A 72089-nucleotide genomic window follows, 5' to 3' on the forward strand; every position below is an offset into this window, starting at 1 on the left:
ATACCCACTGCTCAGGAGCTGTGAACAGAAGTGTCTGAATAGATCAACCTTGTTTGGCTGTGATCAGATAACTCTTCTCAATGTATCTTTGAGACTCTTAGAGGCTCCACCAGTTTTCCTGGATTCTAGATCTTCTTGAGAGAAAAAAACAGAGATATAACATTTGCCAATTTAACTTTTTTCACTTTGTATAGTGCGGTGAAAGCAATTACTGACAGGATTTTTAATGTAGAGGACTGAAGACCTAGGGATTTTAAAGGTCATGTCAGTCAATTGAGAGAATTTGTAGAAAAAGGAATCTTTACTTAACCCCAAACGACTGGTGACTCCTACAGCGAGGTACCTCTCAGCTAGCAGAGAAGGACCTTGAGATTGGTTAGGAGCCCTTACGTATTACGCTAGTTCTTTTTTTAGTAACTAGAACCATCATGTCCTTATTTCTTATTATTTTGTAAAGGTTCATATATGCAAGTCTAAGACTAATGGACATGAAGCAGAAAGAGAAAGGAATGACAGCAGATGATAGCAGAATAGAAGTGTTACAAATATTACAAGAAAAATATCAGGTGTGAGTCACGGGTATAAAAGCTAGGGTAAAATCACGGGAAAATGATAAGGTGTTATTTGGTACAGTAGGTTGAACAAACACTTATAAAGGGCCTCTTCTTTGACAATTCTAGGATGGGACTGGTAAAGCCAATGACTTTCCTGGTGTTTTGAGGACTTCAAAAAGAGAACTCTGGAGTGAATTGAGGGAGAAAGTAAGGTAGGAACTTGGAAGAGAAGTTAGACTTCTTTTCTCCCCATTCTTTGCAAATTCCAGAGAAAGGCTGAGAGTAGACTGAAAATGTTGAGGAGTGGGAAAAAATTTTGTTAAGGAAAGACTGATAGCTATACTGTAAGATATGCCACTTATTTCTTTATGTTATTGACATAGGTTCCCATCCTTAAAGTCCTTGCCTTGGCTAGTTGCATATAATGTTTCTTATCAAGTGTGCAAATCCAGATTTCTGGGAGATGCAAGTGCAGCCCGGTGGATTGTCTTATCCTACGCAATCTGTGGAAATGAAACATTAACCAAAGAGTGTGAGAGAAGAATAGAGAGAGAGAGGTTAAAGGAGGATGAAAGACCAATTAGATTCTCACTCTCTCGTAGTCTGCGTTCAGTTATTAACTGAAAATTTGGCAGTGTGAACCCATCCAGCAGTGTCTCAGAAGAAAGGAGTGGTGATCTGCTTCTGAAATGTCACAGCCTTGAAAACCCTATGGAGTGCAGTTCTACTCTGTAACACCTGAGATTGCCATGAGTTGGAATCAACTCGAAGGCAAGTTTTAAAATTTTTTAAAAATGGCTTTTCTAACAACCTGTTAGTTACTTAGCCTTGCACACTGGTTTTTTTATTTCAGCCTGGTCTGATCAGATAAATCATTCTGTTGTGTCATCGTTCCTCCAAAAGAGGCTTTTGCTGATTTCTAGATGGACCCATAATAGCCTGTAGTCATACTGTTACTGACTCTCATTTGTGGAGCATGAGTTATGAAATATTCCAGATACATACACTGAGAAGTCCAAATACATGTTCTTATTGTATGACCATCACAATGATTTCTTATTCTTTCACATTGCCCTCTCTCTCTTGATCTACAGCAAAAGAGAAGACGGGATGAAGAGGGATAATCAGAGCAGTCTGTTAGAATTCCTCCTTCTGGGGCTCCCCATCTGTCCAGAGCAGCAGGGCATATACTATGCTCTGTTCCTGGGCATCTACCTCACCACCGTTCTGGAGAACCTGTTCATCATCCTGCTCATCAGGCTGGACTCTCGCCTCCACACCCCTATGTACTTCTTCCTCAGCCACTTGGCCCTCACTGACATCTCTTTCTCATCAGTCACAGCACCAAAGATGCTGATGAACATGCAAACGCAGAATCAATCCATCTCATATGCTGGGTGCATTTCTCAGGTGTATTTTTTCTTATTTTTTGGTGGTATTGACAGCTTCCTTCTCACCTCAATGGCCTATGACAGGTACGTGGCCATTTGTCACCCCCTCCACTATACCACTATCATGAGTCGGAGCCTGTGTTTCCTGCTAGTAATTATGTCCTGGGTCTTATCCTTTGCCAGTGCACTATTGCACACACTGCTGTTGGCTTGTCTCTCTTTCTGTGGAGACAACACTATTCCCCACTTCTTCTGTGACCTCTCTGCCTTACTTAAACTGTCCAGCTCAGACACCTCAACAAATAAGCTGGCAATCCTCATTGTGGGGGTCATGGTCATTACCCTTCCATTCATATGCATCCTGGTCTCTTATGGCTGCATTGGGTCCACTATCCTGAGAGTTCCCTCAACCAAGGGAATCTGCAAAGCCTTGTCCACCTGTGGCTCCCACCTCTCCGTGGTGTCTCTATACTATGGGGCTATTATTGGGTTGTACTTTTTCCCCTCATTCAGGAACTCTAATGACAAAGATGTCATTGTGGCTATATTATACACTGTGGTCACTCCCATGCTAAATCCTTTTATCTATAGTCTGAGGAATCAGGACATGAAAGGAGCTTTGGGAAATATACTCAAAAGAAGAACATTTTCACCATACTGTGCACTGAATTTAGATAGGTGTTGTGACTTGTTTTGTTTAATAAGATGCTAGCAAACATGCTAAGAGTCTTGAAAAGAGCTGTGCATGGTGGCTTTTTTGGGGGGGGAGGACCCAGAGACTGCTGTGTGAAGAAACACATGCTAGTCTAACAGAGAATGAAAGACCACAGGAATGGACACTTCAGCTGCCCCAACCATCCTGGTCGTACCAAGTGAGACCTACAGTTGTTACGGAAAATTTCTAGAACATCCAGTCACAGTCAATTCACCCCTGTCTTGTGCTGCTCAGCTGGCCCATAGAATTGTGAGCAAATAAAATGATTGTTGTTTTAAGCCACTGTGGTTTGTTTTGTTTTCCCCACAAAGTTAACTGATACACTTCTCATATTCCTGTGGCATTCCCAGCCTGTCCATGCTGATGACTTCTTACTGAGAATACCTATTACTCTTTCCAGAGAACTATTTTACTTCCTTTGAGAACAGGTGCAAACTCTGTCTACTCTTGGACAGGCCAGATAAGATAGGGATTTAATGACCCTAGATGAATCTCTTAGTCAAGGACAGGAGGAAACAAATCCCAGCTATCTTATGCACTGAGTGGACAACTCTGAGGCATGTGCTAAGAGGACCATTTTCTCAGAGGTCTGAAACAAAATTCACTCAGTGGTAACTTATTATTGCCATACACTGTACTGACTACCTGCCTTTCCAGGTCTCAAATCCCCACTCTCCTATTGGTTCTTGCTGGAATTACCTTCCTAATAAACTACTAATATTTAAATACTTTCCTCAGGATCTTACCCTGGAGAAACTCAAGCTGACACAGGATGTACAGAAATGATCTTACGAAAACACTCAGAATAGGATTCTGGCTTAGGATAACTTGATGGTCACAGAGCAATGGAGCACATTGCTGGTGTTCAGTGGGATGGTGATAACTCTGGAGTGCAGAAATATTGTAACTACTAAGATTCTCACCTGATGTAAATTGGGTTGATGTATTGGTGGGAGGGGAAGCACTGCCTTATAAAATTAATAGAGCTCTTTGAAGACATGACAGCTTGGAATTATAAGATCCATGGAGTTGATTGGCCTTAGATGCAAAAGTGTGGAAAAATAACAGTCTCAGGTTAGTCTCCTAACAATTCAAGACAGTTGTGAAAGTCAGAAAGCTCATTTCTTTTTTGGAAGGCAGACAGTGCAGAAAAGACGACCCAAGATTTGATCATGAGGTTGGCAAATATCCTGTCAATAACATAACAAATTGAGCTAATTTGTGGCAACAAAACAAAAAAAAAAACAAAAAAAAAGAAGGTGAGTGGCTGGGGAATGAAATGTAGCAGAGTATCACAAGTCTTGCCAAGATCCCTGCGTACTCACTGTTTCTGAATATGCCAATGACTTCTTCTAAGTACCAACATCCTTCTGACTGAAGAATTTCCTGTCTCGAGACATGCGTTAGGCCTATGTGTGGGGCTGGCTGGAAGTGCTGAGCTTTACTAACCCTGGAAAAATTCCTCAGTAAATGGTGAATGGAAGTAGATATATACCTCAGTTTCCTCTCCCTTTGGTGAAACAGTTTAAGGAGTGTTATGTAGTGATTCCCACAGATTTTGGGGGATTGGTCCCCAGTTACCCATGTCAGCAACCTTTTGCCTTCCTTTCCCTGTCTTACTCCCCATTTCCATAAGTTGCATCCTAGGACCCCCAATTACTTTCCCTCAAATCCTTTTTCTCAGGGTTTCATTAATCTGTGTGGATATCTTAGCTATTTACGGGAAGGACTGGAATATTTTTGGATTCTGGAGCACCGTTATGTGTCAGGATGTGAGTTGTTTGCTAATTCCTTTTGTCAGAGAGACATTGGTTTAAATGGAAAGTGAGCACTTAATGGGCATGAGGTTTTTTTTTTGGGTGAGAACTGGAGTTAGAACAGTGATGGTTGCACCGCATTTTGGATGGACTAAATGCCACTGAGTTGTACACTTTAAAATGGTTAATTTTATGTCATGTGAATTTTACCTCATAAAAAAAGAAACCCTGCTTAAGCAGATGACTATACCTTCTTGGAAGACTAGGGAAGATCATTTTATGTCTGCTGCTCTAGTGCCATAATTATCAGTTCCCCATCTTACTTTCAAAAGCATCCCACTCTGGGCAATAAAGTATAGGATCAATTTATCTCTAAGGCATAGATTTGTCAATAATACCTAAACTCCAAGGAGAGTGATTTCGTCTGTCATTTACTTCTATATCCCAGTGGTAGCTCAACTCTGGCCCATAGTTAAATAAGTGGCTTTTCCAGAATAAATTCTGTTTGGTGCTTGCAGTGTTATGTCTCTCTGTTACTAGACAGAGACATTCTGAAAATTCAATCAGAAAAATATCTGCACAATGGACTGATGTTTTTGTGTAAATTCACTCATTCCCTAAGATAAAGGTTACAATGAACGCCAGTTATTGATAATCCCTCTTTTGTATCTGATATTTTCAATGCTCTTCATTCACAGTAGAAAAGACAGATATGAAAAAGAAGAATCAAAGTGGTATGTCCAAATTCCTCCTCTTGCAGTTCCTTATCTAGTCAAAGCAGCAGAGGATGTACTTTGTCCATTATGTTGTTTAGATATTGCCTGGCTAGCTTGATTAGTTATGCCAAGATTAAAAGACTTCAATCTTTTTGCCTTTTGCTGTTATCATTTTGTTCTGGAGGAGGACATCATGCTTGGTGAAGTACAGGGTCAGCAGAAAAGAGGAAGACCCTCAAGGAGATGGATTAACACAGTGGCTACAACAATGGGCTCAAGCATAACAACGATTGTGAGCATGGTGCAGGACTGTGCAGTGTTTCGTTCTGTGGTACATAGGGTCACTATGAGTTGGAACCAACTCGACTGCACCTAACAACAACAACAACATTATCATTTTACTCTCTAAGACCGTAGTATATTATGTGAGGAAAATATGAACCCACCAGAGTGCTTTAGTGATTGTCTTTATCTGCTCTGAAGTATATATTTAAACCACTTTAGTGTGAGCTCGTTTAAGCATTAAGAAACATTTTCAAAGATAATATCACAAAATCATGCAACAATTGTTAATATGAAAAATTATGATGAAATATAAAATGAATAGTTCTGAGGGCCCACATGTGGCTAGGAATAGTGCTTTTTTCCCAATGGTGAAAGTTGAAAACCTTAGAATTTGGGAGGCATCAGCTAGAGCATTAAAAAATGCCTTGCCTCAGTAGTGGGAAAAAACTGACCCTTGATTAAGTGCAGCTCTAGTCCCACCTAACAGAGCTTAAAAACAAGATCTGAAGTGATTAAATTTTTTCTAAGTAACAAAACTGCATCTCAGAACAAAGCTAACACTACTTGTAGGCATAAAAAAACCCCAACTATCAACAAAGTAAAATCCACAATGTCTACCACCCAGTCAAGTATTACCAGGGGTGGGAAAAGGCAGGAAAATACAACCCAGAATGAGGAAAAAAAAATCAGTCAATGGAGACTGACCCGGAAACAATGCAGATGATAATTTGAGCAGATAAGGGCATTACAACAATTATTATGACTAATGGGTTAAATATAAAAGGTTCCAAAGAATGAGCTATACTAATAATTAAAGGCAAGCTAGTCTGGCTATATTAATATAAAAAAGTAGATTCCAGAGCAAGTAATATTATCCAGAATAAAGATAGCCATTCTTAATGAAAAACGGGCTGAGACATTCAAAGGAGCAAAGAATTCTAAACTTTTGTGTATCTAATAATAATTACTTCAAAGTACATGAAATAAAAACTGATAGAGGAGAAAAAGACAAATTCACAATTATAGTTGAATCATTCCATAAGCCTCTTTCCATAACTGATATAGAAAGTGGACAGAAAATCAAAAAATAGATAAAGTTTTGAACAATCCTATGAACTGACCAGGCAATGTTTCCTTACATTACATTACATACAAGGTCACCATAAATTGAAACTCACTGAGTGGTTACTAATAACAGCAACAAATGAACCAATTTAATTGAAATTTATAGGGTATTCTTAACCTCTCCCCCCAGAAAAAAACCTTAGTATACAGTTTTTAATATTTACCAAGACAGAGTATACTTTGGGCCATAAAAAAAGTCTCAGTAAATTTAAAAGTATTCCAGCCAGACTGTGATCATTAAGCTTGTGTGTCAAATTGGCTGGGCCATGATTCTCAGTTTTTTTTGGCAGTTATGATAGTTTGGCAGTCATATGATGATGGAATAACTTCCATGATGAGATTTGATATAATGTGATCACCTCCATGATGGGATCTGCTGTGAGTAGCTAATCAGTTGAAAGGGCATTTCCTTGGTGGTATGGCCTGCATGGAATATAAATGGATTTTCTGGCAAGGCCCAGTGGCTTTTGCTAGCACTGGATCCTGTAGCTGGCTCCTGTTCACCTGACCTCCGGCTTTTGGGACTTGAGCTAGCAGGTTACCTGCCACCCTGCCTGCTGGTCTTGTAACTCAGTGATTGTCCTGCCTGTGAGCAAGGGCCCTGCTGTCTGACCTGCCGATCTTGGGTTTGCCAGATTCTGTGGCTACGTGAATCAGGAAAGGCCTCTATCCTGACCCATGGGCTTACTAAGTTCCAGCCTTTACAATTGCCTGAGCCATTTTCTTGATATAAATCTTTTTATATAAACATTTATACTCTTTACTGATTTTGCTTCTCTAGAGAACTCAGCCTAAGACAGTTTATTTAAAATACTACTAATAATGATCCAGCAACTCCACTTCTAAGTATATGCCCTAGGGTTCTAACAGAAGTGACACAAAGAGGCATATGCACACCTGTGATCATTGCAGCACTATTCACAACAGTAAAAAGATGGAAACAACCCAAGTGCCCATCAACAAATGAATGGATGAGTAAAATGTGGGTACATATCTATAATGCGATACTTCTCAGTGATAAAGGAAAATGAGTTCCTAAAGCATCTTATGATATGGACAAACCTGGAAGACATTATGGTGAACAAAAAAAGTCAATCACAAAAAGAGAATCCTACATATTTTTTGTATGTTCTCGCTTTTATGAAATGACATGAATAGGTAAATACACAAAAACTAAAGTTCATTAGTGGTTCTGGGGTGGGGGGAGAGGGAGAGATACATTCTAGGTAATAGTCACTTTTTGTTTATATAAATAGGAAATATGGGTGAAGTTTACACAGCATGACTGTTGTAACTGATGCCAATAAACTGCATATAAAAAAGGGATGAATGGGCCAATGGTAGGTTGTGTATGGTTTTGCAACATGCCATACACAAAATACCATTCCATAACATACCATAACAAAAATATAAAATACATCTATTGGTCCCATCACTTTTGGAGCAAAAGGGAATGAAGAAAACCAAAGACACAAGGAAAATAGCAGTCCAAAGTTCTAAGGGACTACATAAACCAGAACCTCTATCAGCCGGAGCCCAGTGCTAGATGATGCCCTGTTACCAACACCAACTGCTCTGACAGGGATCACAATAGGCTCTGGACAGAGCCGGAGAAATATTTAGAACAAAATTCAAATTCACAACAAAAGACCAGACTTATTGGTCTGACAGAGACTGGAGGACCCCTCCAGATTATGACCCCCAGATACTCTGCTAACTTAGAACCAAAGCCACTCCCAAATTTCACCTTTCAGCCAAAGATTGTTGTTGCTGTTCGGTGCAGTTGAGTTGGTTCTGACTCAAGGTGACCCCATGTACAACAGACCCAAACACTCCACGGGCCTGCATCATCCTCACAATTGTTGGTATGCTTGAGCCCATTGTTACAGCCACTGTGTCAATCCATCTCATTGAGCACCTTCTTCTTTTTCCCTGATGCTTTACTCTACCAAGCATGATGTCCTTCTCCAGGGATTGTTCCCTCCAGATAACACATCCTAAGCATGTGAGATGTTGTCTCACCATCCTTGCTTCTAAAGAGCATTCTGGCTGCACTTTTTCCATGAGAGATTTGTTCATTCTTTTGGCAGTGCATGGTCTATTCAATATTCTTTGGCAACACCATAATTCTATTCTTCTTTGGTCTTCCTTATTAATTGTCCACCAAGGGCATATTTTCTGAGTACCAATCCTTCTCTTTGTTTCCAACATTCAAATTCCAATCACCAGTAATTATCAATGCATCCTGGCTGTATGCTTGATCAATTTCAGACTGCAGAAGTTGATAAAAATTCTTCAATTTCATCAACTTTGGCCTTAGTGGTTGGTGCATAAATTTGAATAGTGGTAATATTAACTGTCGGTTGTACTGTGATGGCATGAGTGTTGCCATGATGCTGGAAGCTATGCCACCAGTATTGAAATACCATCAGGGCCATCTATGGTATACAGGTTTCAGCTGAGCTTCCAGGCTAAGACAGACTAGGAAGAAGGACCTGGTGATTTACTTCTGAAAAGAATTAGCCAGTGAAAACCTTATGGGTAGCAGTGAAACTTTGATATAGTACCAGAAGATGAGCCACTCAGGTTGGAAGGCACTCAAAAAGGTGACTAGAGAAGAGCTGCCTCCTCAAAGTAGAGTCAACACTAATGACGTGGATGGAGTCAAGCTTTTGAGACCTTCATTTGTTGATGTTGCACAACTCAAAATGAAAAGAAACATCTGCAAACATCCATTAATAATTGAAACATGGAATGGAAATTGTCAAAAGTGAAATGGAATGCTTAAACATCGGTATCCTAGGCATTAATGAGCTGAAATGGACTGATATTGGCCATTTGGAATCAGACAATCATATGGTCTATTATGCCCTGAATAACAACTTGAAGATCACCATCAAAAAGAATATTTCAATAGCTAAAACTATTGGAATTGGTCACAAAGAGCACCAGGATGTAGTGTGGGAGTGAGGGAAGTGGCACATTATTGGCTTTGTTGTTAGATTTTAGCATTACTTGATTTTCTTTAATGCATCCATGTATTAAACAGCAAATAAAAACCTGTTAAAAATATATAAAATAAAATAAAGAACATTTCAAGATCTATCCTGAAGTACTAAGCTTTCTGTGATAGGATAATTCTCATATGCCTACAAGGAAGAACAGCCAAAGATTAGACAGGCCTATAAAACAAAAAATACACACATGAGGAAGTTGTGACTTATTTCAATCACAATAGGAGACCAAATAGGCAACACCTTCCCACAAGCCAAGATGAGAAGGCAGGAAGGCACAGGAAATGTGGACGAATGGACACGGGAAACCCAGGGTTAAAGGGAAAGGGGGAGAGTGCTGACACATTGCAACGAATGTCACAAAACAATCTGCGTATAAATTTTTAAATGAGAAACTAATTTGTGCTGTAAACTTTCACCTAAAAAACAATAAAATTTTCAAAAAGGGGGGACCTCATACTATCAAAAAACCAACACTGGGAACAGGGCACATCCTTTGGACAAGAGATTCCTGCTCTGAGAAACTCCTAGACCAGGGGAAGATTGATGACAAAGACCTTCCTCCAGAACTGGCAAAGAGAGAAAACCTTCCCCTAGAGCTGGCACCCTAAATTTGGACTTCTATCTTCCTAAACTGTGAGAGAATACATTTCTCTTTTTAAAACCGTCCACTGTGGTATTTCTGTGATAGCAGCATTACATAACTAGGATACTTACTAAATGTTCTGACCACAATGAAACTAAGTTAGAAATCAGTAAGGGAAAGATTTCTGGAAAATAATCTAAATAATTTAAAACAATATAAAAGAATTTTAACTAGCTTCCAGGTTAAAGATCAAAATAAAAGGAAAATTAGAAGTTATTTTAAACAACATTGATGAATATCAGTCACCTTTTATTGATCAAAAGCAGCCAGGTACAAAAGAGTACAGACTGACTTAAGTGTAAAAGCCAAAACAATAAAACTACTAGATGAAAAAAAAAAAAAAAGTCTTTGTGATGTTGGAAAAGCAAAGATTTCTTAGTGAGAACACAGAAAACATGAAATGTAAAAGAAAAAATGATAAATTAGAATTAATTGGGAAGGTGATGGAGTAGTCAGACACTTCTAGTGACCCCTCTCAAAACAAAGACCCAAAAAAACAAGTGAAACAATTATATATACGACAAGCTAGGAGCCCTGAGCATCAAAGGCAAAGTTAGAAAATTGACTGAGCGGCAGGGGGAGGGAGTCATGGTTCAGAAGCTGTGAGGAGTTGCTGGACCTGATCTGGCGGTGGGAACCCTTAGACATGATCCCGTGGTGTGACTGCAGTGGGGCTGGTGATAGTTTTCCAAATGTGGTTTCCTCAGGGAGAGACAGTGAGCTGCACATCCTACTCACACCCTCTGGAACCAGAGAATGGTGCTCTAGGCAAAAGCTAAGTACTTGCATTTACTTTACTGTGCCTGCAGCCCCAAAACCAGCTTCAGTGGCTCTCAGTTTCCCTGGGCCTGAGATAAGTTCTGCTGCATGCCCCAAGCCATTCTCCCAGCCTTGGAGAAGGAATAAATTAACAATTGGGGGAAAAGATAATCTGTCAGCTCCACTAAGCTGGGGAGCTCAGGACAGAAGTGGCCCCATCCAGACACAAACTGTCCATGGACTTTAGATGCTTTTCACCCCTGCATGGACCTGTGTGGTCCCATTCAGGAGAATAGGCCCTTGTTGGTAGACTGCAACTGTTTCAGCCGTGTGGTGGAGATGTGGGTTTCTGATGTTTGACATCACCTTGCCTATTAAACAGGGCCCTCAACTACCCACATCAGGGGCCTTAGGACTGGTGGCTCCAACAACGTCACCTAGCCATGCACAATAGGGGTCCATAGATAAGTGTGGTACCTCCCAGTCCTTACAGCCAAAAGCATTGGGTGCCCATGGTCTGCCTGCACAACCCACCCAATTGTGCTCTCTAGGGAACAGGGATGCACTTTCCTCACAGACACTCAGGGACAGTTGTCAGCCCCCTGTCTTGTTCAGAATATAACCACCTGCTGCAACCAGATACATGTACCTATACCAATCACCCCTGTTCCTCTAAGACTGTAGGACAGAGCCTGTACCACACACTTGATGATCAACTACCTGGACACCTGAGTCGAATCCATACAAGAAAAGCAAATGGACTTCAAGGCTCGTATACCTGGCAACAGCTCTAGCCATCTGGTGACAGAATGTTAGAGCTTCAAATGTGCAAATAATCAAGCTGGCTCACAAAAGCAGCCTATTTGGGAAAAACAAAACAAAGCAAGAAGCAGGGATACAGTAAGAAAACATAAAATAAATTAGTACAGATGGCTCGGAGACAACCGTCAATATCAAATCACATAAAAGAGCAGACCATGACAACTTCAAAAAACTCTCAAAACAAGGAATTCTAGGAATCTTGCAGATGAAGGTGTATCCCTGGAATTACCAGATGTAGAATAAAAAAGATTAATAGACAGCAACCAGAAACTCAGACGATTAACAACAAAATTACAGAATTAAACTCAATAGAAAGTCAGAGGAGCAGAAATGAGGAAATGGAAGTAAGAATTAGTGAGATTGAAGACAAAACACTTGACACCAGTATATTCAAAAGAAAAATCAGGTAAAGAATTTTAAAAAATGAAGAAACCCTAAGAATCATGTGGGACTCTATCAAGAGAAATAACCTAGGAGTGATTGGAGTACCAGAACAGGGAGGGAAAACAGAAAATACAGAGAATTGTTGAAGGTTTGTTGGCAGAAAACTTCCCTGATAGTGTGAAAGATGAGAAGATATCTATCCAAGATGCTCATCGAACTCCATATAAGGTAGCTTTTAAAAAAAGAAAATCACCAAGACATATTATAATCAAACTTGCCAAAACCAAAGATAAAGAGAAAATTTTAAGAGCTGCTAGGGATAAACAACAAGTCACCTACAAAGGAGAGTCAATAAGAATAAGCTTGGACAACTCGGCAGAAATCATGCAGGCGAGAAGGCAATGGGATGACTTATATAAAGAATTGAAGGAAAAAAATTGCCACCAAGGATCACATATCCAGCAAAACTGCCTGTTAAATATGAAGGTAAAATTGGCACATTTCCAGATAAACAGAAGTTTAATGAATTTGTAAAAACCAAACCAGAACTACAGGAAATACTAAGGGGAGTTCACTGGTTAGAAAATCAATAATATCAGATATCAACCAAAGACTAGAACACAAGACAGAGCAATCAAAGGTCAACCCAGACAGGGAAATCACGAAAATAAAACCAGATTAAAAAAACTCTCAAAACAGGGAAACAGCGATGTCATTATGTAAAAGAAGACAACATTAAAACAATAAAGAGGGACTAAAAAATGTAGTCATAGATCTTTCTTATACAGAGGAAGAAATAAATGTTATGTTTAAACTTAGAAAAATAGGGGTATATGTTGAGGTAATCACAAAGTAGACTAACAATTCTACTCATCAAAATAAAATACAAGAAAAAAATGAAGACTCAGTAAAAACAAAATCAACAATGATGAATAAGAGTAAAAGACAATATATAAACTGCTCAGCACAAAAAATTAAGTGGAAAAAAGGACCTGTCAACAACACACAAAAAAAGACATCAAAATGACAGCACTAAAACCCATAAAAAAATACCTATCCATAATTATCCTGAATGTAAATGGACTAAATGCACCAATAAAGAGACAGAGAGTGGCAGAATGGATAAAAAAAACCCCACAATCTATCTGTATGCTGCCTACAAGAGACACACCTTAGACTTAAAGACACAAACAAACTATAACTCAGAGAATGGAAAAAAAATATCAAGCAAACAACTGTCAAAAAAGAGCAGGAGTGGCAGTATTAATTTCTGACAAAATAGAATTTAAAGTTAAATCCATCACAAAAAATAAGGAAGGACACCATATAATGATTAAAGGGACAATATATCAGGAGGATATAACCATATTAAATATTTATGCATGCAATGACAGACTTCAAGATACATAAAACAAACTCTAACAGCATTGAAAAGGGAGATAGACAGCTTCACAGTTATACTAGGAGACTTCAACACACCACTTTCAGTGAAGGGCAGAACATCCAGAAAGAAGCTCAATAAAGACATGGCAGATCTAAATGCCACAATCAACCAGCCAACTTGACCTCATAGACATGTACAGAACACTCCACCCAACAGCAGCCAAGTATATTTTCTTTTCTGGTGCACTTGGAACATTCTCTAGAATAGATCACATATTAGGTCATAAAGCAAGCCTTAAAATAATCCAAAACATCAAAATATCACAAAGCATCTTCTTTAACCATAAGGCCATAAAAGTAGAAATCAATAAGAGAAAAAGCATGGAAAAGAAATCAAGCTCTTGGAAACTATACAATATCCTTCTCAAAAACGACTGGGTTATAAAAGAAATTAAGAAAGGAATAAAGAAATTCATAAAATTGAATAAGAATGAAAAGAGTTCCTATCAGAACCTTGGGGACACAGCCAAAGCGGTGCTCAGAGATTATTTGATATCAATAAATGCATGCATCCAAAAAGGAGAAAGGGCCAAAATCAAAGAATTATCCCTACAAGTTGAACAAATAGAAAGAGAGCAACAAAAGAAACCCTCAGGCACCAGAAGAAAGCAAATAATAAAAATTAGAGCAGAATTAAATAAAATAGAGAACAGAAAAAACAATTGAAAGAGTTAACAAGACGGAAAGGTGGTTCTTTGAAAAAATTAACAAAATTATAAAACCATTGGCCAAACTGACAAAAGAAAACAGGAGAGGAAGCAAATAGCCCGAATTAGAAATGAGATGGGTGATATCACAATAGACTCAACTGAAATTAAAAGAATCGTATCAGATTACTAAGAAAAATTGTACTCTAACAAACTTGAAAACACAGAAGAAATGGATGAATTTCTAGAAACACACTACCTATCTAAACTAACACAAGCAGAGGTAGAAAAACTAAATAAACCTATAACAAAAGAAGAGGTTGAAAAGGTAATCAAAAAACTCCCAACAAAAAAAGCCCTGGCTTGGACGGCTTCACTGGATACTTCTACCCAGCTTTCAGAGGAACATTAACACCACTAATAGTAAAGGAATTTCAGACCAAAGAAAAGGATGGAATACTCCCAAACTCATTCTGTGAAGCCAGCATACCCCTAATACCAAAACCAGGTAAAGACACGACAAAAAAAGAAAACTATAGACCTATATCCCTCATGAACTTAGATGCAAAAAGCCTCAACAAAACTCTAGCCAATAGAATTCAACAACACATCCAAAAAATAATTCACCATGACCAAGTGGGATTCATACCAGGTATGCGGAGATGGTCCAACATTAGAAAAATAATTAATGTAATCCATCATATAAATAAAACAAAAAACAAGAATCACATAATTTTATTAATTGATGCAGAAAAGGCATTTGACAAAGTCCAACACCCACTCATGATAAAAACTCTCAGCAAAATAGGAATAGAAGAAAAATTCCTCAACATAATAAAGGGCATTTATACAAAGCCAATAGCCAACATCATCCTAAATGGAGACAGTCTGAAAGCATTCCCCTTGAGAATAGGAACCAGACAAGGATGCCCTTTATCACCACTCTTATTCAACATTGTGCTGGAGGTCCTAGATAGAGCAATTAAGCTAGAAAAAGAGATAAAGTATATCCAGATTGGTAAAGAAGGAGTAAAAGTATCTCTACGTGCAGATGACATGATCTTGTACACAGAAAACCCTAAAGAACCCTCAAGAAAACTATTGAAACTAATAGAAGAGTTCAGCAGAGTATCAGGATACAAGATAAACATACAAAAATTAGATTACACCAACAGTTAGAACGTCGAAGAGGAAGTCACCAAATTAATACCATTTAGAGTTGCCACCGGGAAGATAAAATACTTAGGAGTAAATCTAACCAGAGGCACAAAAGACCTATACAAAGAAAACCACAACACACTTCTGCAAGAAACCAAAGGAGGCCTACATAAGTGGAAAAATATACCTTGCTCATGGATAGGAAGACTCAACATTGTAAAAATGTCTTTTCTACCAAAAGCAATCTATAGATACAATGCAATTCTGATCCAAATTCTAACGACATTTACTGATGAGATGGAGAAACAAATCACCAACTTCATGTGAGAGGGAAAGAGACCCCGGATAAGTAAAGCATTGCTGAAAAAGAGGAACAAAATGGGAGGCCTCACACTCACTGATTTTAGAAAATATTATACAGCCACAGTAGTCAAAATAGCCTGGCACTGGTACAACAACAGATACATAGGCCAGCGGAACAGAATTGAGAATCCAGACATAAATCCATCCACATATGAGCAGCTGATATTGGACAAAGGTTCAAAGTCAGCTAAACGGGGAAAAGACAGCCTCTTAACAAATGGTGCTGGCATAGCGGGATATCCCTCTGCAAAAAGATGAAACAAGACCCATACCTCACGCCATGCACAAAACCCAACTCAAAATGGATCAAATACCGAAATATGAAATTTAAAATGATAAAGATCGTGGAAGAAAAAATACTGACAATGCTGGAGCCCTCACACACAGCATGACCTGTATACAGAACGTTACTAACACTGCACAAACGCCGGAAGAGAAACTAGATCAATCCAAACCTATGCTCATCCAAAGGCTTCACCAAAGGAGTAAAAAGACTGCCTACCAACTGGCGACAAGGTTTTAACTGTGACATTTTCGATCAGCGTCTGACCTCCAAAATCTACAGGCTACTGCAAAAACTTAACAACAAAAATACAATTAAAAGTGTGCAAAGGATATGAACAGGCACTTCACCAAAGAAGTCATTCAGGTAGCTAACAGATACATTAGCTCACGGTCATTAGCCATTACAGAAGTGCAAATCAAAACCACAATGGTATAGCATCGCACTCCAACAAGGCTGGCATTAATCCAAAAAACACAAAATAATAAATGTTGGAGAGGTTGTGGAGAGACTGGAACATTTATACACTGCTGATGGGAATGCAAAATGGTACAACCACTTTGGAAATTGATTTGGCGCTTCCTTAAAAAGCTAGAAATAGAACTACCATACGATCCAGCAATCCCACTCCTTGGAATATATCCTAGAGAAATAAGAGCCTTTACATGAACAGGTATATGCACATCCACACTCATTGCAGCAATGTTTACAATAGCAAAAAGATGGAAGCAACCAAGGTGCCCATCAATGGATGAACGGATAAATAAATTATGGTATGTTCACCCAGTGGAACACTATGCATCGATAAAGAACGATGATGAATCTGTGAAACATTTCATCACATGGAGCAATCTGGAAGGCACTATGCTGAGTGAAATTAGTCAGTTGCAAAAGTCAGATATTGTATAATACCATAATTATAAGAACTCAAGAAATAGTTTAAACAGAGAAGAAAATATTCTTGAGGGTTAAGAAAGTGGGGAGGGAGGGAGAGAGGGAGGCAGAGGGGTATTCACTAATTAGATAGTAGACAAGAACTATTTCAGGTGAAGGAAAAGGCAACACACAATACAGGAGAGGTCAGTACAAGTGGACTAAACCAAAAGCAAAGTAGTGTCCTGACTAAACCGAATGCTTTGAAGGCCTTTGTAGCAGGGGTGGGGATTTAGGGACCATGGTTTCAGGGGGCATCTAGGTCAATTGGCATAATAAAATCTATTAAGAAAATATTCTGCATCCTACTTTGGAGAGTGGTGACTGGGGTCTTAAACACTAGCAAGTGGCCCTCTAAGATGCATCAGTTGGTCTCAACCCACCTGGACCAAAGGAGAATGAAGAACCCCAAGGACACAAGGTAATTATGAGCCCAAGGGCCACAAAAATCAAAGACTACATTAGCCTGAGACCAGAAGAACTAGATGGTGCCTGGCTACAACTGATGGCTATCCTGACAGGGAACACAACAGAGAACTTCTGAGGGAGCAGGAGAACAGTGGGATGCAGACCACAAATTCTTGTAAAAAGTCCAGGCTTAATGGTCTGACTGAGACCTTCTGTTGGCCCAAGAATGGAACCATTCCCAAAGCCAACTCTTCAGACAAGGATTGGACTGGACTATAAGAAAATGATATGGGTGTGGAGTGAGCTTCTTAGCTCAAGTAGACACATGAGACTATGTGGGTAGCTCCTGCCTGGAGGTGAGATGAGAAGGCAAAGTGGAACAGAAGCTGGCTGAATGGACATGGGAATACAGGGTAGAGAGGAGAAGTGTGCTGTCTCATTAGGCGGAGACCAACTAGGAGTACACAGCAAGATGTATATAAATTTTTGTATGAGAGACTGACTTGATTTTAAACTTTCACTTAAAGCACAAAAAAATACAAACAAAAAAGAATTCATCATCATTAAAAACCATGTCTACCAAGTAACACTTTCAAGAAAATTAGTAAGCAAGTACAGAAAAGTATTTCGCACACACACACATACACACACACACATATATATAAAACAAAGGATTTGTATCAAGAATATATAAAGATCTCCCACAACTCAGCAATATGAAAGGTAAACAACTCAATAACAAAAGACTTGAATAAACATTTTGCGAGAGAAAATAGATTCAATAAGTACATGAATAAGTGCCCAGCCCCCTTAGTCAACATAGAAATGCAAATAACAGTAAAACCAATATATGATCTGATTGCAAACCCACTATAATGGCAAAAATGAAAGAAAAAAAATTGACAACACCAAATATTGGTGCAAATGTGGAGTTCTTAAGATAACATGGAGTTCAGAGCAAGAAACCTAGGTTACAACCTCCAACTTGGTTTATTATGGGGTCCTTTAATCACATTTTTCCAGCGTAAACTGTGAGGGCAAAAAACTTTGTGAATCACTAAATTCCTAGTACATGCTTTGTGGCTATTAGCATTATTCCCCAGGGTTGAACTCTTCTATTGCCTGCTAGCAACAAACACTTCTTCCCCCAAGGGAAGCCAAAGGAAAATTTAGTGATTATTTGCTGTTTGTCTCTAATTTGGAGATCAGGGGTCTTTACCTCTGGGGTCCTCGCCATGGTTTATAAAGTTAGATCCCACATCCATTGCTCAGAAGCTATGAACAAGAGTGTCTGAATAGATCTACCTTGTTTGGCTTTGAACAGATAACTCCTCTCAATGTACCTATGAGACTCTTGGAGGCGCCACCAGTTTTACTGGATTCTAGGTCTTCTTGGGAGAAAAAAATACAGGTATAACATTTGCCAATTCAACATTTTTCACTTGTACATTGAGATGAAATCAATTACATGCAAGGTTTTTAATGCAGAGGGCTGAAGAACTAGGAATTTTAAAGATCATATCAGTCAATTGAGAGAATTTGTAGATAAAGGAATCTTTACTTAACACCAAGGTGACTGATGACTCCTACAGTGAGGTATCCCTCGGCTACCAGAGAAGGATGTTGAGATTGGTTAGTAGCCCTGATATATTACACAAGTTCTGTTTTTAAGTAGCTAGAACCATCATGTTCTTATTTCTTATTATTTTGTAAAGGTTCATGTATGCAGGTCTAAGACTAATGGACGTGAAGCAGAAAGAGAAAGGAGTGAAGTTGGTACTAGCAGAGTAGAAGTGTTACAAATATAAGAAAAATATCAGGTATGAGTCACTGGTGTAAAAACTAGGGTAAGATCATGGGAAAATGATAAGGTGTGATTTGGTAAAGTAGCTTAGACAACGTTTATAAAAGGCTTCTTCTCTGACAACTCTAGGATGAGGCCGGAAAAGCCAATGACTTTCCTGGTGTTCTGAAGACTTGAACAAGAGAGCTCTCATTTGAATTGAGGGGGAAAATAAGGTAGGAACTTGTAAGACAAGTTAGATTTTTTTTTTCTCCACATTCCTTGAAAATTTCTAGAGAAAGGGTGACAGTAGACTGAAAATGTTGAGAAGTAGAAAAAAAAATTGTTAAGCAAAGACTGATAGTTATACTGTAAGATATACCGCTAGATCCTTTATGTAATTGACATAGGTTCCCACCCTTAAAGTCCTTGCCTTGGCTAGTTACAGATAATGTTTCTCACCAAGTGTGCAAATCCGAATTTCTGGGAGATGCAGCACAGCCCGCTGGATTGTCTCATCCTATGCAATCTGTGGAAATGAAACATTAACCCAAGAGTGTGAGAGAAGAATAAGAAGAGAGAGGTTAAAGGAGGAGGACAGACCAATTTGATTCTTCCTCTCTCTGAAGTCTGTGTCCAGTTATTAACTAAAAGGTTGGCAGTGGGAACCCAGCCAGCAGTGTCTCAGAAGAAAGGACTGGTGATCAGCTTCTGAAATGTCACAGCCTCGAAAACCCTGTGGAGTGCAGTTCTACTCTGTAACACATGATGTTTCCATGAGCTGGAATTCACTAGATGGCAACGGTGTTTTTTAGTAGTTTAGTAACAACTGGTTAGTTGCCTAGCCTTGTACCCTTGTTTCTTAATATTAAATTTGAAACTTGGTAATCAGATAAATCATTCTGATGTATCAAGGTTCCTCCAAAATAGCTTTTGTTGATTTTTAGCTCATGGTCAGACTGTTACTGACTCTCACTAGTGGAATAAAAAGCATGAGATATTCAAGATTCATACACTGAATAGTTCAAATACATGTTCACATTATATGACCATCATAATGATTTCTTATTCTTTTATATTGCCATCTCTTTTTTGGTCTACAGCAAAAGAGAAGAACGGGATGAGGAGGGATAATCAGAGCAATGTGTCTGAATTTCTCCTCCTAGGGCTCCCCATCTGGCCGGAGCATCAGGGCATATACTACGCCCTGTTCCTGGGCATGTACCTCATCACAGTGCTGGGGAACCTACTCATCATCCTGCTCATCAGGCTGGACTCTCGCCTCCACACCCCTATGTACTTCTTCCTCAGCCACTTGGCTTTCACTGATGTCTCTTTCTCATCAGTCACAGCACCAAAGATGCTGATGAACATGCAAACACAGAGACAATCCATCTCATACGCTGGGTGCATTTCTCAGGTGTATTTTTTCTTATTTTTTGGTGATATTGACAGCTTCCTTCTCACCTCAATGGCCTATGACAGGTACATGGCCATTTGTCACCCCCTCCACTATACCACTATCATGAGTCAAAGCCTATGTTTCCTGCTAGTAATTGTATCCTGGGTCTTATCCTTTGCCAGTGCTCTATTGCACACACTGCTCCTAGTCCATCTCTCTTTCTGTGGAGACAACATTGTCCCCCACTTCTTCTGTGACCTCTCTGCCTTACTTAAGCTGTCCAGCTCAGACACCTCAACTAATGAGTTGGTTATCCTCACTGTTGGTGTCCTGGTCATTACTCTTCCATTCTTATGCATCCTGGTCTCTTATGGTCGCATTGGAGCCACTATCCTGAGAGTCCCCTCAACCAAGGGAGTCTGCAAAGCCTTGTCCACCTGTGGCTCCCACCTCTCTGTGGTGTCTCTATATTATGGGGCTATAATTGGACTGTACTTTTTCCCCTCATCCAGAGACTCCAATGACAAAGACGTCATTGTGGCCATATTATACACTCTGGTTACTCCCATGCTAAATCCTTTTATCTATAGTCTGAGAAATCGGGACATGAAAGGAGCTCTGGGAAATATACTCAGTAGGTGTGCATTTTCACCATAGTGTGCACTGAATTTAGATAGGTATTTTGACTTGTTTTGTTCAATAAGATGTTAGCAAACATGTTAAGAGTCTTGAAAAAAAGCTGTGGATGGTGGCTTTTTCTTTGGGAATCCAGATACAGCTGTGTGAAGAAACACATGCTAGTCTAATAGAGAATGAAAGAACACAGGAATAGATGTTCCAGCTGTCCCAACCATCCTGGCCATACCAAGTGAGACCTACAGTTTTTATGGAAAATTTCTAGAAAATTCAGCCACAGACAATTCACCCCTGTCTTGTGCTGCTCAGCTGACCCATAGAATTGCGAGCAAATAAAATGATTGTTGTTTTAAGCCACCGTGTTTTGGACTGGTTTCTTTCACAAAGTCAACTGATACATTTCTCATATTCCTGTGGCATTAATAATCTTTGCCTATGCTGATGACTTCTTACTGAGAACACCTATGACTCTCTCCAGAGAACTATTTCACTTCCTTCGAGAACCGTACAAAGCCTGTGTGCTCTCGGACAGGCCAGATTAGATAGGGATTTAATGGTCCCAAAAGAATCTCTTAGTTAAGGACAGGTAAGAACTGGTGGAAGCAATCCCAGCTATCTTACGCATTGGGTAGGTCAACTCTGAGACATGTACTAAGTGGACCATTTTCTCAGAGCTCTGAAATCCAATTCCCTCAGTGGTAACTTACTATTTGCATACATTGTATTGATTACTTGGCCTTCCATGTCTCAGGTTCCCACTCTCCTATTGGTTCTTCCTGGAATTATCTTCCTAATAAACTATTCATATTCAAATACTTTCCTCAGGATCTTGCTCTGGGGGAACTCAAGCTAACACAGTAAGTACAGAAGTGGTCATATGAAGACACTCAGGATAGGATTCTGGCTTAGCATCACTCGATGGTCAAAGATCAGCAGAGCACAATGATGGTGTTCAGTGGAATGGTGATAATTCTGAAGTGCAGAAGTACTGTAACCACTAAGATTCTCACCTGATGTAAATTGGGTTGATGTATTGGTGGGTGTTGAAGCACTGCCTTATAAAGTAAATAGAGCTCTTTGAAAGATACAAACACTTGGCAATTATAAAGCTCATGGAATTGATTGACCTTTGTTAATGATCATAGATACATAAGATTTGATCATATGGGTTTGGCAAATATCCTGTCAATAACATAACAAATTGAACTTAATTTGTGGCAAAAAGAAAATGTGAGTGGCCGAGGAATGAAACGTAGCAGAATATCACAGGTCCCACCAAGACTCCTGGGCACTCACTATTTCTGGATATGCCCTTGACTTCTTACTCTAAGTACCAACAGCCTTCTGACTGAGGAACTTCCTGCCTAGGGACATGTGTGTGGTCTATGCTTGGGGCTGGCAGAAAGTGCTGAGGAGTTAATAATCCTGGAAAAATTCCTCAGTAAGTGGTGCATGGGAGTTGATGGATATATACCTCAGTTTCCTCTCCCTTTGGTGAAACAATTTAAGGAGTATTTCGTAGTGATTCCCACAGATGTTTGGGGTATTGGTCCCCAGTTACCCACAGCAGCAACCTTCTGCTTCCTTTCCATATCTTACTCCCCCATCCCCCTAGGACCCTCCAAATTAAATTGCTTACACTTAAATATCTTTTCTCAGGGTTTCATTCATCTGTGTGGATATCATAGCTATAAGTAGGAAGGACTGGGATAATTTTTGGATTCTGGAGCTCTGTTATCTGTCAGGATATGAGTTGTTTTTTAATTCCTGTTGTCAGAGAGACATTGGTTTAAATGGAAAGTGAACCCTTAGTGGATGAGGTTTTCTTTTTGGGTGAGAACTGGAATTAGCGCAGTGATGGTTGCACAGCATTTTGAATGGACTAAACGCCACCGAGTTGTACACTTTAAAATGGTTAATTTTATGTAATGTGAATTTTACCTCATAAAAAAAGAAACAGTGCTTAAGCAGAAGACTATGCCTTCTTGGATGACTAGGGAAAGATCATTATATGTCTGCTACTCCACCGCCATTTTTATCAGTTCCCCATTTTACTTTCAAAATTATTCCACTTTGTGCAATAAACTGTAATTCCACTTTATCTCTAAGGCATTGGCTTCTCACTAATACATGAACTCCAAGGGGAATGATTTCATTTCTCATTTACTTCTTTTTTTTCTTACAAATCAAGTCAGTCTCTCACACAAAAACTTATGTACACCTTGCTAAAAAAAAAAAAAAAAAAACACCTTGCTACATACTCCCAATTGCTCTCCCTCTAATGAGACAGCCCGCTCCCTCCCTCTACTCTCTCTTTTCGTGTCCATTTTGCCAGCTTCTAACCTCCTTCACCCTCTCATCTCCTCTCCAGGCAGGAGATGCCAACATAGTCTCAAGTGTCCACCTGATCCAAGAAGCTCACTCCTCACCAGCATCCCTCTCCATCCCATTGTCCAGTTCAATCCCTGTCTGAAGAGTTGGCTTTGGGAATGGTTCCTGTCCTGGGCCAACAGAAGGTCTGGGGGCCATGACCACCAGGATCCTCCCAGTCTCAGTCAGACCATTAAGTCTGGTCTTTTTATGAGAATTTGGGGTCTGCATCCCACTGCTCTCCTGATTTGTCAGGGCTTTTCTGTTGTGTTCCCTGTCAGGGTAGTCATGGGTTGTAGCCGGGCACCATCTAGTTCCGCTGGTCTCAGGCTGATGTAGTCTCTGGTTTATGTGGCCCTTTCTGTCTCTTGGGCTCATAATTACCTTGTGTTCCTGGTGTTCTTCATTCTCCTTTGATCCATGTGGGTTGAAACCAATTGATGCATCTTAGATGGCCACTTGCTAGCGTTTAAGACCCCAGATACCACTCTCCAAAGTGGGATGCAGAATGTTTTCTTAACAGGTTTTATTATGCCAATTGACTTAGATGTCCTCTAAAACCATGGTCCCCAAACCCCTGCCCCTGTGATGCTGGCCTTCGAAGCATTCAGTTTATTTAGGATGCTGCTTTGCTTTTGGTTTAGTCCAGTTGTGCTGGCCTCGACTGTATTGTGTGTTGTCTTTCCCAACACCTAAAGTAGTTCTTATCTACTATCTAAGTAGTGAATACTCCTCTCCAGCCCTGCCTCCCTCCCCCCTCTCATAACCATGAAAGAATATTTTCTTCTCTGTTTAAACTATTTCTCCAGTTCTTATAATAGTGGCCTTACGCAATATTAGTCCTTTTGCAACGGACTAATTTCACTCAGCATAATGCCTTCCAGATCTTCCACCTTATGAAATGTTTCACAGATTCATCACTGTTCTTTATCTATGCATAGCATACCATTGTGTGACTATACCATAATTTATTTATCCATTCATTCATTGATGGACACCTTGGTTGCTTCCAACTTTTTGCTGTTGTCAACAGTGGTGCATGATCATCGGTGTGCATGTGTCTGTTTGTGTAAAGGCTTTTATTGCTCTAGGATATATTCCAAGGAGTGGGATTGCTGGATCGTATGGTAGTTCTATTTCCAGCTTTTTAAGGAAGCGCCAAAACAGTTTCCAAAGTGGTTGTACCATTTTACATTCCCGCCAACAGTGTATAAGTGTTCCAATCTCTCCACAGCGTCTCCAACATTTCTTGTTTTGTGTTTTCTGGATTAATGCCAGCCTTGTTGGAGTGAGATGAAATCTCACTGTAGTTTTCACTTGCATTTCTCTAATGGCTAATAATCGTGAGCATTTCCTCATGTATCTGTTAGCTACCTGAATGTCTTCTTTAGTGAAGCGTCTGTTCAGATCTTTAGCCCAGTTTTTAATTGGGTTATTTGTCTTTTTGTAGTTGAATTTTTCCAGTATCATGTAGAGTTTAGAGATCAGGTGCTGATCGGAAATGTCATAGCTAAAAACTGTTTCCCAGTCTGTAGGTAATCTTTTTATTCTTTTGGTGAAGTCTTTGGATGAGCACAGGTGTTTGATTTTTAGGAGCTCCCAGTTATCTACTTTTTCTTCTGCATTGTTAGTAATGTTCTGTATAGTCTTTGTACCATGTATTAGGGCTCCTAAGGCTGTCTCTATTTTTTCTTTCATGATCTTTATCGTTTTAGGTTTTATATTTTTTGTGTGTGGTGTGAGGTATGGGTCTTGTTTCATTTTTTTGCAGATGGATACCGTTATGCCAGGACCATTTGTTAAAAAAACTCTTTTCCCCATTTAATGCTTTGGGGCCTTTGTCAAATATCAACTGCTCATATGTGGATGGATTTCTGTCTGGATTCTCAATTCTGTTCCATTGGTCTACGTATCCATTGTTGTAGAAGCACCAGGCTGTTTTGACTACTGTGGCAGTGTAATAGTTTCTAAAATCAGGTAAAGTAAGGCCTCCTGCTTTGTTCTTCTTTTTCAGTAATGCCTTATTTATCCGGGGCCTCTTTCCCTTCCATATGAAGTTGATGATTCGTTTCTCCATCTCATTAAAGAATGTCATTGGGATTTGGATCAGAATTGCATTAAATCTATGGGTCACTTTTGGTAGAATGGACTTTTTTTTTTTTAATTTTTATTGAGCTTCAAGTGAATGTTTACAAATCAAGTCAGTCTGTCACATATAAGTTTATATACACCTTACTCCATACTCCCACTTGCTCTCCCCCTAATGAGTCAGCCCTTCCAGTCTCTCTTTTTGTGACAATTTTGCCAGCTTCCAACCCTCTCTACCCTCCCATCCCCCCTCCAGACAGGAGATGCCAACACAGTCTCAAGTGTCCACCTGATACAAATAGCTCACTCTTCATCAGCATCTCTCTCCATCCCATTATCCAGTTCAATCCCTGTCTGAAGAGTTGGCTTTGGGAATGTTAAGTCTTCCTATCCACGAGCAAGCTATGTTTTTCCACTTATGTAGGTCTCTTTTGGTTTCTTGCAGAAGTGTTTTGTGGTTTTATTTGTATAAGTTTTTTACACCTCTGGTAAGGTTTATTCCTAAGTATGTTATCTTCCTGGGGGCTTTAAAGTAAATGGTATTAATTTGGTGATTTCCTCTTCAATGTTCTTTTTTGTTGGTGTAGAGGAATCCAACTGATTTTTGTATGTTTATCTTATATCCTGATAGTCTGCTGAATGCTTCTATTAGTTTCAGTAGTTTTCTTGAGGATTCCTTAGGGTTTTCTGTGTATAAGATCATGTCATCTGCAAACAGAGATACTTTGCTTCTTCCTTGCTAATCTGGATGCCCTTTATTTCTTTATTTAGCCTAATTGCTATGGCTAGGACTTCCAGCACAATATTGAATAAGAGTGGTGATAAAGGGCATCCTTGCCTGGTTCCCGATCTCAGTGGGAATGCTTTCAGGCTCTCCGTTTATGATGATGTTGGCTATTGGCTTTGTATAAATGCCCTTTATTATGCTGAGGAATTTTCCTTCTATTCCTATTTTGCTGAGAGTTTTTATCATGAATGGGTGTTGAACTTTGTCAAATGCCTTTTCTGGATCAATTGATAAAATCATGTGATTCTTGTCTTTTGTTTTATTTATATGATGGATTACATTAATTTTTTTTTCTAATGTTGAACCATCCCTGCATACCTAGTATGAATCCCACTTGGTCATGGTGAATTTTTTTTTTTTTTTTGATATGTTGTTGAATTCTATTGGCTAGAATTTTATTGAGGATTTTTGTATCTGTGTTCATGAAGGATATAGGTATGTAATTTTCTTTTTTTGTGGCGTCTTTACCCGGTTTTGGTATCAGGGATACGCTGGCTTCATAGAATAAGTTTGGGAGTATTCTGTCCTTTTCCATGCTCTGAAATACCTTTAGTAGTAGTGGTGTTAACTCTTCTCTGAAAGTTTGGTAGAATTCTGCAGTGAAGCTGTCCAGGCCAGGGCTTGTTTGTTTGTTTGGAGTTTTTTGATTACCTTTTCAATCTCTTCATTTGTTATGGGTCTATTTAGTTGTTCTACCTCTGTTTGTGTTAGTTTAGGTAGGTAGTGTGTTTCTAGAAATTTGTCCATTTCTTCTAGGTTTTCAAATTCTTGCAGTACAATTTTTCGTACTAATCTGATATGATTCTTTTCATTTCAGTTGGGTCTGTTGTAATATCACCCATCTCTTTTCTTGTTTGGATTATTTGCTTCCTCTCCTGTTTTTCTTTTGTCCATTTGGGCAATGGTTTATCAATTTTGTTGATTTTTTCAAAGAACCAGCTTTTGGTTTGTTAATTCTTTCAATTGTTTTTCTGTTTTCTATTTCACTACTTCTGCTCTAATTTTTATTATTTGTTTTTTTCAGGTGCCTGAGGGTTTCTTTTGTTGTTCTCTTTCTATTTGTTCAAGTTGTAGGGATAATTCTTTGATTTTGGCTTTTTCTTCTTTTTGTATGTGTGCTTTTACTGATACAAATTGACCTCTGAGCACTGCTTTCACTGTGTCCCAAAGGTTCTGATAGGAAGTGTTTTCATTCTCATTGGATTCAATGAATTTCTTTATTCCATCCTTAATATCTTCTATACTCCATTCTTTTTTGAGCAGGGTACTGTTCAGTTTCCAAGTTTCCCTGCTTTTCCTGTTATTGATTTCCACTTTTATGGCTTTATAGTCAGAAAAGATGCTTTGTAATATTTTGATGTTTTGAATTCTGCTAAGGCTTGCTTTATGACCTAATATGTGGTCTATTCTACAGAATGTTCTATGTGCACTAGAAAAGAAAGTATACTTGTAGCTGTTTTGTGGAGTGTTCTGTATATGTCTGTAAAGTCAAGCTGGTTGATTGTGGCATTTAGATCATCCGTGTCTTTATTGAGCTTCTTTGTGGATGTCCTGTCCTTCACTGAAAGGGGTGTATTGAAGTTTCCTAGTATAATTGTGGAACTGTCTATCTCACTTCTCAATGCTGATAGAGTTCGTTTTATGTATCTTGCAGCCCTGTCATTGGGTGCATAAATATTTCATATGGTTATATCTTCCTGGTATATTGTCCCTTTAATGATTATATAGTGTCCTTCCTTATCCTTTATGATGGATTTAACTTTAAAGTCTATTTATCAGAAATTAATATTGCCACTCTTACTCTTTTTTGATTGTTGTTTGCTTGATATATTTTTTCTATCCTTTGAGTTTTAGTTTGTTTGTGTCTCTAAGCCTAAGGTGTGGCAGCATATAGACGGATTGTGTTTTTAAATCCATTCTGCCACTCTCTGTCTCTTTATAGGTGCATTTAGTCCATTTACATTCAGTGTAATTATGGATAGGTATGAATTTAGTGCTATCATTTTGATGTCTTATTTTCTGTGTCGTTGACAGTTTCTTTTTCCTACTTAACTTTATGTGCTGAGTAGATTATCTTTACATTGTCCTTTCTTCATATTTGTTGTTGTTGATTTTGTTTCTGCTGAGTCTTTATTTTTTTTCTTGTATTTTATTTTGATGTATAGGATAGATTGTCTCCTTTGTGGTTACCTCATTATTTACCCCTATTTTTCTAAATTTAAACCTAACTTTTATTTCTTTGTATCGCCTTGTCTTCCTCTCCATATGGAAAATCTATGACTACCTCTTTATTGTTTTAACGTTATCTTCTTTTATGTAACAACATCACTGCTTCCCTGTTTTGAGCATTTTTTTTATCTTGATGTATTTTTGTGATTTCCCTGTCTGGGTTGACTTCTGATTGCTCTGCCCAGTGTTCTGGTCTTGGGTTGATACCTGATATTTTTGATTTTCTAACCAATGAACTGCCTTTAGTATTTCTTGTAGTTTCGGCTTGGTTTTTAACTTCTGTTTATCTGGAAATGTTCTAATTTCACCGTCATATTTGAAAGACAGTTTTGCTGGATATAAGATTCTTGGCTGGCAATTTTTTTTCCTTCTATTTTTTATATAAGTCATCTCATTGCCTTCTTGCCTGCATGGTTTCTGATGAGTAATCTGAGCTTATTCTTATTGGCTCTCCTTTGTAGGTGACTTTTCATTTATTCCTAGCTGCTCTTAAAACTCTCTTTATCTTTGGTTTTGGCAAGTTTGATTATAATATGTCTTTCCGACTTTCTTTTAAGATCTACCTTATATGGTGTTTGATAAGGATCTTGGATCAATATCTTCTCATCTTTCATGACATCAGGCAAGTTTTTTGCCAACAAATCTTCCACAATTCTCTCTATTTTCTGTTTTCCCTCCCTGTTCTGGCACTCCAATCACTGTAGGTTATTTCTCTTGATAGAGTCCCACATGATTCTTAAGGTTTCTTCCTTCTTTTATTTGATTTTTCTTCAAATATATTAGTGTCAAGGGCTTTATTTTCAAGTTCAGAAATTCTGCTTTCCATTTGCTCAAATCTGCTCCTCTGACTTTCTCTTGATTTGTCTACTTCTGTAATTTTATTGTTAATCTTCTGAATTTTTGATTGCTGTCTGTCTATGGATTTTTCCAGCTTATTAAATTTTTCATTATGTTCCTGAATAATCTTTTTAATTTCTTCAATTGCTTTATCTGTGTGTTTCTTGGCTTGTTCTGCATATTGCTTCATTTCCTTCCTGATGCCTTGAAGGGTTCTGTGTATTAATCTTTCGTATTCTGCCTCTGGTAATTCCAGGAAGGCACTTTCATCTAGAAGACCCCTTGATTTTTGGTTTTGAGGACTTGTGGAGGTGATCATGGTGTGTTTCTTTATGTGACTTGATGTTGACTGTTGTATCCAAGCCATCTATAAGTTATTGTATTAGTTTATTTAATGTTTGCTTACTGTGTTGTAGCTTCTCGCTTTGTTTTGTTTTGATATGCCCAAATGGGTTGCTTGAGTGAGCTAGTCTGATTATTTTCACCTTTGGAGCTCTGACATCCTGTCCCCAGATGGCAAGAGCTGTTATCGGGTATATCAGTTTAGAAGTCTATTCACTTTTCTTGTATGAATTCAGCTCAGGTGTCCAGGTAACTGATTATCAAGTGTGTGGTACAGGCTCTGTCCTACAGTCTTAGAGGGACAGGGGTGATTGGTATAGGTACTGGTATCTGGTTGCAGCAGGGGGTCACACTCTGAACAAGGTAGAGGGCTGAGAATCGTCCCCCAGGTGTCTCTGAGGAAAGTGTGTCCCTGATCCCTAGAGCCTACTGGTGGGTGGGTTCTGCAGATGGACCATGGCACCCAATGTTTTTGGTTATAAGGACTGGGAGGTACCAGTTATCCTTGGACCCCTGTCGCAGGTAGCTGTGTGACCTGAGTGGAGCCACCTTCCTTAGGCCCCTGATGTGGGTAGGTGAGGACCCTGTTTAACACACAAAGCAATGTCAAACATCAAACACCCATCTCTCCACCACACAGCTGAAATGGTTGGAGTCTGCCAACAAGGGCCTATTCTCCTGAAATAGGTCCACACAGGTCCATGCAGAGAGGAAAGGTACTCAAAGTCCACAGACCGTTTATGCCTGGACAGGACCCACTTGTGTCCTGAGCTTCCCCATTAGTGGAGCTGGCAAATTATCTTTTCCCCCAATTGCAAATTTATTCCTTCTCCAAGGCTGAGAGGATGGCTCTACGTGCTCAACAGGGCCTATCTCAGGCCCAGGGAAATCAGCCGCTGAAGCTGGCTTGGGAGCAGGGGGCAGGGGGTGGCATGGTAAAATATACGCAAGTACTTAGCTTTTGCGGAGAGCACCATTCTTCTCTGGTTCTGAAGGTGTGAGTAGGCTGTGTGACTGGCTGCTTTTCCCTGAGGAAACTGCGGCCAAACTCTAGTGCCAGCCTGCTGCTGCTGCTCCCAGGAGTGGTGCCTGAGGGCTTCCCGTGATTCAGGTTCGGTAACTCCTCTCCACTTCTGAACCATCTCTTCCTTTTCCTGCCCCTCAATTTGTTTTCTAAGCTTGCATTTGATGTTCAGGGCTCCTAGCTTGTCTTACATATACTCGTTTCACTTGTTTTTTTCTGGTCTTTGTTGTAAGAGGGCTTGCTGGAAGCATCTGTCTATTCCATCTTGACTCTGCCTCCCATTTGTCATTTACTTCTATATCTCAGTGGTAGCTCAGCTCTGGCCCACAGTTGAATAAGTAGCTTTCCCAGGAAAAGATCTGTTCGGTGCTTAGACTCTTATGTTTCTCTGTTGCTAGACTGAAACATTCTGAAGATTCAAAAAGAAAAAATATCTGGACAATAATGATGTTTTTCTGTAAATTCACTCATTCCCCAGGATAAAGGTTACAACAGACACCTGTTAATGATAATTCCCATTTCTCGGTGCCTTATATTTTCAATCCTCTTCACCCAAAGCACAAAAGACAGGCATGAAAAGGAAGAATCAGAGTGATATGTCCAAATTCCTCCTCCTGGGACTCCTCATCTGGTAAGAGCAGCAGAGGATGTACTTTGCCCTTTATGTTGTTTAGATATTGCCTGGCTAGCTGGATTAGTCACCCTAAGATTAAAAGAGTTCAATCTTACTGCCTTTTACTATAATCTTCTTACCCTCTAAGACCCTAGTACATAAAGTGGAAAATATGAATCCGCCAGAGTGCTATAGTGATTGTCTTTATCTGCTATGAAGTTTATATTTAAACCACTTCAGAGTGAGCTTGTTTGAGCATTAAGAAACACTTTCAAAGGTAACATCACAAAATCATAAAACAAAGGTTAATATGAAAAATTTTGAATTATAAAATGAGTGGTTCTGAGGGCTCACATGTGGCCAGGACAGTGCTTTCTCTCAACAGTGAAAGTGGAAATCTTTGGAATTTGGGAGGCATGGGCTACAGCATTAAGAAATACCTTGCCTCAGTAGTGGGGTAAAATTGAGCCTTGACTCAATGCAGCTCTGGTCCCAACTAACAGAGCTTAGAAACAAGACCTGAAATGATTAAACTTTGCCAAGTAACATAACTGCATCTCAGAACAAAGCTAACACTATTTGTAGGAATACAAAAATATCCAACAATCAACAAGTTAAAATCCACAATGTCAACCACACAGTTAAATATTACCAGGGGTGGGAAAAGGCAGGAAAATACACCCCAGAATAAGGAGAAAAATCAGTCAGTGGAGACTGACCCAGAAATGATGCAGATGATAATTTGGGCAGATAAAGGCATTAAGACAATTATAACTAACGGGTTAAAAGTAAGAGGTTGGAAACAAGGTACTATGCTAACACTAATTAAAAGCAAACTGAAGTGGCTATATTAATATGAAAAAGTAGATTCCAGAGCAAATAATATTACACAGAATAAAGTCATTCTTAATGATAAAAGGTTCAAGGCATTCAGAGGACCTAAGAATTCTAAATTTTTGTATACCTGATAACAATTGCTTCAAAATAAGTGAAATAAAAATGGACAGAGGCGAAAAAGACAAGTCCACAATTATAGTTGAATCATTTCACAAGCCTCTTCCCATAATTGATATAGGAAGTGGGCAGAAAATCAATAAGGACATTGAAGAGTTAGAGACCCTGTGAAATGACCAGGCAATGTTTCATTATACTATACATAATCTCACTATGCTTTGGAGCTAACTGGATGGCAACTAATAACAACAACCAATGAATGAACTTAACTGATATTATAGAATATTCTTAACCCCTCCCTCTAGAAAAAAACTGAGTTTTTAATATTTACCATGACTGACTATATTTTGGGCCACAAAACAAGTCTCAGTGAATTTAAAAGTATTGCAATCATACTTACTATGTGTTCTGACCACAATGAAATTAAGTTAGAAATCAATAACAGAAGGATTTTTGGAAAATAAACTAAAAAATTGAAAACAACATAAAAGAACTTTAGCTTACAGGTTAAAGAAGAAATGAAAAGAAAAATTAGAAATTATCTTAAGCAACAGTGATAAATATCACTAACCTTTTATTGAGCAAAAGCAGCCAGATAAAAAAAGTGCAGATTGATTGAAATGTAAGAGCCAAAACAGCAAAACTACTTGAAGAAAATAAAAAAGAACATCTTTGAGATGCTGGAGAAGCAAAGATATCTTAGTGAGAACATAGAAAACATGAGACGTAAAAGAAAAAAATGATCAGTTAGACTTCATCAAAATTAAAAACTATGTCTATCAAATGACACCTTCAAGAAAATAAATAGGCAAGCCACAGAAAATATTTCATATATCTATATCTAACAAAGGACTTGTGTCAAGAATGTATGAAGATCTCCTACAACTCAATAATAGGAAAGGTAAACAACTCAGTAACAAAAGACTTGAATAAACATTTTGCAAGAGAAGATAGGGTCAATAAGTAAATGAATAAGTGCACAGTACCCTTTGTCAACACAGATATGCAAAATACAGTAAAACCAAATGAGATACCATTGCAAACCCACTATAATGGCAAAAATGAAAAAAAAAAAGGACAACAGCAAATGTTGGTACAAAGGTGGAGTTTTTGAAATAACATGGGGCTCAGAGGCAAGAGACTTGGGTTGCAACCTCCAATTTGGTTTATTATGGGCTCCTTTAATCACATTTCCCCAGGGGAAACTGAGAGGGCAAAAAGCTTTGTGAATCACTAAGTTCCTAGTAGATATTTGTTGCTATATCGTTATTTCCCCAGGGTGAACTATCTCATTACCTGCAATCAACAAATGGTTCTTCCCCCAAAAGAAGCTAAGGGAAATTTTAGTGATTATTTGTTGTTTGTTTCTAATTTTGAGGTTGAGGGTCCTTCCCTCTGGGGTCCTCTCCGTGGTTTATAAAGTTAGATTCCACGCCCATTGCTCAGGATCTGTGAACAAGAGTGTCTGAATCATCTACCTTGTTTGGTTATGGAGGGATAACTCTTCTCAATGTGTCTTTGAGACTCTTAGAGGCTCCACATGTTTTACCTGATTCTGGGTCTTCTTGAGAGAAATGAAAGAACCATCCCATGCCTTGTAGCTAAAGGTATCTGTGTTCATCACCTAAGAGCAGGAGTAGAATTTGTTCAGTCATATGATTATCTACCTTTGTGTGTGTTTACATGTGCGGGTGTTAAGTGGGTGCTTGTGATTGCTATCATGATTCTATTCCTCCTCACAAGAGAAAAAAAGACAGCTCCACATAGAGTAATTATCTGGAACTGATCATTTATCCAAATTTTTAGAAAATGGGGTAAATACGTATCACCTCTCATTTGCTTTTAATTCCCCATTGAGTTCTGTTTTTTTTTTTTTCAAATTTTATTCCAAATCTCCCCAATTACCTTCATCATTCCTGCCACAGTCCAGGTATACACAGCCATCAATTTGTAACTGAACTACTGCAATAGCCTTCTAGTAAGATTTCTGGTGACACTCTTGACTTACTATACTCTGTTCTCCACCTAAGAGCCAGCAAGATATTTAAAATTTTTAAATCATGACGTAACCTGCCTCCTAGATAATTCTCTAACCTCCTATCCTTCCGTTGCTCACTATACTCCTGCATTTTCTCTGTTCCTCAAACGCCTTAGCTCTTTCCTCTTTCAAGTTCTTATGCTTACATAAACTGCCTTTTTCTAGAATCTTTTTTTCATATGACATGCTCTTTCTTATTATGTAGAACTTATTTTACAGAACCCATCACAAAAGTCTTTCTCACAACCTTAGCTTCTTTTGGTTTAACAATATCTATTAAAATGATAAATACACATACCTTACAATTCCATTTAAGAAATTATTGATATATTTGTTCATGTGCAAAATGACATAGGAGCCATGTTATTTATTGTTTATTGCTGGAATAAAAAACTTTACAAACAACCAAAATGTCAATCAGATAGCTAATTAGCACTCTTGTAATGATATATTTATGATTATGACTAACATAGTAATGTTCAGCAAAACTGAATGTATAATTTTTCTCAGGTAACAATGTCTTCTTAACAGTATTTAAAAAACTCAGCAGACAGAAGAACACAGGGGTTTTAGATACCATGTAGTAAAGTTGGAGAGTCAGTGAGTGGCACAAATGGTTAAGAGTTTGACTATTAATCAAAAGATTGGCAGTTCAAATCCACCCATATGTGCCACAAAACAAAGCCTGGCAATCTGCTTCCAAAAGATTATAGTCATTGAAGCTTTTATGGCATGCAATTCTACTCTGAAACACATGGGGCCACAATGAGTCACAATCAGCTTGATAGCTCCTGGTTTGGTTTTTATGGTTTAGTCAAGCTAGGAGAATTTGTATTTACTGGATTCATTGGTTAATACCCAACGTGAACGGTGGGTTCTTTAATGAGGCACCCGTCAGCCCCTCAAAGTGAAAGACCTTGATATCTATTAGGAGTCTTTATATATTACGTGAGTTCTGTTTTGTAGTAGACACCTGTACCCATTGCTCTCAAGTTGATTTCGACTCACAGCGACCCTGTAGGAAAGAGAACGGTCTCACAGGGTTTTCAGGAGTGGCTGGTGCGTTCATACTGCCGACCTTTTGGTGAGCAGCCAAACACTTAACCGCTGCACCACCAGGGCTCCACAGTAGACATAGTCATCATAATTCTTTATTCTCATTATTGTGTCAGTGTTTATAAGGACTGGACTAAGACTAACTAATCTGAACACGAGTTCTAAATGAGAAAAATATCAGGTATGTGTCAGTATCATAAAGCTAGGTTATGATCAATTTAAAACGAGAAGGTGCTATTTGGTAAACTGACTTAGACAAGCAATTACAAAGCGCTTCTTCTTGGACAGTTAAGGGATGTGACTGGAAAAATCAGTATCTTTCATGCTGTGAAACTTGAATGAAAATGATCTGGTTTGAATTGAGGAAATAAATCAGGCCAGAACTTGGGAGAAAAACTGGTCTTTACTCTTTCCTTTCAAAAACTCCTTTAGAGACAATGATGGTGGATTGAAATTGAGGAATGGGAAGGAATTTTGTAGAAGGAAGGACTGACATACAAGGTATGTCACCAGATCTTTGTTATTGAGCTAGATTCCAGTCCTTAATGACCTTACCTTGGCTAGTTACTTATGATGTTTCTCAGCAAGTATCCCAATTCTAATTTCTGTGAAATTCAGAGACCCCACTTGGTTTCTTATCTTGATTCAACTCACGGGATCCAAACATTAGCCAAATACTGTGTGAGATGAATAGGTAGGGTCACAAGAGAGCAACAGAGCAATTGGAGGGCCTGTAATAGTCTTTCTAAAAACTGATTACTGACCTAGCCTTGCACCTTAGTTTCTTAATCTCAGATTTCTGTTATAAACTGATGAACTTCTCAAGTTTAAATGTGGTCTGATCCAATAAATCATTCTGATATTTCATGGTTCCCCCAAAAGGGTTTTGTTGTTTTCTAGATGCACACATCATAAACTGAGATCAGACCATTTCTACTCCCCAAACCAAAAAGTAAAAACCAAACCCATTGCTGTCAAGTCAATTCTGATTCACAGAGACCCCATAGGACAGAGTAGAACAGCCCCATAGGGTTTCCAGGGAGGGGCTGGTGGGTTCAAACTGCCAACCTTTTAGTTAGCAGTCAAGCTCTTAACCACTGTGTCACTAGGGCTTCATTACTACTCTGCTACCTGTGAAAAGTGCATGAGATATTAGATAAAGTTTCACATACTGATTAGTTCAAAAATATCTTCTAATTATTTGACATCAGAATGATTTCTTATTCTTTCACATTTCCACATGTCTATTCATCTACAGCAGAAGAGAACTGGATGAAGAGGGATAATCAGAGCAGTGTGTCTGAATTCCTCCTCCTAGGGCTCCCCATCAGGCCGGAGCAGCAGGGCATGTTCTTCGTCCTGTTCCTGGTCATGTACCTCACCACCATGTTGGGGAACCTATTCATTGTTCTGCTTATCAGACTGGACTCTTGCCTCCACACCCCCATGTACTTCTTCCTCAGCCACTTGGCCCTCACTGACATCTCTTTCTCATCAGTCACAGCACCAAAGATGTTGTTGAACATGCAGACACAAAGTCAATCTATCTCATATGCTGGGTGCATTTCTCAGGTCTATTTTTCCATATTCTTTTTTGATATCGACAGCTTCCTTCTCACCTCAATGGCCTATGACAGGTATGTGGCTATTTGTCACCCCCTCCACTATACCACCATCATGAGTCGGAGCCTGTGTTTCATGCTAGTAATTGTGTCCTGGGTCTTATCCTTTGCCAGTGCTCTATTGCACACCTTGCTCCTGGCCCGTTTGTACTTCTGTGGAGACAATATTCTCCTCCACTTCTTCTGTGACCTCTCTACCTTACTTAAGCTTTCCAGCTCAGACACCACAACAAATGAGCTGGTTATTCTTACTGTAGGGACAGTGTTCATTACCCTTCCATTCATATGCATCCTGGTCTCTTATGGCCACATTGGGTCCACAATCCTGAGAGTTCCCTCCACCAAGGGGGTCTGCAAAGCGTTGTCCACTTGTGGCTCCCACCTCTCTGTTGTGTCTCTGTACTACGGGACAATTATTGGATTGTACATTTTCCCCTCATCCAGTGATTCCAACGGCAAGGATGTCATTGTGGCTGTATTTTACACTTTGGTCACTCCCATGCTAAATCCTGTTATCTACAGTCTGAGAAATCAGGCCATGAAAGGAGCTCTAGGAAAGATACTCAGTAGAGAAAAGTTTTCACCATAATGTACACTGAATCTAGGCTGGTGTGTGACTTGTTTTGTTCTGTAAGATATTGGCAAAAATAAATATAGAGTCTTGAAAAGCACTGTGCCTGATGGCTTGCTCTTTCTTGCTATTGATGCCCTAAGACCTTCATGTGAGGAAACATACGTTAATCTAATGAAGAATGAAAGACCTTAGGAAGAGAGGCTCCAGGTGTCCTAACTATCCTGGCCACATTCAGAGAAGCCCTCAGGTGTTAGTGAGACTTTCTAGATAATCCACCCACAGACAATTCATCTCGGTGTAGTACTGCAGGCCTGAACCATAGAATTGTGGGCAAATGAAACGATTGTTTTAAGCCACTATGTTTTGGGTTGATTTCTTTCACAAAGTTAACTGATACATTTCTCATATTCCTGCAGCATTCACAATCTTTATCCTTTGTGATGACTTCTTACTAAGAACACCTGTGACTCTGCCTGAGAACTATATGGCTTCCTCTGAGAACAGGGGCAAAAAAAAAAAAAACTTTTTTTTTTTTTTTTTCAGAAAGGCCATATGGAATAAAGGTTTAGTGGCTCTAGAAGAATATCTTAGTCAAAGACAGGTGGGAGCTGGTGGAAATGAATACCAGTTATCTCACACAATGGGTGAGACAACTCTGAGGCATGTTCTAAGAGAATTGTTTGTCAGAGCTTTGAATCCCAATTTCCCTCAGTGGTAATTTACTCTTACCATGCACTGTATTGATTACCTACCTTTCCATGTCTCAGATCCCCACTCTCCTACTGTTTCTTCCTGGAATTGCCTTCCTAGTAAACTACTTGTATTCTAATACTTTCCTCAGGATCTTCTCAGGGAACCCAACCTACGACCGCAAGTACAGAAATGGGCCTAAGAAGACACTCAGGATAGGATTCTGGTTTAGGATCACTTTTTGTCCAAGGAGCAATGGAGCATATTGCTGGTGTTAGGTGGGATGTTGATAACTATGGAGTGCAGAAGTATCACAATTACTAAGATTCTCACTTGAGAAAAATTGGTTTGCTGTATTGGTGGGAGTGGAAGCACAGCCTTATACAATAAATAGAGCACTTTGAAAGATATGGGAACATATCTTATGAAGTCTGTCGAGTTGGTTTGCTGTTTTAAAGAGAGAATGACATAATTCTTGAATTTTGGAGCACTGCTATGTGCCATGACATGGGCTGTTTGCTAAGTCCTGTTGACACAGAGACATTATTTTAAATTGCTAGCATTCTTGCACTAGCCACTTGTCTTTGTTATCTAGTGTTGCTATAACAGAAATACCACAAGTGGATGTCTTTAACAAACAGAATTTTATTCTCTCACAGTTTAGAAGGCTAGAAGTATGAATTCAGAGCACCAGCTCTACAGGAATGGTTTCTGTCTCTGTAGGTTCTGGGAGAAGGTCCTTGTCATCAATCTCCCCTTGGTCTAGGAGTTTCTCAATGCTGGAACCCTGGGTCAAAAGGACGTTCTCCTCTCCTGGTGCTTCCTAAAAAAAAAAAATCCTACTTGGTGATAATAGGTCCCTCTCTTTCTGTTTGATTATCTCAACTTTTATCTCTTGTAAGATAACTGGTGATCCAGGCCACGCCTCAGAGAAGTTGTCCCCCCACTCTAATGCATGAGGAAAAGGGGGCTGATGATGTTTTGCTTTTTGTTGACTTTACCTATGACATTAGCATAGCAGGCAGCTATTTCTATTTTTGTGGATGGGGAGGGGACTGCTACAGAAGTATGTAATAATTTCTAATGTATATTTTCAAAATTGACTGGATGGCAACTAACAACAGTAAAAACAATGTCTTCATCCAGTCTACAGACTCAATCTCTCCACTCTACTATCTCCTGAACATGGCACAGTTCTTCCCATGGTGGTGGCGAGGTAGGCAAAATGTAAGGATGCAGTGAAATTTGTGTTCTGTTTGATTCCAGTGAGGATAATGTGGGGTGCCTGCAGGAGACAATGTTGACCCTTTCTAGTCATTCTATGCATAGGAATGGGCTGAACCCTGTGCTGTCTTACCTTAGATGCTAGAGTTGACCATAGGCCCTCATGCTTGCCAACTGGAACCATGATTAAGCAGAGGGGAATCTAAAATATCACTGACATCAGAGACACCTTCCCCTGTAACTCCTATGGCTTAGTTTCTCTGGCCCCTTCTCAGGATCCTCTCCCAGAGTGAGCAGGAACTTGGCCTATTAGCCTGTGTTGGCTCTTTGATTCATCAAGTGATTTGGGCTAATTCTCTGTGTACTGCCCTTGATTTGTTTTTCCTTGCCCACTGTGCTTTGGAGCAGTTAATGAGACCTGAATAGCTGCAAAGTTCTTCTTGTCATAAGATCTTCCTTCTATCTCTGTTTCTGGTGTCTCCTGGAGAATTAGGTAACAACTGGGAAGACGGTGTCTGAGGTCACTGAAGACTCCAGAGATCAGAGAATTCTGAATGTCATACTCAACTGTGTGTACCTTCGTGTGTGTGTGTTTTACATTATCTGTTTAATAGTTTGTGTACATTGTTGTATGTGTGTGACCATGCATTTGTTTGTGTTATTATCTTAGTTAACTAGTGCTGCTATAACATAAATCCATAAGTGGATGGCTTTAACAAAGAGAAATTTATTCTCTCACAGTCTAGTTGGCTAGAAGTCCAAATTCTGGGTGCCAGCTCCAGGGAAGGCTTTCTATTTCTGTTGGCTCTGGGGGAATGTCCTTGTTATAAATCTTCTCCTGGTCTAGGTGCAGTGACTCTAGGTCCAAAAGAGGTGCTCTGCTCCTGGTGCTGCTTTCTTGGCGGCATGAAGTCCCCATGCCGCTCTGCTGGCTTTTCTCTTTAATATCTCAAAGGAGTTTGACTTAAGATGCAACCTAAACTTGTAAATTGAGTCCTGCCCCATAAACATAACTGCCTCTAATCTTGCCTCACTAACTTCATAGAGGTAGAATTTATAACACATAGGAAAATCACATCAGATGACAAAATGGTGAACAATCACACAATACTGGGAATTACAGACTAGCTAAGTTGACACATATTTTAGGGGGATATAGTTCAATCCATGACATTCCACACTTTGGCCCCCCAAAATTCATGTCTTTGCCACATGTGAAACACATTCACCCATCATATCATAATAAAAGTCTTATATCAACCCAAGTCCAAAATCCAAAAATTCCTCTTCATCTGTGAAGTCTAGAATGTAAGTTTTTTGCTTTCAAAGTACAATGGTGGAACAGGCACAAGCTAGACATTTCCATTACAAATGGGAAAATTGGAAACAGGCACCAAACAAGTCAGTAGAACACATTACATTAGCTCTCAAGGCTTGAAAATAATCTTCTGCTCTTTGAGACCATCTGGGAAATGGCCCAGCCCTCCAGAATCTGGGTTTTGGCCACACCCTCTGGATTTTGGGTGGAGGACCCTCAGCCCTGAGCTTCAACTCTGCCTTCAAGGCCCACTGGGACAGAAACTCTGCTCTCTTGGCTTTAGGTGGCCCCATACTCCTAGTCCATCTCAGTGGTGACTTCACCCTTTGAGACCCCAGAGTCATGGCCCTACCCTTTGAGACTGAGGCAGCTCACTTCCTGTGTTCCTTGTCTCTTCAGCTTCTGTTTCCTGGTTCCTTGGCCTCTTGTGCTTTTCCAGGTGTGGCTGCCCTGCTGGGGGAAATGTTCCAAAGCTCTTTAGCTCCACCAATAAGTGCCTGGAGGCACCCCACTCCACCAGTAAATCTTGGCTGGAAGGCACTCAGCTTTCTTGCCCTGTGGATGGGCAAGCCTAGCTCCACCAGTAAGTACTCTAGGGCACCCCATTCCTCCCTGAAGTCTCCTGTGCAAAGGCGTTCAGCTTTCTTGCTCTGTGGATTGGCCCCAGTACTGTCTCGTGCTGTCTTCTGGTTCTCCTGCTGCCATTTTCCTGCTGCTGCCTTTTCTCTGTTGTTGCCCCTTTCTCTGCTGCTGCCCTTTCTTTGCTGCTGCTGTTTCTCTGCTGCTGCACTTTCTCCACTGCTGTGCTTTCTTCCCTGCTGCCCTTTCTCCACTACTGCTTTTTCTCTGCTGCTGCCTCTTGCCATCTGTGCCATCTCCTATGTAACAGCTCTTCTCGTTTCCTTCTGAATCCACACCAGAATTGTCTAACGTCCGTAATTCCACCAATAGTTTCTTCAAGGCTATCTAGACTTTTACTATTAGGCACTTTAAAACTCTTCCAGCCTCTATACATTCGCAGTTTCAAAATGGCTTTCACAAATTAAGCATCTGTTAGAGCAGCACTCTACTCCCAGTACCAAATTCTGTCTTAGACTGGGTTCTCTAGAGAAGCAAAATGAGCAAAGCGTATAAATATTTGTATATAAAGAGAGAGAGAGAGACAGAGAGAGAGAGGTTTATGTTAAGAACATGTCTCATGCAATTGTAGAGACTGAAGCATGCCATGTCTGTGGGTCAGGATAGGGGATTCTCGAGATTCACATAGCCAAAGGGCCTGGCAAACCCAAGATCAGCAGGTCAGACAGCGGAGCTCTTGCTCACAGGCTGTGAAGATTGACAAATTTAAAGATGGCAGACAAGAAGGCAGGTAAACTGCTAGCTCAAATCCCAAGAACAAGAGGCCAGACAACAGGATCCAGCTGCAGGATCCAGTGCTAGAAAAGCCCGTGTACCTTGCCAGGAAATCCACTTATATATTCAATGCAGGCCAGACCACCAAGGAAACTCCCTTTCAACTGATTGGCTGCTCACAGCAGATCTCTTCATGGTGGTGATCACATTATATAAAACCTCATCCATGAAGTGATCATATCATCATATGACTGGCAAACTACATCATAACTGCCATGCTGAGAATCATGGCTCAGACAAGTTGACACATAAACTTAATGATCACAATTACATACATGTGAGTTGCATGCACATTGACTTCACGCAAATGGACATAATTCAGTGGTAAGTTAAATACTTGCTTGGTAATGAATACATGCCTGTGTGTAAGTGTATACTCAATAGAAGAACATTTTCACCATAGTGTGCTCAGATTTTTGGCATGTGTTGTGACTTGTTTTATTCAACAAGATGTTAGCAAACATATTAAGAGTCTTGAAAAGAGCTGTGCATGGTGGCTTGCTCTTTGGGAGCCCAAACAGTGCTGTGCGATGAAACACATGCTAGCCTAATAGGGAATGATGACCACAAGAAGAGAGGCTCCGGCTGTCCCAAACATCTTGGCCATACTAAGTAAAGTGTACAGTTGTTAGGGAAACTTTCTAGAACACCCCCAGCCAGAGACAATTCAGTCCAATCTAATACTGCTCAGCTGACCCATTAGAATTGGGAACAGATCAAATATTGTTGTTTTAAGCCACTATGTTTTGGGTTGGTTTCTTTCACAAAGTTAACTGATACATTTCTCATATTCTTGAAGCACTCACAATCCTTGTCGATGCTGATGACTTTGTACTGAGAACATCTATTATTCTCTGCCTGAGAACAATTTCCCTTCTTCTACGAACAGGGGCAAACACTGTCTGCTCTCAGACAGGCCATATGGGATATGAATTTAATGGCTTCAGAAGAATCTCTAGTCAAGACAGGTGGGAACTGGCGGAAACAAATCCCAGCTATCTTATACATTGGGTGGGACAACTCTGAGACATGTTGTAAGAGATCCATTTCTCAAAGGTCTGAACCCCAATTTCCCTCAGTGATAACTTACTATTGCCATACACCATATTGACTATCCACATTTCCATGTCTCAGACTCAAGGAAGTAAGTATACAAATGGTCTTATAAGACACTCAGGATAGGATTTTGGCTTAGGATCTTGATGGTCAAAGAGCAATAGAGCACATTGCTAGTGTTAGATGGAATGGTGATAAGTTTTGAGTGCAGAAGTAGCATAATTACCAAGATTCTCACCTGATGTAAATTGGCTTGATGTATCGGTGGAAGGGGAAGCACTGCCTTATAAAATAAATAGAGCTCTTTGAAAGATATGGACACTTGGCAATTATGAGATCCAGAGAGTTGGCTGGCCTTTGTTAATAAGCATAGATACCAGTGTAAGAAAAAATGACAATCTCAGGTCAGTCACCTAACAATCCCAGACAGTATGTGAAAGTCAGAAAGCTTGTGTGACATTTAAATAGACCCTCATTTTCTTTTTTGGAAGGTAGACTGTGCAGAAAAAAAGACACAAGATTTGACCACAAGAAGTTATAAAATATCCTGTCAATAACATAACAGATTGAGCTTAATTCTGGGGGAAAAAGAATGTGAGTGGCCAGGGGATGAACTATAGCAGAATCTGGCAGGCCCTGCCAAGATCTCTGGGTACTCATTGTTTCTAAATATGCCACTGACTTCTTACTCTAAGTACCAACAACCTTCTGAATGAAGAATTTCTATCTAGAGACCTGTGTTTGGATTATGCATGAACTGGCTGAAGGTGTTGAGGAGTTACGACTCCTGGAAAAACCCTTCAGTAAATTATACATGGGTGTAGATATAGACCTCAGTTTCCTCTCTCTGTGGTAAAATAATTTAAGGAGTGTTTTGTACTGATGCCTGAGATGTTTGGAGGATTGACCCCAGTTACCCACAGCAGTAACCTACTCAATAGCATACTATTTAATGGCTGCCCTTCCTTCTCTGTCTTAGTCGCCATAATTTGCATCCTAGAATCCTCCAAAGTAAATTACTTGCACTCAGTCCTTTTTCTCAGGCTTCCTTTCATCTGTGGGGTTATCCTAGCTATTTATGGGAAGGATTGTGATGCATTTTGGATTCTAGAGCACCGTTATGTGTCATGATGTGAGCTGTTTCTGAATACTTTAACGTGGTTAATTTTGTCATGTGACATTTACCTGATTAAGAAAAGAAACTCTGATTAAGCAGATGATTATACCTTCTTGGATGACTAGGGAAAGATCATTTTATGTCTGCTGCTCCTCTGCCATTTTTATAAGTTTTCCATTTTACTTTCAAAGTTATTCCGCTTTTGTCAATAAACTATAAGACCACTTTATCTCTAAGGCATTGGCTTCTCACTAATATATAAATTCCACGGGAATGATTTCATCTGTCATTTACTTCTATATCCCAGTGGTAGTTCAGCTCTGGCCCATAGTTGAATAAGTGGCTTTCACAGAATAAGACCTGTTTGGTGCTTAGAGTCTTATGTCTCTCTGTTGCTAGAATGAGACATTCTGAAGATTCAAACAGAAAAATATCTAGACAATGGACTGATTTTTTTTTGTAAATTCGTTCATTCCCCAAGATAAAGGCCACGATGAACTACTGTTAATGATAATTCTCATTTCTCAATGCCTTATATTTTCAATCCTCTTCATCCACAGCAGAAAAGACTGGCATGAAAAGGAAGAATCAGAGTGGTGTGTCCAAATTCCCCCTCTTGGGGCTCCTCATCTAGTCAAAGCAGCAGAGGATGTACTTTGACCACCACGTTGTTTAGATATTGCCTAGCTAGCTTGATTAGCTATGCCAAAACTAAAAGATTTAAATCATATTACTTTTTGCCATGATCTTCTTACTCTCTAAGATCCTAGTACATAAGGTGGAAAACATGAACCCACCAAAGTGCTTTAGTGATTTTATCTCTTATGAAGTATATATTTAAACCACTAGTGTGAGCTTGTTTAAGCATTAAGAAACATTTTCAAAGATAATATCACAAAAATCATAAAGCAATAGGTAATATGAAAAATCCAAGGGCTCATATGTGGCCAGGATAGTGCTTTTATCCAAAAGTGAAGGCAAAAACCTTAGAATTCTGGAGGCATAGGCTAGAGCATTAAGAAATACCTTGCCTCAATAGTGGGGAAAAATTGACCCTAGGCTAAGTACTTGCAGCTCTATCCCGCTTAACAGAGCTTAAAAACAGGACTTGAAATGATTAAATTTTTTCCAAGTAACATAACTGAGTCTCAGAACAAAGCTAACATTATTTTTAGGAATACAAAAGTCCCCAGCAATCAAAAAGTGAAAATCCACAGTCTACCAGATACTACCAGGGGTGGAAAAAGTCAAGTATTACCAGGGGTAGAAAAAGGCAGGAAAATACAACCCAGAATGAGGAGAAAAATCAATCAATGGAGACTGACCCAGAAATGATGCAGATGATAGTATGAGACGATAATGGCCTTAAAACAATTATTTTGACTAACAGGTTAAAAGTAAAAGCTTGGAAAAAATATACTATACCAACACTAACTAAAAGCAAGTTAGAGTGACCACATTAATATAAAAAAGTAGATTTCAGAGCAAAAACTACTCTACAGAAAAAAGAGCAATTTTTTTTGTGATTTTTTTTTTTTATACCAGATAACGGCATTATTATGACTAACAGGTTAAAAGTAAAAGATTGGAAAAAATATACTTGCTAACACTAATTAAAATCAAGCCAGGATGGTTATATTAATTAAAAAATTAGATTCCAGAGCAAATAATATTATCCAGAATAAAGAGATTCGTCCTTACTGATAAAGGGGTCAAGGCATTCAGAGGAGCTAACAATTCTAAATTTTGTGTACTTAATAACAACTGTTTCAAAATACATGAAATAAAAATCGGTAGAGGAGAAAAAGACAAATCCACAATTATAGTTTGAATCATTTCACAAGCCTTTCTCCATAATTGATACAGCAAGTGGACAGAAAATCAATAAAGATATAGAAGATTTGAACAACCTATGAGCCAACCAAGCAATATTTTGTTGTATTACATACACGGTCACCATCAGGCGAACCTGACTAGATGGCAACTAACAACAACAACTAATGAACCAACTTAATTGATATTTATAGAATATTCTTAACCCCTTTGCCAAGAAAAAAAAAACTGAGTATACAGTTTTTAATATTTACCAAGACAGAGTGTATTTTGGGCCACAAAACAAGTTTCAGTAAATTTAAAATTATTCCAGTCACACTTACTATGCGTTCTGGCCATAATGAAATTAAGATAGAATCAATAATAGAAGGATTTCTGGAAAATAAACAAATTAATTGAACACTACATAAAGAAAAAAAACTTTAGCTTACAGGTTAAAGAAGAAATTAAAAGGAAAATTAGAAATTATTTTAAGCAACATTGATGAATATAGCTAACTTTTTTTTTATTAACTTTTATTGAGCTTCAAGTGAACGTTTACAAATCAAGTCAGACTGTCACATATAAGTTTATATACACCTTACTCCGTACTCCCACTTGCTCTCCCCCTAATGAGTCAACCCTTCCAGTCTCTCCATTCCTGACAATTTTGCCAGCTTCCAACTCTCTCTATCCTCCCATCCCCCCTCCAGACAGGTGATGACAACACAGTCTCAAGTGACCACTTGATATAATTAGCTCACTCTTCATCAGCATCTCTCACCTACCCACTGTCCAGTCCCTTTCATGTCTGATGAGTTGTCTTCAGGGATGTTTCCTGTCCTGTGCCAACAGAAGGTTTCGGAACCATGACCGCTGGGATTCCTCTAGTCTCACTCAGACCATTAAGTATGGTCTTTTTATGTGAATTTGGGGTCTGTATCCCACTGATCTCCTGCTCCCTCAGGGGTTCTCTGTTGTGCTCCCTGTCAGGGCAGTCATCGATTGTGGCCGGGCACCAACTAGTTCTTCTGGTCTCAAGATGATGTAGGTCTCTGATTCATGTGGCCCTTTCTGTCTCTGGGGCTCTTAGTTGTTGTGTGACCTTGGTGTTCTTCATTCTCCTTTGCTCCAGGTGGGTTGAGACCAATTGATGCATCTTAGATGGCCGCTTGTTAGCATTGAAGACCCCAGATGCCACATTTCAAAGTGGGATGCAGAATGTTTTCAAAATAGAATTATTTTGCCAATTGACTTAGAAGTGCCCTTAAACCATGGTCCCCAAACCCCCGCCCTTGCTCCGCTGACCTTTGAAGCATTCATTTTATCCCGGAAACTTCTTTGCTTTTGGTCCAGTCCAGTTGAGCTGACCTTCCATGTATTGAGTATTCTCCTTCCCTTCACCTAAAGCAGTTCTTATCTACTAATTAATCAGTAAAAAACCCTCTCCCACCCTCCCTCCCTCCCCCCCTCGTAGCCACAAAAGTATGTGTTCTTCTCAGTTTATACTATTTCTCAAGATCTTATAATAGTGGTCTTATACAATATTTGTCCTTTTGCCTCTGACTCATTTCGCTCAGCATAATGCCTTCCAGGTTCCTCCATGTTATGAAATGTTTCACAGATTCATCACTGTTCTTTATCGATGCGTAGTATTCCATTGTGTGAATATACCACAATTTATTTAACCATTCATTTGTTGATGGACACCTTGGTTGCTTCCAGTTTTTTGCTATTGTAAACAGAGCTGCAATAAACATGGGTGTGCATATATCTGTTTGTGTGAAGGCTCTTATTTCTCTAGGGTATATTCCGAGGAGTGGGATTTCTGGGTTGTATGGTAGTTCTATTTCTAACGGTTTAACATAACGCCAGATAGATTTCCAAAGTGTTTGTACCATTTTACATTCCCACCAGCAGTGTATAAGAGTTCCAATCTCTTCGCAGCCTCTCCAACATTTATTCTTTTGTGTTTTTTGGATTAATGCCAGCCTTGTTGGAGTGAGATGGAATCTCATCGTGGTTTTAATTTGCATTTCTCTAATGGCTAATGATCGAGAGCATTTTCTCATGTATCAGTTAGCTGCCTGAATATCTTCTTTAGTGAAGTGAGTGTTCATCTCCTTTGCCCACTTCTTGATTGGGTTGTTTGTCTTTTTGTGGTTGAGTTTTGACAGAATCATACAGATTTTAGAGATCAGGCGCTGCTTGGAGATGTCATAGCTGAAAATTCTTTCCCAGTCTGTAGGTGGTCTTTTTACTCTTTTGGTGAAATCTTTAGATGAGCATAGGTGTTTGATTTTTAGGAGCTCCCATTTATCTGGTTTCTCTTCGTCATTTTTGGTAATGTTTTGTATTCTGTTTATGCCTTGTATTAGGGCTCCTAACGTTGCCCCTATTTTTTCGTCCATGATCTTTATCGTTTTAGTCTTTATGTTTAGGTGTTTGATCCACTTGGCGTTAGTTTTTGTGCTTGGTGTGAGGTATGGGTCCTGTTTCATTTTTTTGCAAATGGATATCCAGTTATGCCAGCACCATTTGTTAAAAAGACTATCTTTTCCCCAATTAACTGACTCTGAGCCTTTGTCAAATATCAGCTGCTCGTATGTGGATGGATTTATATCTGGGTTCTCAATTCTGTTCCACTGGTCTATGTGCCTGTTGTTGTACCAATACCAGGCTGTTTTGACTACTGTGGCTGTATAATAGGTTCTGAAATCAGGTAGAGTGAGGCCTCCCACTTTCTTCTTCTTTTTCAGTAATACTTTGCTTATCCGAGGCTTCTTTCCCTTCCGTATGAAGTTGGTAATTTGTTTCTCTATCCCCTTAAAAAATTACATTGGATTTTGGATCGGAAGTGCATTGTATGTATAGATGGCTTTTGGTAGAATGGACATTTTTACTATGTTAAGTCTTCCTATCCATGAACAAGGTATGTTTTTCCACTTAAGTATGTCCTTTTTAATTTCTTGTGATAGAGCTTTGTAGTTTTCTTTGTATAGGTCTTTACATCCTTGGTAAGATTTATTCCCAACTATTTTATCTTCTTGGGGGCTACTGTGAATGGTATTGATTTGGTTATTTCCTCTTCGATGTTCTTTTTGTTGATGTAGAGGAATCCAAGTGATTTTTGTATGTTTTGTCTTATAACCTGAGACTCTGCCAAACTCTTCTATTAGTTTCACTAGTTTTCTGGTGGATTCGTTGGGGTTTTCTGTGTATAAGATCATGTCATCTGCAAATAGAGACAATTTTACTTCCTCTTTGCCAATCCGGATGCCCTTTATTTCTTTGTCTAGGCTAATTACTCTGGCTAGGACCTCTAGCACAATGTTGAATAAGAGTGGTGATAAAGGGCATTCTTGTCTGGTTCCCATTCTCAAGGGAAATGCTTTCAGGTTCTCTCCATTTAGAGTGATGTTGGCTGTTGGCTTTGCATAGATGCCCTTTATTATGTTCAGGAATTTTGCATCAATTCCTATTTTGGTGAGAGTTTTTATCATAAATATGTGTTGTACTTTGTCAAATGCCTTTTCTGCATCAATTGATAAGATCATGTGGTTTTTGCCTTTTGTTTTATTTATGTGGTGGATTACATTAATGGTTTTTCTGATATTAAACCAGCCTTGCATACCTGGTATAAATCCCACTTGGTCGTGGTGAATTATTTTTTTGATATGTTGTTCAATTCTATTGGCTAGAATTTTGTTGAGGATTTTTGCATCTATGTTCATGAGGGATATAGGTCTGTAATTTTCTTTTTTTGTAATGTCTTTACCTGGTTTTGGTATCAGGGAGATGGTGGCTTCATAGAATGAGTTGGGTGGTATTCCATCATTTTCTATGCTTTGAAGTACCTTTAGTAGTAGTGGTGTTAACTCTTCTCTGAAAGTTTGGGAGAACTCTGCAGTGAAGCCATCCGGGCCAGGGCTTTTTTTTGTTGGGAGTTTTTTGATTACCTTTTCAATCTCTTTTTTTGTTATGGGTCTATTTAGTTGTTCTACTTCTGAATGTGTTAGTTTAGGTAGGTAGTGTTTTTCCAGGAATTCATCCATTTCTTCTAGGTTTGCAAATTTGTTAGAGTACAATTTTTCGTAATAATCTGATATGATTCTTTTAATTTCAGTTGGGTCTGTTGTGATGTGGCCCATCTCGTTTCTTATTTGGGTTATTTGTTTCCTTTCCTGTATTTCTTTAGTCAGTCTGGGCAATGGTTTATCAAGTTTGTTAATTTTTTCAAAGAACCAGCTTTTGGCTTTGTGAATTCTTTCAATTGTTTTTCTGTTCTCTAATTCATTTAGTTCAGCTCTAATTTTTATGATTTGTTTTCTTCTGGTGCCTGATGGATTCTTTTGTTGCTCACTTTCTATTTGTTCAAGTTGTAGGGACAGTTCTCTGATTTTGGCTCTTTCTTCATTTTGTATGTGTGCATTTATCAATAAAAATTGGTCTCTGAGCACTGCTTTTGCTGTGTCCTAGAGGTTTTGATAGGAAGTATTTTCATTCTCGTTGCATTCTATGAATTTCCTTATTCCCTCATTGATGTCTTCTATAACCCAGTCTTTTTTGAGCAGGGTGTTGTTCAGTTTCCAAGTATTTGATTTCTTTTCCCTAGTTTTTCTGTTATTGATTTCTAGTTTTATTGCCTTGTGGTCTGAGAAGATGCTTTGTAATATTTTGATGTTTTGGATTCTGCAAAGGTTTGTTTTATGACCTAATGTGTGGTCTATTCTAGAGAATGTTCCATGTGCGCTAGAAAAAAAAAGTATACTTTGCAGCAGTTGGGTGGAGAGTTCTGTATAAGTCAATGAGGTCAAGTTGGTTGATGGTTGTAATTAGGTGTTCCGCGTCTCTATTGAGCTTCTTACTGGATGTCCTGTCCTTCTCCGAAAGTGGTGTGTTGAAGTCTCCTACTATAATTGTGGAGGTGTCTATCTCACTTTTCAGTTCTGTTAAAATTTGATTTATGTATCTTGCAGCCCTGTCATTGGGTGCATAAATATTTAATATGGTTATATCTTCCTGATCAATTGTCCCTTTTATCATTATGTAGTGTCCTTCTTTATCCTTTGTGGTGGATTTAAGTCTAAGGTCTATTTTGTTAGAAATTAATATTGCTACTCCTGCTCTTTCTTGCTTATTGTTTGCTTGATATTTTTTTTTTCCATCCTTTGAGTTTTAGTTTGTTTGTGTCTCTAAGTCTAAGGTGTGTCTCTTGTAGGCAGCATATGGATGGATCGTGTTTCTTTATCCAGACTGTGACACTCTGTCTCTTTATTGGTGCATTTAGTCCATTTACATTCAGAGTAATTATAGATAAATAAGTGTTTAGTGCTGTCATTTTGATGTCTTTTTATGTGTGTTTTTGACAATTTCATTTTCCCACTTACTTTTTTTGCTGAGACGTTTTTCTTAGTAAATTGTGAGATCCTCATTTTCATAGTGTTTGACTTTATGTTTGTTGAGTCGTTACATTTTTCTTGGCTTTTATCTTGAGTTGTGAAGTTGTTATACCTCTTTGTGGTTACCTTAATATTTACCCCTATTTTTCTAAGTAAAAACCTAACTTGTATTGTCCTATATTGCCTTGTATCACTCTCCATAAGGCAGTTCTATGCCACCTGTATTTAGTCCTTCTTTTTGATTTTTGTGATCTTTTACATATTGACTTCAATGATTCCCTGTTTTGAGCATTTTTTTTAAATTAATCTTAATTTGTTTTTGTGATTTTCCTATTTGAGTTGATATCAGGATGTTCTGTTTTGTGACCCTGTGTTGTGCTGGTATCTGATATTATTGGTTTTCTGACCAAACAATTTCCTTTAGTATTTCTTGTAGCTTTGGTTTGGTTTTTGCAAATTCTCTAAGCTTGTGTTTATCTGTAAGTATCTTAATTTCACCTTCATATTTCAGAGAGAGTTTTCCTGGATATATGATCCTTGGCTGGCAGTTTTTCTCCTTCAGTGCTCTGTATATGTCATCCCATTGCCTTCTTGCCTGCATGGTTCCTGCTGAGTAGTCTGAACTTATTCTTATTGATTCTCCCTTGAAGGAGACCTTTCTTTTCTCCCTGACTGCTTTTAAAATTTTCTCTTTATCTTTGGTTTTGGTGAGTTTGATGATAATATGTCTTGGTGTTGTCTTTTTGGGTCAATGTGAAATGGGGTTCGATGAGCATCTTGGATAGATATCTTTTCATCTTTCATGATGTCAGGGAAGTTTTCTGTCAGCAGATCTTCAACTATGTGTTTTCTGTCCTCCCTCCCTGTTCTGGGATTCCAATCACACGCGTTATCCTTCTTGATAGAGTCCCACATGATTCTTAGGGTTTCTTCATTTTTTTTAATTCTTTTATCTGATTTTTTTTCAGCTATGTTGGTGTTAATTCCCTGGTCCTCCAGATTTCCCACTCTTCATTCTAATTGCTCGAGTCTGCTCCTCTGACTTCCTATTGTGTTGTCTAATTCTGTAATTTTATTGTTAATCTTTTGGATTTCTGAATGCTATCTCTCTATGGATTCTTGCAACTTATTAATTTTTCCACTATGTTCTTGAATAATCTTTTTGAGTTCTTCAACTGTTTTATCAGTGTGTTCCTTGGCTTTTTCTGCAGTTTGCCTTATTTCGTTTCTGAGGTCATCCCTGATGTCTTGAAGCATTCTGTAAATTAGTTTTTTATATCCTATATCTGATAATTCCAGGATTGTATTTTCATTTGGGAAAGATTTTGATTCTTTTGTTTGTGGGGTTGTAGAAGCTGTCATGGTCTGCTTCTTTATGTGGTTTGATATCGACTGCTGTCTCCGAGCCATCACTAAGATATAAATATATAGTAGTGGTTTATTCTGTAATTGCTCACTGAGTCTTATCTTGTTTTGTTTTCTTTCAATATATGTGGATGTGCTACTAGATTGTGCTGTCATGTTTGTTGTAGCCCTTGACTTACTTATGACCTATTACCAGCTGGTTTGGGCTGTTGCCAGATATATATGCCTGAGTCTATTCACTATTCTTGAGTAGAATCTGATTTTGGGTCATCAAGTGTGTGATGCACCCTAACACCTATCCACCTTGAGAAGTAGTGGTGATAGTTGTGTGCTCCAGATTCTATTAGTAGCTGGGGTTCACCTTCCAGGGGGGCAGGTTGCTGACAGGCTTCCCCCAAGTGTCAGTGAGGTAGGTGTGTCTCTATAGAACCTTGGTGGGAGGGCACTGCAGCTGTACCTTAGGCCCCCAGTGCAAGTACCTCTACTGATTGGTGGGTGTCACCCTCCTTATACCCCTAAGGCAAGAGGCTAGGTGGTCTGGGGGGAGCTTCAGCCCTCAGTTCCCTGTTGTGGGTCAGTTAGGGCTCTGTTGAATAAGCAGAGATATTAGACCTGGGAAACTTGTTTTTCCAGAAAATCCACTAAAAAAAAAAATGCAGTCAGATCCCTATCAGAACTGCCTTTGGATTATAACCGCCACCTTAGTCCCTGTAAGGATAAAAGTCCGAGATTCGGATCATATATGCTTGGCTGGAGCTGGTTTTGTGTTTTTAGTCAAATTAGGGAAGGATTTTTGGTCCCTGGGTTTTTTGTGGTTCCTTCTCTCAGGCCGGAAGAATGGGTTAGGAAAAGACCAAAAAAAAAAAAAAAAAAAAGGGAAAAGCACAGTTGTCGTGGAGCCGGAGCCGTTCTTCCTCAGGCTCAGGAAATTCCAATGTTAATGAAGCTGCCTGGGAAGGGGAGGGGAGGGTTCAGAAAAACAGGAGAGAGTAGCACCCCTGGATATAGCCAAAGTTGTTTATCTTGCTTGGGATGACTATTTTATCTGAGATTCCCGAGGGGCGTGTTGCCTATGTGTGCTGGCTGTGTGGAGATTGTCCCCGAGGGTCTGGCCCACTGAAGCTGCGGTCAGATCCTCCGCTGCCAATGCAAAGCGCAGCGTCAAGGTTCTCCTGCTGAGACCCTGCACTCCTGGCTCCAAAATCAGTTGCTGCATCCTGGGGACTTCTCGTCCCCTCAGCCGCGTTGCCGCGCCACCTCCGCAGACTGGCTGGGCCCCCTCCCAGTGTTAGTTCAGGGGAGTAGGGCTGCACCCCGTGCTTGCGCGTGACAGCGCCCAGTCAAAAGCCTGGCGCCAAGGTTTCCTGGCTGGGACGGTGCACTCCCAGCTCCAAAAGCAGTCACTGCCTCCTGGGGACTTCTCCCACCAGCCGCATTGCCATGCAGCCCAAGTGCACTGGCTGGGCCCCCTCCCGGGGTCAGTTCAGGGGAGTAGGGCTGCGCCCTTTGTTTGCGCTGTCACAAGATTTTGTGTTCAGCTCCCCTGGGCCCAGACCTAAGCCCGGCGCCAAGGTTACCTGGCTGGGACGCTGGCTCCAGACTCCGAAAACAGTCACTGCTTCCCTGTATTTGTTCGTTCTCCATCTCTAAATCTGTGTTTGTTGTTCAGGGTTCGTAGATTCTTATGTATGTGATCGATTCACTTGTTTTTCCGACTCTTTGTTGCAAGAGGGATCTGAGGTAGCGTCTACCTAGTCCGCCATCTTGGCCTCGCCCTATAGCTAACTTTTCATTGAGAAAAAGTAGGCAGATAAAAAAAAACTACAGATTGATTGGAATATAAAAGCCAAAACAACAAAGCTACTGGAAGAAAACAAACAAACAAAAAAACCTTTTTGATGCTGGAGAAGCAAAGATTTCTTAGGGAGAACACAGAAAACATGAGACATAAAAGAAAAACATGATCAATTAGAATTTATCAAAATTAAAAACTGTCTATCAAATGACACCTTCAAGAAAATAAGTGGGCAAGCCACAGAAAACATTTCATATCTTTATACCTAAGAAAGGACTTGTATCAAGGATATATAAAGATCTCCTACGACTCAATAATAAGACAGGTAACTCAATAACAAAAGACTTGGACAAATATTTTGCAGGAGAAGATAGAGTTGATAAGTACATGAATTACTGCCCAGCACCCTTAGTTAACATAGGAATTAAAAAAAAAAAAAAAAGTAAAACTAAAATGAGATACTATTGCAAACCCACTACAATGGTAAAAATGAAAAAAAAATGACAACACCAAATGTTGGCCCAAAGGTGGCGTTCTTTAAATAACATGAGGTTCAGAGGCAAGAAACCTGGGTTACAACCTCTAACTTGGTTTATTATTGGCTTCTTTAATAACTTTTTCCCAAGTGTAAACTGCGAGGGCAAAAGCTTTGTGAATCACTGAGTTCCTAGTATATGTTTATTCCCCAAGGATGAACTCTCCTATTGCCTGCTATCAACAAATACTTCTTCCCCAAAGGGAACCCAAAAGTAGCGGTTATTTGTTGTTTGTCTCTAATCTGAAGTTTGCAGTTCTTTACCTTTGGGGTCCTCCATGATTTATAAAGTTAGATTACACGCCATTGCTCAGGAGTTGTGAGCAGATCTACCTTGTTTGGTTGTGAAAGGATCAGTCTTCTCCCCGCTGCAATGTATCTTTGAGACTCCTAGAGACTCCACCTGTTTTATTGGATTCTGGATCCTCTTGAGAAAAATGGAAGAGCCATCCCATGCCTTGTAGCTGAAGGTATCTGTGCTCATTACCTGAGAGCCCATATTAGAGCAAGTGTAGAATTTAGATTCAGTCATATGATTATCTGTTTGTGTATGTTCACATGTGCAGGTGTTCAGTGTGTGCTCGTGACTGGTAGCATGATTCCACTCAGACAAAAGACAGATAGCTCCATGTAGAGCACTTTACCTGAAATGGATCATTTATCCAAATTTTTAGAGAATGGTAAATACCTATATCCTCTCATTTGCTTTTAATTCACCATTGAGTTCTGTTGATTTTTTCTCCAAATTTTATCCCAAATCTCCTCAGTTATCTTCATCATTCCTGCCATAATCCAGGTACACAGTCATTCATTTGTACCTGAACTACTGCAGTAGCCTTCTAGTAAGATTCCTGCCCACACTCTTGCCTTCCTATACTCTATTCTCCACCTAGTAGCCCCCAAGATATTTAAAACTTTTAAATCACCACTTGATTAACCTTTTCATGGATGTTCTACTGCTTTGAAAACAGAATTAAAATTTTCTGTTATGGCAAGACAGGTATGACATAATCTGCTTCATAGATAATTCTCCTGCCTCGTATCCTTCCCTTGCTCACTATACTCCTGCATTTTCTCTGTTCCTCAAATACCTTAGCCCTTTCCTCTTTCAAGTTCTTACACTTACCTACATTGCCCGTTTTAGCTTTTTCTAATTTAATAAGATCTATTAAAATCATAAGTACACATACCTTCAAATTCCATACAAAACAACATAGGAATTTAATAATATCTATTAAAATCATAAGTACACATACCTTCAAATTCCTATACAAAACAACATAGGAACCACGTTATTTATTGTGGTATGGCTAGAAATAACAAAATATTACAAACAACCTAAATGTCAATCAGATAGCCAATTAGCATCCTTATAATTATATATTTATGATTATGATTAACATAGTAATGTTCAGCCAAACAAAATGTACAATTCTTCTCAGATAACAATGTCTTCTGAACAGCCTTTTAAACTTAGTGGACAGAAGAACATAGGGGTTTTAGATATTGTGTTTAAAGTTGGAGAGTTGGTGGGTGGCACAAATGGTTAACAGCTTGGCTATTAACGAAAGGTTGGTGGTTCGAGTCCACCCAGGCATGCCTCAAAACAAAGGTCTGGAAATCTGCTTCCAAAAGATCACAATCATTTAAACCCTTTTGGTATGCAGTTCTACTCTAAAACACGTAGGATCACAATGAGTCAGAACCAATTTGACGGCAATTGGTTTGGTTTTGTGGTATAGTCAGGTAGGGAGAATTTGTAGATACTGGAGCCTTTGATTAATACCCAGTGTGAATGATGGGTCTTTTAATGAGGCAGCTTTCAGTCTTCAAAGTGAAAGATCTTGAGATTCATTAGCATTCTTTAAATATTACATGAGTTCTATGTTGTAGTAGATGCAGGCATCATAATTACTTTTCTTATTTGTCAGTTTTCACATGAACTGTACTAAGACCAACTGATCTGAAGACCGAGAGAGGAATGATAGTATTCAGAGTATAAGGAGTGTTCTAAATGAGAAAAACATCAGGTATGTGTCACTGGCATAAAACTAGGTTAGGATCGGTTTAAAAGGAGAAGGTGCTAGTTGATAAACCAGCCTAGACAAATAATTACAAAGAACTTCTCCTTGGACAGTTATGGGGTATGACTGGAAAAGCCAGCGTCTTTCAAGGTGTTGTGAAACTGGAACAAAAGTGATGTGGTTTGAATTGAGGAAATAAATCGGGTCAGAACTTGGAAGAGAAACTAGGCTTTATTCTTCCCTTTCAAAAAATATTCCTTTAGAAACTGTGATGGTTGATCGAAAATGTGAAGGAGTGGGAAGGAATTTTGTTGAAGGAAGGACTGATGGCTGTATTACAAGGTATGCCACTAGATCTTTTGTTATTGACCTAGATTCCTGTCCTTAATGACCTTGCCTTGACTAGTTACTTATCATGTTTCTCAACCAAGTATCCAAATCCTAATTTCTGTGAGATCCAGAGCAGCCCACTGGGTGTCTTATCTTGATCCAACTCATGGAAGTCAAACATTAGCCAAATACTGTGTGAGAGGAATAGATAGGGTCAAGAGCTGGCAACAGACACATTGGAGAGCTTGTGATAATAGTCTTCCTAATAACTGGTTACTGACCTAGCCTTGCACCCTAGTTTCTTAATCTCATATTTCTGTTATAAATAAACTGATGAATTTCTCAATTTTAAACATGGTCTGACTTGATAAATTATTCTGATGCTTTATGGTTCCTACTAAAGAGCTGTGTTGTTTTCTAGACGGACACACAATAAATAGGTCACACCATTACTACTCCAATACTGGGGAAAAATGCATGAAATGTGCAGATTAATGTTTATATACTGATTAGTTCAAAAACATCTTCTTATTATTTGACATTAGAATGATTTCTTATTCTTTCATGTTTCCACATGTCTTTTCACTTACAGCAAAAGAGAAGAACAGGATGAAGAGAGATAATCAGAGCAGTGTGTCTGAATTCCTCCTCTTAGGGCTCCCCATACAGCCAGAACAGCAGGGAATGTTCTCTGCCCTGTTCCTCGGCATGTACCTCACCACGGTGCTGGGGAACCTGCTCATCATCCTGCTCATCAGGCTGGACTCTCGCCTCCACACCCCCATGTACTTCTTCCTCAGCCACTTAGCCATCACTGACATCTTTTTCTCATCAGTCACAGCCCCAAAGGTGCTGATGAACATGCAAACACAGAGTCAATCCATCTCATACGCTGGGTGCATTTCTCAGGTCTATTTTTCCATGCTGTTTGCTGATATTGACAGCTTCCTTCTCACCTCAATGGCCTATGACAGGTACGTGGCCATTTGTCACCCCCTCCACTATACCACCATCATGAGTCAAAGCCTGTGTTTCTTGCTAGTAATTGTGTCCTGGGTTTTATCCTTTGCCAGTGCTCTGCTACACACCCTGCTCCTGGCCCATCTTTCCTTCTGTGGAGACAACATTCTCCCCCACTTCTTCTGTGACATCTCTGCCTTACTTAAGCTGTCCAGCTCAGACACCACAACAAATGAGCTGGTTATTCTTACTGTAGGGGGGTTGGTCATTATCCTTCCATTCATATGCATCCTGGTCTCTTATGGCCACATTGGGTCCACCATCCTGAGAATTCCCTCCACCAAGGGAATCTGCAAAGCCTTGTCCACTTGTGGCTCCCACCTCTCTGTCGTGTCTCTGTACTATGGGGCAATTATTGGATTGTACATTTTCCCCTCATCCAGTGACTCCAATGGCAAGGATGTCATTGTGGCTGTATTGTACACTCTGGTCACTCCCATGCTTAATCCTTTTACCTACAGTCTGAGAAATCGGGACATTAAAGGAGCTATGGGAAATATACTCAGTAGAGGAAAGTTTTCACTATAATGTATGCTGAATCTAGGCTGGTGTTGTGGCTTGTTTGTTCAATAAGATATTGGCAAAAATAAAAATAAAAACTTAAAAAACACTGCATATGATGTCTTGCTATTGAGATCCCGAGACTATGGTTTTAAGAAACACAGGTTAGTCTACTGGAGAATGAAAGACGAGAAAAGAGAGGCTTCAGCTGTCCCAAACATCCTGGCCATATCCAGAGAGGCCCTCTGGTATAAGTGAGACTTTCTAGAACATTCAGTCACAGACAATCCAGCCCAGTAGAGTACTGCTCAGCTGATCCATAGAAGTGTGAGCAAATAAAATGATTGTTTTAAGCCAGTATGTTTTGGTTTCGTTTCTTTCGCAAAGTTAGCTGACACATTTCTCATATTCCTGAGGCATTCACAATCTTTGTCCATTGTGACAACTTCTTATCCATTGTCTAGTTAGTGTTTTCCCCTCCCCACTCTTCCCATCCCTCCTAACCATCAAAGATTGTTTCTTTGTGTAAACCTTTTCAGGAGTTTTTATAATAGTGGTCTCATACAGTATTTGGTTTTTTTTGTGATTGACTTATTTCACTCAGCCTAATGCCCTCCAGATTCATCCATGATGTGAGGTTCTTCACAGATTCATTGTTGTTCTTTATTGTTTCATAGTACTCCATTGTGTATATGAACCATAGTTTGTTTATCCATTCATTTGTTGATGGGCACCTAGGTTGTACCCATCTTTTTGCTATCGTGAACAATGGTGCAATGACTATGGAAGTGCATATGTCTATTTGTGTGATGGCTTTGATTTCTCTAGGATATATTTCTAGGAGTGGGATTGCTGGATCATATGGTATTTCTATTTCCAGCTTTTTAAGGAAATATCGTATCATTTTCCATAATAGTTATACCATTTTCCATTCCCACCAGCACTGCATGAGAGTTCCAATCTCCCTGCAGCCTCTCTAATATTTGTTATTTTCTGTGTTTTTTGATTCATGCCAGTAATGTCGAGGTGAGATGGCATCTCATTGTAGTTTTAATTTGCATTCATGTAATGGCTAGTGATCTTGAGCATTTCCTCATATTTCTATGAGCTACTTGAATGTCTTCTTTGATGAAGTGTCTGTTCATATCCTTTGCCCATTTTTTAATTGGGTTATTTGTCATAGAGATGTTAGATTTTCCTATGGATTTTAGAGATTATACTTTTGTCAGATTTGTCATAGCCAAAATTTTTTTTGAAGTCTTTAGGTTCTCTTTTTACTCTTGGGTGAAGTCCTTTGAAGAGCATAAGTGTTTATTTTTTAGAAGATCCCAGTTATCTAGCTTCTGTTCTGGTGTTTGTGTATTTTTAGTTATGGTTTGTATCCTATTTATGCCATGTATTAGGACCTTGAGCATTGGTGCTATTTTTTCTTATGTGACCTTTATAGTTGTTGGTTTTATATTTAGATTGTTTCCCATTTGGAATAAGTTTTTGTGTATGGTGTTAGCTATGGGTCCTGTTTAATTTTTTTACAGGTGGACATTCAGTTTTGACAGCACCATTTGTTAAAAAGACTGTCTTTTCCCCATTTAGTAGATTTTGGGCCTTATGTTGAAGATCAGAGGACCGTAGGTGGATGGATTTACATCTGGGTTCTCGATTCTATTCCATTTATGTGTCTGTTGCTGTGTCGGTACCAGGCTGTTCATGGCTGTATAGTAGATTCTGAGGTCAGGTAGTGCAAGACCTCCTACTTTATTCTTCTCCTTCAGTAGTGCTTTACCTTCCGTGACCACCCTCCTTTCCATATAAAGTTAATAGCTTTTCCATCTCTTTGAAGAATCAGGATTTGGATCGGGATTGCATTGAATTTGTAGGTTGCTCTGGGTTTTTCTGGGTAGAACTGACATTTTCTCAATGTCGAGTCTACCTATCCATGACCATGGTGTGTCTTTCCATTTATGTAGGTCTCTTAGTTTCTTGCAGTAGTGTTTTGTAGTTTTCTTTGTATAGGTCTTTTATGTCCCCAGTTAGATTTATTCCTAAGTATTTTATATTTTTAGGGGTTATTATAAATGATATTGCTTTCCTGATGTCCTTTTTGTGGTTCTCTTTATTGGTGTATAGCTATCAAACTGAGTTTTTATGTTTATCATGTATCCTGCTACTCTACCGAATCTTTCTATTAGTTCCAGGAGCTTTCTTGTGGCTACCTTTGGATTCTGTATGTATAGTATCATATCATTCACAAATAGGAATAGTTTTACCTCCTCCTTACAATTTGGATGCCCTTTTTCTCTCTCTCTTTTTTTTTTTGCCTCATTGCTCTAGCTAGGAACTTTGACACAATGTTAAATAGGAGTGATAAAAGGCATCCTTGTTTTGTTCCTGTTCTCAGGGGGAATATTTTCAGCCTCTCTCCATTGAGGACGCGGTTGACTACTGGTTTTGTACAGATGCCCTTTATTATGTTGAGGAATGCCCCTTCTATTCCTATTTTACTGAGAGTTTTTAAAATCAGGAATGGGTATTGTACTTTATCGAATGCCTTTTCTTTATCAATTGAGAAGTTCATGTGATTCTTTTCATTTTATGTACTTTATCGAATGCCTTTTCTTCATCATTTGAGAAGTTCATGTCATTCTTTTCTTTGTTTTATGTATGTGGTAGATTACGTTAATTCATTTTCTAATGTTGAACCATCCCTGAATACCTGATATGAATCCCACTTGGTTGGGGTGTATTATTTTTTTTTTTTTTTACATGATGCTGAATTCTATTGGCTAGAATTTTGTTGAGAATTTTTGCATCTATAGTCATGAGAGATACTGGTCTGTAATTTTCTTTTCTTGTGATGTCTTTGCCTGGTTTTGGTATCAGGGTTATCCTGGCTTCATAGAATGAATTCAGAAGTATGCTTTCCTTTTCTATGTTCTGAGATAGTTTGAGTAATACTGGTGTGAGTCTTGTCTCAATGTTTGGTGGAATTCTCCAGTGAAGCCAGCTGGGGCCAGACTTCTTTTGTTTGGAGCTTTTTTAAATTATCTTTTCAATTTCTACTCTTGTTCTGGGTCTGTTCAGATTTTCTACCTCAGTTTGTGCTAGTTTAGGTAGATAGTGTGTTTGTAGAAATTTTTCTGTTTCCTCTAGGTTTTCAAATTTGTTGGAGTATAATTTTTCATAGTACTCTGTTGTGATCTTTTTTATTTCAGTTGAGTGTGTCGTAATGTCCCCTATTCATTTCTTCTTTGGGTTATTTGCTTCCTCTCTTGTTTTTATTTTGTCAGTTAGTCCAATGTTTTGTTGATCCTTTCAAAGAACCGACTTTTGGTTTTGTCAATTCCTTCAATTTTTCTGTTCTCTATTCACTTATTTCTGCTTTGATCTTTATTACTTCCTTTTGTTACCAGAGAATAGCCTCGGTTCTTGTCTTTGGTGTAGGAAAGAATTCGAACACTGAGACAAATAGTGCCAAGTGAGCAGAGGTTTATTAGCAAGCAGAGGGTTAGTAGTGAAAGTACACTTGACTAGGGAGCATCAAGCGGGCTACTCAGGTAGAGAATCTGAGTGCCCCGATAGTCATTTTCTTAAGGTTTTATACCCTTCTTGTCTCTTATCTCTTCCTGATAATGTATAACAGCCAAGACAGGGACCCCTATACAGACTGTTTCCTTGGCTTAATGTTTAATTACCAAGTTAGGGACCTTATCAAGTTAGGGACTTTATCAAGTAAGGGACCCCTATAGGGGCTACTTCCTTGGCTTAACATTTAACTATGTAGGGACCATCTTATTGAGGAATGTCACCACCCCTTGTCTCTTCCTCTTCCTGAGTGTAAGCTCTCCCCCTCCCCCCTACATCTTTCTCCCCTCAAGTGCCATTCTCCCAAATCCTTGGGGTTGTTGATGGGGGGTGGTCTCTCTTCTGTAGCTACTTCTTGCTGTCATTGGGGCACAGAGCTGGCCCTAGGAGAGGCACTTGTTCCCTAATGGGGGGTTTGTTTGACTTCAGGAGCTGAGGATGGTAGGGTTGGGCAGCTTGATCCAAAGGGCTTTCAGGGCTTGCGTTATTTGACGATGTCTGAATTACAGCCTTTTGTAATCTGGACGATACAAAACGAGTTAGTATTTTAAGGAGACAGGGTCCAAAGAGTAAAAGAAGAATCAAAGACATTAAAGTGCCAAGGAACAGTATTAGCCAAGATCCCCAAGACCAGATGGATGACCAAGAGTTCCATCCTTGTTCGGCTTGTGTTTGGAGTTGTCTGGCCTTATCTAAAAAGTGGTGGATATGTTCTTGGACTTGGCCAGTTTGGTTCACCCAAAAACAGCATTGTTCACCTAGCATGTCACATATACCCCTATGGCTAGCCGCCAACATGTCTGAACCTCTTCAATTTTGAACAACTACAGCTGCCAAAGATTTTATTTGGGTTTGTAGAGTAGGTACAGAGGTCGTTACCTGGGTATTGAGCTGGGCTAGTTCAAGTGAGAGGTTTGCATAAACTCGAGCAGTTCCTAGCATGCCGGTCTTTCCAGCTGAAAGCCTGGCCATTCCTATAAGACTGCTAAGCCTATTAATATGGGAATTAGGGGTCCTGCTTTTTTTGTCACCTTATGAGTGGTGGTTAAAGGTAAAGGGAGAGGAACTCCTGCTTCAGCTGAAGACGCAGGAGGGAAGACATATCCTACTGTATATAATCCCATCCAATTTGTGGGTAGGGCATATATAAATTGCAGTTCCACATACTTAATATAGGCCTGAAGATAATGGAAGACAACCTGATACATGGTATATACCTGATGAGGTGTAATTGCATGGAGTTGGTTTTTTGAAGGTGGAGGTATATTTCCAAATGTACGTGGCAGCTAGGGCAGCCACTGTCAGTGGACTAAAGCAGAGGGTAATATTATGGGTGGCATTGTTTTCTAGGGTTTCGCAGATCATTCTGCAGATGGAGTTTATGAAAACCTTTTCCTTGGCACTTTCGTGTACCAAGGTGCAATTATTTCTGTTGTTGCCACATTTCTATGCGGAAGTGACCAGAAGGGCCAAGTGGTCACAACCTAGTGGTCTTCCCTGGCAAAACCCTCCAGTGTAGTCTAACTGTGTGTCTGAAGAGGTATTGGGAGGGAAAGTTAACCAGCTAGATGAGGGAGGAGGATCAGGGAAAGATGTAGTTAGGTTTCTGAAGTTGTGTGTTATAATGACTGTTACATTGCAATGGGAGCAGTTTAGAGATCCTACCTGATATGAATATCTTTGGGGGCCCAGTGAGTAAATGCACAATGGGCTTTGCCCCCCTCTTATTTGTACTCCTCAGTACACAGTCCCTGTGATAGGGTATACACTTTGGTTATTGTAACTTTTGAACACCCCCTGTGTTCTGGTGGAGAGAGTATAATGACGAAAGCCGGACGTTTGAGCCCAGACCTGCCAAGAGGTGGGCCAGCTTTCTGTGGACTGTGCCCAAGCCTGTAGACAAATCCAGAAGGATTGGTTGTATTTGGTATGTGTACATGCCTTTATGACTCCCTGTAATGGTTTAATAAAGGGGGAGATGGGCTCAGGTCGTGTTAGTTGGGCAAGTGAAAGTGTTATGGCACAGAAAAGAACACAATGCATTTGGACTTATCTGTTGTTATTGTCTTGTTTTCTTTTGAACAGATACTCCAAGTCTTCTTTGGGTTCACTCATCCACTCCTGATGTGGGCTTGGGGTTTCTTCAAATGTATCTTTAGTGTGGTAGGGTTTCACCCTGGAATGATATATCCAGCTAGAAATCCTGGGCACCTTTACAGCTGTGGGGGTAGAAAGCATAAAAGCATATGGTCCCTTCCACGTTGGGGCAAGTTGGGATATCGGGGACCCATCTTTCCAAGTTTTGACTAGAACTATAAAGTCCCCGGCTCGTAGAAAGGGACTGAGCTCTATACTGGAGATTTTGGTATGCCTAGCTCTTGAATAACTTGTTGGAAACTTCCCAGGGACGTTACAAAAGGTACTAGTTTGTTGGTTTCCTCATCTAGGACCAGCTCTGTTCTTAGGAAGGGTCTACCATGTAGAAGTTCAAAGGCACTAAGCTTTAAAAGAGATGTAGGGCTTATCCTCATGCAGAGCAATGCTATAGGGGGGGACTGGATCCAATTTTGGTGGTTTTTCTGGCCCAGCTTGGCTAAAATTCTTTTTAGTGTTTGATTTGCTCTCTCTACCTTTTTTGAGGATCGAGGCCTCCAGGCCGAGTGTAAGTTCCACTTGATTCCAAGTGTTGTACTTACCCTTTGACTTATGGTTGAAATGAATACTGGGCTATTATCACTCTGTAGAGACCTAGGAAGTCCCTATCTGGGGATGATTTCTTTTAGTAGTTTATTTACAACTTCTTGGGCTAGTTCTGTTTTTGTGGGAAATGTCTCTATCCATCCTGTGAAGGTGTCTATGAAGACTAATAAATATTTATAGCCTAGGCATTTTAGCATCTGGGTGAAATCTAATTGTCAAGCTTCTCCTGGATATGACCCAGTTCTTTGGACAGATTTTACTAGCACAGGTGGCAGGAGGGCACCTTGGGGGTGTTTATTGTACAAAGGGGACCCCCTTGGATAATTTGTTTAATAGTTTTCTGAAGCCCTTTACCTGAAAACAGGTGGGAGCAAAGCTAAGTTGTTTTATCTTGGCCAAGGTGGCATGAACCATGTAGACCCTTTAGGACTTTCCATTGAATATTTTGGGGCAGACGAATGACTCCTTCTCTATGATGCCACCCATCTTGGGAATACCTGTTTTTTCTCAGCCCACTGGTTTTCTTCTTTGCCGTACTGTGGTGTAAGGCATTTTAAGTTGGCTGAAGGAAGTTTTATGTTTTTTTTTTTTTTGAAGGAAGTAGGGCACCAATTAACAGGTCATTGGTTACTGCAGCTGTCTTTGTCGCCTCATCAGCTAGTTGGTTACCTAGGGCTGTTTTACTACCTCCTTTTTGGTGTCCTTTGCAATGTATTACGGCTACTCGTAGAGGCAGGTGGACTGCCTCCAGGAGCCATAAAATATGGTGCCCATATTTTATGGGACTATTCCTAGCATTTAGATACCCTCTTTCTTTCCATAAAGCTGCATGGGCATGTAGTATAAAGAAGGCGTATTTAGAATCCGTGAAAGTGTTCACCTTCTTTTTCTTTCCCAGCTTGAGGGTCCGGGTCAATGCAATTGGTTCTGTCAACTGTGCTGAGGCTCCCGTGGGTAAAGATTTAGTCTCCATTACCTGGTGTAAAAATACGATCACAAACCCTGTGTGTCATTTCCCTTCTTTGACAAAACTACTGCCATCAGTAAACCATTCCTCGTCAGGGTTTATGAGAGGTTGGTCAGTAAGATCTTGTCGACTGACTGGCATAGATCTGACTAATGACTTCACAGCAGTTGTGGAGGTTTGGTTCCTTAGGACTGGGGGTGGGTAACAAGGAAGCAGGGTTTAGAGTAGAGCGTTCTTTTACTGTGACTTGTGGATTTTCTGTTAAAACTACTTGGTATCTTAGGATTCTGGTGTTTGTTAGCCACTGAGGGCCCTTGTTGTTTAGCAAAGGGCATATAGATCAATTTTCTGCCCTAGCGTTAATTTTAGAGCTTCCTCTACAAGAACAGCACTGGCTGTCATCACTTGGAGACAGTGAGGCCACCCTTGAGCTACTGTATCAAGTTCTTTAGATAGGTATCCTACTGGTCTTTTATCGGGCCCTAAGGTTTGGGTGAGGACTCCTAGGGCTGCGTCTTTTCCCTCTGTTACATATAGTTGGAAGGGTTTTTCTGGGTTGGGTAATCCAAAGGCAGGAGCTTGTAGAAGGGCCTATTTTAGGTTTTCAAAGGCATGTTTCTGCTCTTCGGTCCACATTAATTCATTAGTTACCTGTTGGTTGTTTATTTTGAGGGCGTTATATAGTGGCTTGGCTTTTTCACCGTATCTGAGAATCCACGGCCTGCAAAAGCCCATTAAACCTAAGAAGGATCTGAGCTGTTCTATGGCTGGGGCTCAGGAATGTTTGCTATGGCTAAAACTCATTGAGAAGATCATCGTTTTTCTCCTGGGGCTAGCCTTAGTCCTAGATAGTCTACTTCTTGTTGTAAAAGTTGGGCCTTTTCTTTTGAGAATTTGTATCCCTTTTCTGCCAGGTGATTTACAGTTTGAATAACATGTTGGTGTCCCAGTTGTTCTGGGGGGGAGCAGATGAGCAGGTCATCTACATATTGAACAACTTGCCCACCGCCCTCAAATGTTAGATATTCTAAGTCCTTTGCCAAAGCTTGGCCAAAAAGGTGGGGGCAGTTCCTGTACCCTTGGGGTAAGGCTGTCCATATTAACTGCTGTTTGTGACCAGCAGGGTCAGACCATTTGAAGGCAAAAAGAAACTGACAAGCCGTGTCTAAAGGGATGCAAAAAAGCACATCCTTCAAGTCTAAAACAGAAAACCATTGGGTGTTAGGTGGTATTTCTCCCAAGATGGTGTAAGGGTTAGGAACCACAGGGTGGAGGGGAATTACAGCCTCATTAATGACCTACGGTCTTGTGAAAAAAAAAAGGTCTTGTACTAGCCTATATTTCCCATCTTTCTTTTTGACCAGAAGAATGGGGGTATTGCAACGGGAGCTGCAGGGAATTAATATTCTGTGTTCTAAAAAGGTAGTAACTATGTTTTGCAGTCCCTGCCTAGCTATTGTTTTTTTCTTGGAAATTTGTTGCAGTCTTTTAACCTTACCATTACTGGGGTGGCGTTATGTGCCCGTGCTGGTATCTCAGTAGCCCATACCTGGGGGTTTAACTCTTGCTGTTCTTCTATATCTATGCAAGTTCCATTTCAGTTAATTTCTAAGGTCATTATTTGTTTAAGTGTTAGATCTTCTGTTGAGATCACTCAAGTTTTTACCTTACTTAATATGTCCCTTCCTAGAAGTGGAACAGGACATTCTGGGAGGATTACAAATTGGTGTGAGAAGCTCATTGCACCCCACAGGCTGTGTAATGATGGAGTAAAATATTTTACCATGGGTTTCCCTTCTTCTCCCTGAACTGTGCTTTTGTTAGAAGAAAGGGGTCCTTGATAGGAGGTTAGTACAGAAAAGGAGCCTCCGGTGTCCAAAAGAAAAGTTACTGACCTTCCTGCTACATCTAGGGTGACCCTCAGCTCCTGTGCACTGACGTTGATGCTTTCAGCGCTCTCACTGAGAGCCTCTGGGAGCCCAGGGTTCTGTCAGCTTAAGGCTATTTCCATTGAGGGATCGGGCCTGGGAGTCCTTTGACCCTCAGGGAAGTCTCACCTCCAGTGGCCATGCTGTTGGCAATTGGGACAGGGCCTCTGGGGAGGTTAGTTCCAGGGGCAACCCTTTTTCCAGTGGCCAAGTTGACCACATCTGTGACATGCACCAGGTGGAGCATCCTTGGGTCTTCCTGCCAGCAGCGGGTGGTGCCTGCACTGTAGGGCGGTGAGGAGACAGGCCTGCCTTTTCTCTTCCTTTTTCTCCTTTTCTCAGAGCCTTTCTTCTTCCTGGTCTCTACTATAGAAGACTGAGGAAGAGACCTTTAACAGTTCATTTAAGAGAGTTTGGGGTCCTAGCCCTTGTTTTTGAAGTTTACACCTCATGTCTAGAGCAGCTTGAGTTAGAAATCTATCCTTTAAGACGAGTTCTCCTTCTGGTGATCCTGGTTCTAAATTGGTATATTTTAAGAGGATTTCTTTTGGTCTTTCTAAGAAGGCAGTGACGTTTTCTTGGGGCCCTTGGTCAACGGTGGCCAGTTTATTGAAATTGGTAGGTTTTATCCTGCAAGATTTCATTCCCTCAACCAGGCACACTAACATGTGTTCTCTTGCCCGTCTGCCTCCCTGGGTATTATAATCCCATCCCAGGTCTATGCCTGGGACTGCAGTGGTGCCAATGGGGTAGACCTGTTGGTTTTGTATATATAGCCCATCTGCAAATCATCTGGCTACCTCGGTGAGATTTAATCTTTCTCCCTGGGTGACCATTTTGTTACAGATTATCATTATGTCTTTCCAACCCAAACCAAAGGTGAGTGTTAAGTTCTTAATTTTTTCTGTATAGTTGTTAGGGTCACCAGAGAAACTTCCTAGCTGTTTTTAGTTTTCCTAAGTCCTGCATTGAAAAAGGAACCTGTACCCTGACTGGTCCATTTGGGACAGCCACTTCTTGAAGGGGGCACAGGTAAGGCAGTGAAGATGTTGTAGATGAGGAATTGGAGTAAGGAGGAGTAGGAGGAACAGACATTTCCTTGGTATTTAAAGGTGGGGTTGCAGGGTTTGTAGGGCTTGGGTCTAAGGTGTCTATTGTTTGGTTTGTAATGATGGCGAGAACTGCAGAGTCTATCCTACACTTTTTACGCAGTTCTGGATTTTCCCTTAAGGCCATAAAAACCTGGACATAAGGGACCTCTGTCCATTTGCCTTGTTCCCAGCAAAACAGATGTAGCTGAAGGATGGTATGGTAATTTAGACTTCCCTGTTCTGACCAAATTTCTACATTTCTCAATTTATATTGAGGCCACGTGGTATTACAAAAGAAGACTAATCTCTTTTTCTTCAGGGTTTGAGGGTCAAACCTGTCCCAGTTTTTGAGGATACATCCCAGAGGCGAGGCCGGTGGTACTGAGTTTTCGTTTCCCATCTGGGAAGGAATAGAGTGAGTCATAGGGGGTAGGATGTCTCCTGTGCCCCCCATGTTAAATCACTGCCTGGAGAAGGTGTTCCTTCTCAGGCTTGGGCTTCCAGAATTAACTAGCCTTACTGTGTAGCCCGCACCTGAAGTTTCTTGCCTAGAAACTTCCTACTGCCTCTGTCTTAGGGGTCCTTGCTCTTGTCTATGTCTGCCGTCTTGGTGGGACATGGACCTATATATATTTGTTGATGTCCTTGTTCTGCCAAGAAACTGATTATTGCATACGCCACTAGCCATTTTAGGGTGGGGGTCCTTTGTGCCTCCATCTGGGAAGCCCTCATTTTATTGGCAAACTTTACTATCCATTGAAGCTAACACCTTGGTTGCCTTGCCCCCAACACAGCGCATAATCTTGGAGGTCCCTTGGAATTGGGTGTAGGAGATGATTTAGCATTTGTGGGAGCCCCTCTTCTGTCCATATCCAAGGGGGGGTAATTCTATTATTTTCTGGGCCCCACCCTTCCTTTTCTCTGCAGAACCAACAAACCCATTCCTCATGTCTGCCCCTCTCTGTATACTTTTTGAATTGTTTCTGCACACTGAAAGAGGGAATCAGGGTGCAGAGCGCTGTCATAAAGTAGACTCCCGCAGCCCACTTCTTTGTATACTCTAGGACATTCAGATTCTTTGTAAGGGGGGTAACAGATATAACTTTAGTTAGTCTAACGAATAGCTTTAAGATTCTTGATTCAATGAGGCAGACCAGTGTGTCCCTGTTCACTCTTCTATAACATATAAGCAGGAGGAGCTGATCAAGGAAAGGCCACCTGCGTTTAGCTTCACAATGGCAGTATAAACAAGGAAGGGAGAGAGGTCCTTCACTGGAACAATTATCCCTCAGCCTATCACAAATACAGCACTGATCCCTTTTGCAAAGCACACACGGAGCATATAGATGTATGTTAGCTAGGAGTTGGATGGGGCTGACAGGTGCAAAAGGTAGATGGGTCACAGGTCTCTTAAGGAGACTCACCAACTTGGCATGACTATTGCTGAGGTTAGCGGGAGTCAGGTGCTCTGGGCTGGAAACACGCTGCTTTGTGAGCAGGGCTCCCATAGGGTGTGACCCCTCTAGTTGGCCGGCCCTTCTCTTATGCGTCTTGGTTTCTCTCCCAGTTGTCTAAGACAGTCTGGAGGGCTCGGAGAGATGGGCAACCAACGCTTAGGTGCACGTTCCCAGACGAGCCTGGTTGTTAATTAAGTGAAGTTGGAAGTCCCTGTGAGTCTCCTGCACGTCTTGGGTTTGACCCAGACACCTCTGCAAAGCGGAGGGAGGAAGTGCATCTTTTCTTCGGAGTCTGAAAGAATCTCTCATTATTACCGTATTCTTGTTAATAGTTAGACCAAGTACAGACAAATATTTCTAGTACCTCTCAGACTTCTCTCTCAAGAAGAAACAAAACACACACACGTAGAGGTAGGGATACCTCAGCTCTGGGCTGGAAAGGAATAGAGCCTGCGCTCTGAGGTGGACTCTCCACTTTGCTGATGAAGGAGGAGAAAGTTTTCTATCCGAGTCAGGGCATCAGAATATGTTACTGGAGAATAGCCTTGGTTCTTGTCTTCGGTGTAGGAAAGAATTGGAACACTGAGACAAACAGTGCCAAGTGAACAGAGGTTTATTAGCAAGCAGAGGGTTAGTAGTGAAAATACACTTGACTAGGGAGCATCAAGCAGGCTACTCAGGTAGAGAAAGAATCTGAGTGCCCCAATAGTTGTTTTCTTAGGGTTTTATACCCTTCTTGTCTCTTATCTCTCCCTGTTAATGTTTAACAGCCAAGACAGGGACCCCTACAGAGACTGTTTCCTTGGCTTAATGTTTAATTACCAAGTTAGAGACCTTATCAAGTTAGAGACCCCTATAGGGACCACTTCCTTGGCTTAACGTTGAACTACGTAGGGACCATCTTATTGAGGAATGTCACCCCCCCATCTCTTCTTCTGTAGGGACTATCTTGTGAGGAATGTCACCACCCATTGTCTCTTCCTTTTCCAGAGTGCAAGCTCTCC

The 72089-nt window shown here is 39.9% G+C and overlaps 2 protein-coding genes across 2 annotated transcripts; both read left to right on the forward strand.

The window, feature by feature from the left end:
* Window positions 1-1664: 1664 nt before the first annotated feature.
* LOC126082465 (olfactory receptor 50-like) lies at window positions 1665-21245 on the forward strand. The gene is made up of 2 exons (XM_049894979.1): window positions 1665-2153; window positions 20298-21245. Exons 1-2 carry the CDS (start codon window positions 1665-1667, stop codon window positions 21243-21245), a joined length of 1437 nt encoding a protein of 478 aa, XP_049750936.1.
* Window positions 21246-36834: 15589 nt separating this feature from the next.
* LOC126082867 (olfactory receptor 50-like) lies at window positions 36835-59387 on the forward strand. The gene is made up of 2 exons (XM_049895952.1): window positions 36835-37331; window positions 58448-59387. The coding sequence occupies exons 1-2, from the start codon at window positions 36835-36837 to the stop codon at window positions 59385-59387; spliced, it is 1437 nt and encodes a 478-aa protein (XP_049751909.1).
* The last annotated feature ends 12702 nt before the right edge of the window (window positions 59388-72089 follow it).

This window comes from Elephas maximus, chromosome 9 (assembly GCF_024166365.1).
Source record: "Elephas maximus indicus isolate mEleMax1 chromosome 9, mEleMax1 primary haplotype, whole genome shotgun sequence".
Classification (NCBI taxonomy): Eukaryota; Metazoa; Chordata; class Mammalia; order Proboscidea; family Elephantidae; genus Elephas; species Elephas maximus.

Bases quoted from the DNA above. Each gene is read 5' to 3' on its own strand.
- LOC126082465 (XM_049894979.1), top strand. From the start codon at position 1,665: ATGAAGAGGGATAATCAGAGCAGTCTGTTAGAATTCCTCCTTCTGGGG. The intron at 2,154-20,297 runs GCTTGTCTCTCT...ACAGCAAAAGAG, and splicing joins TATTGCACACACTGCTGTTG to AAGAACGGGATGAGGAGGGA.
- LOC126082867 (XM_049895952.1), top strand. From the start codon at position 36,835: ATGAAGAGGGATAATCAGAGCAGTGTGTCTGAATTCCTCCTCCTAGGG. The intron at 37,332-58,447 runs GTACTTCTGTGG...AGAGAAGAACAG, and splicing joins ACCTTGCTCCTGGCCCGTTT to GATGAAGAGAGATAATCAGA.